Source organism: Monodon monoceros, unplaced genomic scaffold (genome assembly GCF_005190385.1).
Source record: "Monodon monoceros isolate NGI ecotype Baffin Bay Population unplaced genomic scaffold, NGI_Narwhal_1 Super_Scaffold_7, whole genome shotgun sequence".
NCBI classification, from domain to species: domain Eukaryota; kingdom Metazoa; phylum Chordata; class Mammalia; order Artiodactyla; family Monodontidae; genus Monodon; species Monodon monoceros.
The window spans coordinates 95,615,226-95,683,163 of NW_021703784.1; the positions used below are offsets into that span (position 1 = coordinate 95,615,226).

General features: G+C 53.0%; 5 protein-coding genes across 17 annotated transcripts in view; 3 read left to right on the top strand and 2 right to left on the bottom strand.

Moving 5' to 3' along the window:
* The first annotated feature begins 2,336 nt into the window (after positions 1-2,336).
* RTN4RL2 (reticulon 4 receptor like 2) lies at positions 2,337-14,924 on the top strand. Its single transcript, XM_029209289.1, has 2 exons — positions 2,337-5,205; positions 12,169-14,924. Exons 1-2 carry the CDS (start codon positions 4,750-4,752, stop codon positions 12,916-12,918), a joined length of 1,206 nt encoding a protein of 401 aa, XP_029065122.1. The 5' UTR covers positions 2,337-4,749; the 3' UTR covers positions 12,919-14,924.
* A 5,490-nt stretch (positions 14,925-20,414) lies between these two features.
* On the bottom strand, positions 20,415-45,316 carry SLC43A1 (solute carrier family 43 member 1). Of its 11 annotated transcripts, none has more exons than XM_029207570.1 (15): positions 45,067-45,316; positions 43,618-43,784; positions 34,786-34,963; positions 34,606-34,661; positions 34,400-34,476; positions 31,961-32,053; positions 30,216-30,349; positions 28,845-29,065; positions 27,233-27,379; positions 27,102-27,137; positions 26,747-26,864; positions 24,111-24,252; positions 21,841-21,964; positions 21,219-21,392; positions 20,415-20,771 (listed from the first exon to the last, which is right to left on the bottom strand). In XM_029207570.1, exons 2-15 carry the CDS (start codon positions 43,769-43,771, stop codon positions 20,638-20,640), a joined length of 1,788 nt encoding a protein of 595 aa, XP_029063403.1. In that variant the 5' UTR covers positions 43,772-43,784; positions 45,067-45,316; the 3' UTR covers positions 20,415-20,637. The 11 variants fall into 11 exon arrangements, with proteins under 11 accessions (XP_029063403.1, XP_029063406.1, XP_029063404.1 ...); XM_029207573.1 differs by lacking the exon at positions 45,067-45,316 and adding an exon at positions 23,791-23,864 and having other exon boundaries at positions 21,256-21,392; positions 43,618-44,234; XM_029207571.1 differs by lacking the exon at positions 45,067-45,316 and adding an exon at positions 23,791-23,864 and having other exon boundaries at positions 43,618-44,233.
* Positions 43,848-46,643, top strand: LOC114887608 (collagen alpha-1(XII) chain-like). Its single transcript, XM_029209395.1, has 4 exons — positions 43,848-44,129; positions 44,338-44,685; positions 44,823-45,380; positions 46,452-46,643. Exons 1-4 carry the CDS (start codon positions 43,848-43,850, stop codon positions 46,536-46,538), a joined length of 1,275 nt encoding a protein of 424 aa, XP_029065228.1. The 3' UTR covers positions 46,539-46,643.
* An 8,663-nt stretch (positions 46,644-55,306) lies between these two features.
* Positions 55,307-57,622, bottom strand: TIMM10 (translocase of inner mitochondrial membrane 10). 3 transcript variants are annotated; one of them, XM_029208624.1, is made up of 3 exons: positions 57,574-57,622; positions 56,972-57,087; positions 55,307-55,748 (listed from the first exon to the last, which is right to left on the bottom strand). In XM_029208624.1, the coding sequence occupies exons 2-3, from the start codon at positions 57,040-57,042 to the stop codon at positions 55,547-55,549; spliced, it is 273 nt and encodes a 90-aa protein (XP_029064457.1). In that variant the 5' UTR covers positions 57,043-57,087; positions 57,574-57,622; the 3' UTR covers positions 55,307-55,546. The 3 variants fall into 3 exon arrangements, with proteins under 3 accessions (XP_029064457.1, XP_029064460.1, XP_029064459.1); XM_029208627.1 differs by lacking the exon at positions 57,574-57,622 and adding an exon at positions 57,487-57,572; XM_029208626.1 differs by lacking the exon at positions 57,574-57,622 and adding an exon at positions 57,344-57,464.
* Positions 57,623-66,030: 8,408 nt separating this feature from the next.
* The window catches only part of SMTNL1 (smoothelin like 1), an 8,832-nt gene continuing 6,924 nt past the window's right edge, over positions 66,031-67,938 (top strand). Inside the window, exons 1-4 of the mRNA XM_029209109.1 lie at positions 66,031-66,886; positions 67,235-67,459; positions 67,651-67,783; positions 67,896-67,938. The exon at positions 67,896-67,938 is cut by the window's right edge and continues 9 nt beyond it. Of these exons, the coding sequence (XP_029064942.1) occupies positions 66,407-66,886; positions 67,235-67,459; positions 67,651-67,783; positions 67,896-67,938 (881 nt within the window). The 5' untranslated portion in view covers positions 66,031-66,406. The remainder of the gene's footprint in view (positions 66,887-67,234; positions 67,460-67,650; positions 67,784-67,895) is intronic.

Here is a 67,938-nt window from a genome sequence, read left to right on the forward strand (position 1 = left end):
GCATGAGACAAAGAGACTTCTGGTAACCACTTCCACGTGGGAAGCCCTCCATTTCCAAAGCTCCTGCCTGTCACTTCCCTTCTTTCAGGGAGTGGCCAGTGGGCCAGACCCTGGGCTCTGAGCTCAGGGCCTTGTGGGTGGCTGTGAGGGGGGAGAGGGGGAAGACATTCAAGTGGGGTGGCAGCCTCCGAGGGTGGGCGCCCTGGCTGGCTCCATGCTGCCATTTATATCTCTGGGCCCCGTCGTGGGATCCTGCCGCCGCCGCCACGGTGGCTGCTTATTTTGGGGTGTTACATTCTGGCAGAGTGAGAAGCTGTTTGCAGCAGCTCTAAACCTCCATCACCCGCGTCAGTGCCTCCCCAGGCCCCTGCGTCACTGGTATCATCACCACCTCCGTTCTGTTCCGCGGCTCCCACCTCCTCAAGCCCCTGCCACCTCAGCATCTTCCCGGCAGGCCCAGCCCTTTTGGGTGTGGAGCTGTTGCTTCTTGTCTGGGACCCTGTGCCCCTCCTTCAAAACCAGAGGCCTTGACTCTTTTTCCAGGGAGCACTTTTCCTGGGGCCACTCTGCCCTGAGGGTTGGCACCCTGTTTCCTGCCTCTACACTGGGTCCATCTGCTTCCTTCTCAAGTTTCTTCTTTCACAGGGATCTCTGGACTTAATGGTGGCTCCCGGGCTGAGAACTTTGTGAGCCTTGGTGCTCCAGGATGATAGCCCAGAGTCCTTGACAGTGGGCCCTCAGTGAGTGGATACTTTTTGGCTCTGGGCACCTCAGTCTTCTGGGATCAATACCATGTTCTGGCCTCTCTCCGTTCCCTCCCCTGGTCAGTTCTGGCCACATCTTCTGGACACTGGTCATCTCTTCCTGACTCCCAGGTGGGCCGTCCCCTAGAACAACCACAGCCTGGAGCCCAGGAGGGGAAAGTTGGAGAGAACCTGGGTCCTTTACCTTGCCTTGACCCTGAATAGCCAAACAGAGCCGGTGTCATTGCTGGCCCAGCCCTGTGCACCTGGGTGCAATTTCTGTCCTCCCTTTACCCCACCCCGAGCGCAGTAACTCTCACACTCGGGGGTGGTGTCTGTGGATGACGTGGGGTCTCCCAAAGAAAGGTCAGAGAGTTCCTTTTGACATGCACTTGTCCAATCTGGGTTCCACCTTGTACTAGCTGCATGACCTGAGGCAACTCATTTCATGTTTGTGAGCCTCCCTCCCTTCTGCAAATTGGGAGCCATAAGATTGATCTCACTGGGGCTATGTTATGTTGTATTCTATGCATAAAGACATGTACAAATACAGTGGCTGGCACACAGTAGGTGTTTAATAACAGATGGTTTCTGCCCATCCTTGCTCTATGCTCCCCTGCAACTCTAGCCATCACCCGCTGACTTGAGAAAAAAAAAAAAAAAAAAAAGAGGATGGATGGAATGAGCAGAGAGGGTGGGGAGGCTGTTAGAATCGGCCCAGATAGTAGTGGGGGCATAAAATGAAGCCTTCGAGAAAGATAACCCAAGGTGGATTGACAGAGATTTGGTCAGGGCCTGGGCTGCGCCCTCCGAAATGAACTCTTCCCCTCTTCAGTTCTGTGGTGTGGCCTGTGAAATAAGGGGTTTGCTCTTGATGGCCGATGAGGTGTCCCCCACCTTCCTGCTCTGACACTCTGTGCATCTTGACCCCGTCTTTGCCAGGGATTCACAAAATGGGGGCCGGGAGTGGAACCGTGGTCCTCAGGGAGAGAGGGAAGACCCGGGCCTGGGGGGAAGGAGCGATGGTGAAGAGCCAGGAGAAGCAGGGGGTGGGGAGGCAATGGTGGTGGGAAGGAAAAGGGCACAGGCTGGGCAGGGGCTGAGGGCGGAGGAGGGAGAGAAAGGCTCAGCTCACCAGGCCCTGCTGCCTCCGCCCAGGAGCACTCCAGCCAGGCCTGGGGGCAGAGCAATCCGGAGCCCCACCTGCCCCTCCTCCTCGCTTGCTTCCAGTGAGAGCCGCAGCCTGAATTATGGATGAGGCTCCTTGGGTTACAGCTGCTTTGCACGGCAGCAGCGAGGACCAGAAATGGCAACAGAGTCACTGTTACGCAGCAGCTGTCACAGAGGGGCCCCCGCTCAGGGTCCCCCCTCAAGGAGCCCGCAGGGAGCGCCATCTCGGCCTTGGGGAGGTGGGCCATGACGGGGGGGAGATATGGGGGCAAGAGGGAGGGGATGTGGGGAAATAAGAGAGAAGCCCCCTAAAGAGGGCAAGCAGGGGGCCAGGGAATTGTGGGCTAGAGGAATGAGTGGGGCCCCTGCCAGCCCCTGCTGAGCTCGGCCTCCAGGCTGGAAGAGACCCTGGTGCCAGGGGACCGCCTCCTGACTCCGGAGCCCTCTGGGATCACGTGTCCTTCCCTCTGTCTCTCCTGGGTTAACAGTTGGCCCTAGAGGCTGAGGAAAGAGCTCCATAATCCTTGGAGGGCTGGCAGCCTTCTGAATGAACACCCTGTGAGCTTGAGGATAAGGGGTGGGATTAAGGGATCAGAGAGGGATTTGGCTTTCTCTGGTGTCAAGTCCTTGGGGAAGCGAGCTCAGAGGGTGACTCCACCAGGAAGGGAAGTGCTCTGGCCAGTCATCAGGAGACTCCTTTCTAGTCCTTGCCCTGCCAATCACGTTGCTGTGTGACCTTGGGCAAGTCACTTTCCCTCTCTGAGCCCCAGCCATCACCTCAGTAGAACCAGAGCTTGAACCAGATGAACCCGGAGGATTTTCCACCTCCAAGATCTCCTGTTCTAAGCCTCAAACCTCAGCCCTCCTGAAACCCACCCAGGGCTCCCTACAGGGCTCTCGCACCCCGCCCCTGCCTGGTTGGGTTGAGGGGTGAGAGACATGCTCTTCCACCCAATGTGGAAAAACTCGGGAGGAGAAAGTAATCGTGAAACGCCGCACGGGGGAGGGGTGAGAAGGGCCGAGAAACGCGGAGGTGGTGTGAACGAAGGGAACAGCAGCCGCTGTGTCACCGAGTATTACATCACACCCAGCCTACACACGCACGGGGCCCGGCACTCACACACACGCGGAGGACCACCGGCACACGCTTGCGCGCAGCGGCGCGGGGAGGGGCCGGGACGCTCGCCGTGGGCCGGGTGGCGTGGCGCCGGGGTCCCCACCCTGCGCCTTTGCGCTCCCCCGCGGGAGGAGGCACAGCCCAGCTTCCGTGATGTCCGCGCCACACGCGGGGCCTGTCGGTGCCATGTGCCCACCCCGGGCTCAGCAGCACTTCATGTAGAGGGCACCCGTCTCCCACGCGCATTCACACACAGCAACCTCTGACACCGGGCGTCAGTGAAAGTCACGGAGCCCTCAGGGTCTGCCCTGAGGACCCAGGATCTCAGGTCCTCGGGTCCAAGGGCAAAGGTCTTCCACTGCCTTCGCAGGCCATAGCACACCGTTTGGAGCAGAAGGTGCTCATTCCATGTGTGCCCAGAGAATGACCGCCGGGCTTTTGGAGTGCAAAACCCGCCAGATGAAAATCCCGAGACTCATCCGGAAGTCATGATAAAGGGCAGAGGTCAAGCTAGTTCCAGCCCAGAACCTGCATCAGCTACCCTGAGGGTCAGAAGGCCAGGGGACAGGGATGGATGAGGGGCCCCAGAGCCCCTGCTATAGCTCAGGGATACGGAGGCCTAGACACGGCTCTTTAGCCCCCAGGCCCTCGGGCCTCCCTGGGCCTGCCTCTCCATCTATATCACAAGAAGGCTGGATCACGGCCCACCTTCAAAAGTTACTTTGAAAAAAAATTATTGTTATGTTTTGGCCGCACCAAGTGGGATCATAGTTCCTCAGGGATCAAACCAGTGCCCCCTTCAGCGGAAGCGCAGAGTCTTAACCACTGGACCGCCAAGGAAGTCCTGAAAAAGAATTTTTAAGTGACTTTGAATGAGAAGAGCCTGGGGTGTAAAATGCAGATTCCTGGGCTGTTCCCCCAGGGATGCGGATTCTGCACAGGCAGGGCCCAGGAAGCAGCATTCTTTCCAGGACCCTCTGATGCTTCTGCTGCAGGTGGCTGGAGACCCCCTGTCCCGTGGTTCCTAAGATCCCTTCCAGTGTGGAGAGATGAGGGAGGAGGGCTGTGCTCACCAGTGGGCCAGCAAGACCAGACCCCGGAGGCAGCCACAGGGCGATTTTACATGGGCCTTAGATTCACAGAGGGTCTCAATTTAGTGCCACCTGTTCTCAAATGGAGTCAATTTTGCTCCCCAGGTGATACTTGGCGACGTCTGGAGACATTTCGGTTATCATAGGTTATCATAACGGCAGGGGGAGGGGTGTTACACATCTAATGGATAGAGGACAGGGATGCTGCTAAACACCCCTATATAGGACATCGTTGTACAGGACTGCCTCCAACAAAGCACTGTCCAGCCCAAGTCTCAAGACCAAAGTCATGGTCAAACCTACCACAGTGAAAACAGGAATGAAAGTAGACGCTCACTCATCAAACAACTTTCAACCTATCACAGTGCTTCCTACAATGTCCTCTTGGCATTTCTTTATTCTTTAATATACCAGGAGCCTCCAAAAGCGGAAGTGGCCACGGCCTCTCGCGACTCTGAGGTTGCACCCAGAACCCCCCACCCAAGCTAGAAATGAAAGGCTCTCAGCAAGGGTCGCCTTAGGGGTGGGTGGGCCCGGCCCCTGGCTGGCACTCCCACGCTCGCAGCCCGCCCAGAGAGATCTCCCCCGCGCCCTCCCCGCAGGTCCCGCCCCGGCCTGCCTCCTGCTGATGCTCCTGGCCCTGCCCCCAGCTGCCCCCAGCTGCCCCATGCTCTGTACCTGCTACTCGTCCCCGCCCACCGTGAGCTGCCAGGCCAACAACTTCTCGTCGGTGCCGCTGTCCCTGCCGCCCAGCACGCAGCGCCTATTCCTGCAGAACAACCTCATCCGCACGCTGCGGCCCGGCACCTTCGGGCCTAACCTGCTCACTCTGTGGCTCTTCTCCAACAACCTCTCCGCCATCTATCCGGGCACCTTCCGCCACCTGCAGGCCCTCGAGGAGCTGGACCTCGGCGACAACCGGCACCTGCGCTCTCTGGAGCCCGACACCTTCCAGGGCCTGGAGCGGCTGCAGTCGCTACATCTGTACCGCTGTCAGCTCAGCAGCCTGCCGGGCAACATCTTCCGCGGCCTGGTCAGCCTGCAGTACCTCTACCTCCAGGAAAACAGCCTGCTCCACCTACAGGTGAGCTGGCCCTAGCCCGGCGCGCGCGCGCGCGCGCGCACACACACACACACACACACACACACACACACAAACACACACAGGCACACATAGGCACACATAGTCCTCTTCTGCTTCCCTCTCTCCCTAGGGCCTCTCGGCCCCTCTGTCCCTGCTCACCCTTCCCGCCTCTGTCTCAGCACCTCTCTCTATTTCTCTGTGCCTTTCCTAGGTTTCTGTCCCTCCCACTTTCTCCAGGGGCTTTTCTTTATTTTGTCTCCTGCATCTTTCTCTGTCACTAATACCCCACCCCCCATCTGACTGCCTCTGTCTGTCTGTCTCTCCCTTTCTGTCCCTATCTGTCTCGCTCACTAACTTGCCTCCCCCATCTGTCTCCCTCTGCCTCTTCTGTCTGTCTCCCTTCACACGCCCACTCCACACACACACCCCCATGTCTGTCTGGGTGTATGTGTGTGTGTCTTTCTGTGATCTCTCCTTTCCCCCTTGTTTGCCTTCCAGGGACTCTGCCTTTCCCCAGGCAGCCCAGCCCAAAGGGCTTCGTGGCTGCTCTTCTCACCCACCCCCATGCCCTCCCGCAACACGGGGAGGTAAGCAAGAGGGCGGAGCCACTGCAACCGGTATCCCATAGAAGGTCCCACCTCTCTCCACCTCACTGGGTCGTGGGACAAGGGGAAACCCTACCCTTTCTAGATTCCGTTCCCCAAACCTACCCCCCAAATCTGTTGTCTCCGTGCAACGGGTGAAGGGAAGAAGGGGTAAAGAGCTGTTAAGCAGCTGGAAAACGGATGCTCTGAAAACGGAAGGAATAACAGTAATTGCTATTGTTATTATTGATCTAAATATTGGTTATTATCGTCGTTATGCTGACTGTTTGACAGTCAAATCCTCCCATTCTATTTCCCCAGGAAGCAATAACACACCCTCCAAGCCACTCTGGGAGAAAATTCTCCCTTGGCTACACAACCTCTGGATATCCAAACTCTCCTCTCTCCCCACACCAACCTGGAAGGCACTTCCTCCTCCCCGTCCCAGGCTGAGGCCTAACTGGTGGATTTGATGCTGATAATTATAACAACAACAATAGCAATAATAATTTAACATTTATTGAGCACCCAGAATGTGCCTGGTGCTGAGCAAAGGGCAGCGAACAAACCAGACGAAACTCCTGCCTTCGCAGAGAGCATTCTAGTGGCGGGGAGAGACAAGACGTATCGTGTACAGTATGTTGGGAAAATATGTTGTGTGTTATTATTATTGCATAAGTAACGATAATAATAGCCCACTAGCACTTAGCAGGCACACTGTCCGTCAGGCGCTGTGCTAAGGACTTTACAGGTATCAACTCTGCCATTTACAAGTGTGTGGCATTTTTTAACCTCCCTGAGCCTCAGTTTTTCCATCTGTAAAATGGAGGTAGCCATAGCACCCACCTTCTAGGGATTTTATAAGTGTCAAGTGCATGAATAATTTGGAAAGCACTTGGAACAGCACTTGGCATACGGTGGGCACGCTATAAATGCTTGTTACGATACTATTTTCAAAAGAGAAACAAGCCTCATTTAACACTGGTCTCAGTGAAATGGCCCATCTTGGACCCTATCCTGAAGATATGGGTCAACTTCAAGGATTATGCTGAGACCATGGGTGGGTCCCAGAACACTCCCTCCTCTTTCTTCTTCCTAACTTTGCACCTCACGGTTTCCGAAGTGTGCTCAGTCACCTCATTTCTACAGCCCTGTTGGGAGATTGTTTATACTCCCTTACGGATGAGGAAGCTGAGACCAAGGGCCCCAAAGTCTCTTAAATCATCGTCCGTGTGCCTGGGGGCTTAACGTGTTCTCAGTGTCACGTCAAACCTGGCAGTAGGGATGGTTAGGGGCAGTAGGGACAGAAAATGAAGTTTCTGAGGCCACACAACCAGGAAGAGCTGGTGGCACTTCAGCCTTCGTAGTCTGATGACACTTCAGGCCGTTTTTATCATTCAGAACTCTCCACTGGGGGCTGACCAGGTGCAGGGGGAATGGTACTCAGAAGGACAGCAGAGCAGGCTCATTTTTGAACGCACATATGCTTTGTTTTGGTTTGCTTTTGGCTCCACTGCGCAGCATGTGGGGTCTTAGTTCCCTGACCGGGGATCAAACCCACGCCCGCTGCAATGGAGCGCGGAATCTGAACCTCTACACCACCAGGGAAGTCCCTGAAAGCACCTGCTTTGGAGTCTGCCAGACCTAAGTTCAAATCCTGGCTCCTATACGGCTCTGGACAAATTACTCATTAAAAATTACTCTTTCCATTGCCATTTCCTCATCTGTAAAATGGCAATCATGATAGTAATTAACAATAATACTTACCTAAGAAGTTTTGTAAGGATTAAAGTTTAGCACAGGGCCACATCAATATATGGGCGCTGTCATTATTATTGTTAATTATTACCAGTAGCACAACAACCACTACTACTGAGATCCTGACCTCCTTATCAACATATATTAGTTGTTCAGGTTAGGAATCTGGGGTCAGCAGGCCTGAGTTTGAATCCCTGCTCTGCTATTTTCTGACTTATTTAACGTTAGACAAGTTGCTGCCCCCTCTGAACCTCAGTTTTCTTATCTTTAAGATGGGAATAATAAAAATAATACCTTCCATAAAGAATGGCTGTAAAGAGTAAGTGAGTTCAAAAAAAAAAAAAAAGAGTCAATGAGTTTGTATATAAATCACATAGTTAAGTGCTGAATAAATTTTGTCGTCATTACCTGATCCTCCATCACAAATGGCAGCCAGGGCCTGGGGTCAGGAAAGACCTGGGCAAGGTCAGTGGACACTGACCTCGAGTGGACACTGGGGTCTTCTGAAATGGGAAGTGTTGGTTCTGCACACCCCTGGCATGAATGGTAGGAGGCATCATGGGAAGGAAACATCTTCACAGCTGGTCCTATATAGAAGAGAAAGAAAGAGACAGCCTCTGCCTGTGAACTGCCTGGAGAAACCAGGCTGGGAGATGTCACAGGCAGGTGCGGAAGCACGCGGGCCGGGCTGAGATCCGCAGAGCGCAGGTGTGACCCAAGATGCCACCGGGTCTGCCCCGAGAGGAGAGATCTGGAGGAGGCAGGAGGACCACAGCTTTTCAGGATAAGGAAGGTAGAAATGGGAATGGGGTAGAGTGGAGGTTCTCACAGACTGTGCGCTGTAGGCCAGGCACTGTGCCAGGTGCGTTCATCACAGATTCTTACTGAGCATCTACTATATGCCAGGCAGTGTTCTGGGTGCCAGGGATTCAGAAGTGAACAAAAACTGTGTCCCTGCTCTTCTGGAGCATATTTCCTACTGGAGTGGAACCAGAAGATGGAGGCACCTCTCTTCTAATTGTTAGAGCAGCCTGCACGGCGTAAAAGCGCAGTCTTTACATTCAGGCAGATCTGATTTGCTCTGTGGCTTTGGGCAAGTTACTTAACCCCTCTGAGTCTCAGTAGACCCATCTGTGAAATGGAAAAAAATGACCTGTAACTCAGGGGTTCGTTGTGAGGATTAAAGGAGATGCTGCTTGAAAGGGGTTTAGTGTTTCCAGTCCAGAGTAAGCATCATTTCCCCCATTCAATGGCTGAGGACACTGAGGCTCGGAGAAGTTAAGGCGCCCACCCAAGGTCACCCAGCTCGTAAAGGGCACAGCCTAGAATTAGCCCAGGTCTGTCTGACTCCAAAGTGCAACCGTTCAGAGCTCTGTCTCCGGAGTTCACGTCTGCCTTCCACTACATACTGGCTCTTGAACTCTAGGCCAGTCACTTGCCTTCTCTGAGCCTCCCTCTCCTAACCTCTGAAAGGGGGAGAATACTACTATCCGCTTCACGGGGCTTCCCTGGCGGTCCAGTGGTTAAGACTCCGCGCTCCCAATGCAGGGGGCATGGGTTCGATCCCTGGTCAGGGAACTAAGATCCACATGCGCAGCCAAAAAAAAAAAAAGATTATCTGCTTCATGGGGCTGTGATGATTCGGTTACTACATGGGATCTGTGCAGCACGGAGCCTGGCACATGGCAAGAGCTCGGTTAGCCAGCTGCTGACGCAAACGATGGCGATGATACCCAGCGTAGATCGCCGAGCGCTGTGAGTGGGGTGCCTGGCGTGGAGCAGACACTCAGTACAGCTTTCCTGAATGAATGAGGTACATTCCAGGACTCACTTGCTCATTAATATCAGATGGGGATGGATCTTAATGATCAACGATCTCAAGTCCCTTGTTTCACAGATGAAAAAAAAACGGAGGCTCAGAGAGGTGCCCGGAGCTGCTCAAGGTCACAAAGCCCAGCAGCTCATTTGACCAGTGCCAGAGACTGGATGGGAGGCTGGAGGAAGGCAAGGTTAAGAACAGGATGCTGTCCAGGGAAGGGGGCAGGGATGCTGCGTTGAGGTTCCAAATGGCTTCCGAGAGCTGTGAACCGGCAAGGGGGAGGTGAGGGAAATGTGGTTTTCAAAATGGAAGAGGATGACTTTAACAGACACTCTCTGCCCAGACGGAGGGCGTGATAGGGAGTGTGGTGGGGGAGGGGGAAGGCTGTGAAGGTCAAGAGTTTATTAATGCACAGAGAACCATTTTAGAGGAAGGACCCGATCTGAGACCTGCAGCCTAGGAAGTGACAACAGGATCTGGCCACGGCGTGGATGGGGGTTGGGGGAATGGACCCCCAGGCTGAGGCTCAGAGCAGGAGGGGCAGGACTTTTGCCAGGGGAAGGAGAAGGAGATTGGAATCAAGGAATCCTGTAACCCCAAAACTGGGGCTGTAGGTCAAAGGTGCCTGAATTCCCTAGCATCTCTGAACTTTCGGTCTTCCCTTCCTGACTTCCAGAAGTCCCCAAAGTGCCAATTGCCTCTGCTCCCTCTATACCCCACCCCACCCCACATGTATCCTTTGACCAGGTACCTCTGGGTGTGTCCTACTCTTGCTGACACTCCATTAAAAAGAGAAACCCTAATTAGGTGTTTGAGTGGAAGGGATTCAGCCCACTCCCTGGGGGGGCCAAGAAGAAAAGGACAAGGACACCAGGCCACGCTGGGCCGGGCTGAGGCCACGGACGTGCGGGGAGCCCTCCGCTGGAGACCTGAGCTGGGCATGGGACCGTGGCAGCAGGAGGTGGAGAAAGCTGGTGTCACAGGCAGCCGAGAAGGTTGAGGGGGACGGATCTCAATGTGGCCAAGAGGAGGGTTCTTGGCAGGCTCAGTTCCTGTAGCAGAGAGGGCGGAAGCCAGATGGGAGGGGGCGAGAAAATGCAGGAGCACAGGAAGGCGGAGGCTGTGAGTGTGGGCTGGGAGTCAATGCCCTCCCCCCACCTGAGAGCCTGAGACCAGGCTCCTGGGTGAGGTGGGGGGATCATCTCCCCAGACAGGGAAGGGTGGGAGGGGCACCGCCAGGAAACAGGAATCCAGGGTGAGCTGGCTTGAGCACAGAGGATGCCCCTGTCCCCCAGAACCAGACCCCCCTGGGTCTGCTGACCACAGTGATGTCCTCCACAAGAGGGGAGGACCTCAGTACTGGGGCTCTGGTCCCCTCCGTGGCAAGGCCTTCATCTCTCTGAGTCTCAGCACTCTCCTCTGCGAAAACGTAGGCTAGGCTGGTGCGCCCAAGAGCGCTAACTCCCAAATCTGGTTGGCCATCACCAATACCTTAAAATGCAGCGCCAGCCCCCTGCTCTCTCCCCTCCGTGGAGCATACCCACTCCTCCACTCCCCTGAACCACAGTTCAAGTCCCTTCCAGCACTAATATGGTCTGATTCAGAGACTCCCCAGCCTTGGGCAGGTGGGACAGCCCCTCTAAGGGGACAGTGATGCAGGGCATGGGGCAGCAGTCTTCCTTCCCCTCCCCTGCTGCCTCTGTGGGGTGGAGCTGATATGGTCCCCTTAATGTCCCAGCCCAGTAGCAGAACTTTGGGGTCCCAGGAAGCTCTTCTATTAGAGGAAAATGGATGGGACCTAATTCTAACTAAGACACTATTGTCATAATAACCACCATTTATTGATGGTGGTCTGTGTGCCCACCGGGTACGGCATCCTTACAGGATCTCATCTAACCCTCCCTCAGCCTGCTGAAAGAGTTGTTCTCTGAGTTACACACACTGAGGAAACTGAGGCTCAATAAGGCTAAATAACTTGCCCAAAGTAACGCAGCTGGGAAGAGGGCAAGCTGGATTTGAGCCGGGGCTCTGCTGACTCCTGAGCCTGTGGGCTTCATCACTGGACCGAACCCCAATGTGCCAGGCCCTGTGCCCGACACTTCACCCATCTGATAGGTATGGGGATTGTCTTCTTTAATCCTCAAAACAAACCCAGGGGGAGGTACACTCACCTCCATTTTAATGACGAGGAAACAGATTGCTGGCTTGGCCAAGTTCACAATAATGGCTAACTCATAGAATGCCCACCACATGTATTAACACATGTTGTTTCATTTCATCTCCACATGTTACAGGTGAAGAAACTGAGTCATAAGGATACTGAGTGACTCGCTCAAGTGTCAGTTAATAAGGCCAGGATTTGAAAGTCAGGGAGTCTGAAAGTCTGCATACTTAGCCAAGTCAGAGGTTCTCATTCTCCAAGTGTGGTCCTCCCACCAGCAGCATCAGTACCACCTGGGAACTTGTAAAGACGTGCAGAATCCCCCCCCCCGCCCCCGCGCCCACCCCTACCCCCGCTCCAAGACCTGCTGAATCAGAAACCCTGCGGGCAGGGCTCAGGGATCTGCAGGGGATTCTGATGCACCCCCAAAATTTTAAGAACTATATTGCGTTTCTCACATTAACCTCTAAATAGGTTAGAGGAGGCAGGATTAGAACCCAGGACTCTATGAATCAGAAGGTCAAACCCCTTCTGTTCTACCACAATGCTCCCCTTCTTTCCCAGATTTCTTTGGTGCCTGTCTCAGAACCACTCACCACTCTTCTTCTCTCCCCTCCGCCCTCCCCCCCGCCCCCCGCCAGGATGACCTGTTCGCGGACCTGGCCAACCTGAGCCACCTCTTCCTCCACGGGAACCGCCTGCGGCTGCTCACGGAGCACGTGTTCCGCGGCCTGGGCAGTCTGGACCGGCTGCTGCTGCACGGGAACCGGCTGCAGGGCGTGCACCGCGCGGCCTTCCGCGGCCTCAGCCGCCTCACCATCCTCTACCTGTTCAACAACAGCCTGGCCTCGCTGCCGGGCGAGGCGCTCGCTGACCTGCCGGCGCTGGAGTTCCTGCGGCTCAACGCCAACCCCTGGGCGTGCGACTGCCGCGCGCGGCCGCTCTGGGCCTGGTTCCAGCGCGCGCGCGTGTCCAGCTCCGACGTGACGTGCGCCACGCCCCCGGAGCGCCAGGGCCGCGACCTGCGCTCCCTCCGCGAGGCCGACTTCCAGGCCTGCCCGCCCGCCGTGCCCACGCGGCCCGGCAGCCGCGCCCGCGGCAACAGCTCGTCCAACCACCTGTACGGGGTGGCCGAGGCCGGGGCGCCCCCCGCCGACCCCTCCACCCTCTACCGAGACCTGCCAGCCGAAGACCCGCGGGGGCGCCAGGGCGGGGACGCCCCCACCGAGGACGACTACTGGGAGAGCTACGGGGGCGAGGACCAGCGGGGCGAGCAGACGTGCCCCGGCGCTGCCTGCCAGGCGACCCCGGACTCCCGCGGCCCCGCGCTCTCGGCCGGGCTCCCCACCCCTCTGCTTTGCGTCTTGCTCCTGGTCCCCCACCACCTCTGACTGCGGTGCTGAGACTGAAGAGGCCGGTGTGTCTCGCTCCCCCTCTTCCCTCATCCCCATCCCCATCTGCGGCTCCGGCCCAGTCCCCGCCCTCTGGCCCTGCGGCCTTGCTGCCTTCTTTCCGCTCCCAGCTCCTCTCTTCCCCTGGGACCAGGCCACCTCTCCCTGCCTCCCAGGCTGCTGGCTTATGGCAGCCCCAGGAGGACACATCTGGTGGCTCAGCCCTGTTCTCCCCAACTCTGGCCGTTAACCCGTTCCCATCCCAAGGCTGGGGTGGGCACCCCAGGCAGCCGCTGACCACTTCTCCCAGTGCCCACAGTGGACTCGGGGGGGGGGGGGGGCTTTGTCTGCAGAGCATCTTCCACCAGCAGAGCCTTTGGAAGCTCCCGGGAAGGGAGCCCTGCCCAGGAGCCCTTTGGAGGGATGCTTCAGTCGGGGCCAGGCCAACCCTAGGCCCCTGCTTATCCTAGCACCCCTCAACCTCCCGACACTGGAGAAATACTTTTCTCCTGTCTACCTTGGACACTTTTTAGGGTGCCTGGAGAGAGCTTTCCTCTCCACCATGGCCCCTGTGTGGTGAAGATCAACAGAAGTTGTTTGGGAAAAAAAAAAATTTATTAAAAAATTCTATTATTTTATCTTCTGTAAGATTTGTTGGCTCAGGTCCTCAAAAGTGGGAGGAGGGCTTAGAACCATCAGGCTTTCAGGGCCAGGAGGGTTACAAAAAGGGGAACCATTTCATGCTATCCAAGTGCTTCTTGCTGTTTTCCCATGACAAGAAGCTGAAGCCTCAGGAACAGGGTTGTGACCCTGGAGTCCCAGGCAGGACAGGTGAAATCTGATAGCCAGGAGTGGGTGCTAATGGCACCTCACCTCCTCATTTGTCCAGGAGAAGCAGCTACAGACGACCCTGAGTTGTCTATGCCTGAGGAGCTAAGCCTGGGGAAGGCCTCCAGCCTGGCTAACCATTCTCTCTGAGGCTCTGTTCCTTCAGGAAGGGAGAGCAGTTCCCTCTTTCCCCTGCAACGAGGAGTAACATGGACAGCCGTGGTCACAGCCAGCCCAAACATGACTTTGGGTAAATCTGAGAAAGGCACCTCTTCCTCAGGGGAACCCAGCCCCATACCACAGCAAACAGAGCATAAGGCTCACACTTGCCCCCTCACCTGATTGCCCTTGTGCAGTGTACAGCCTGCACAGCTGTACACAGCAACCTTGTAGACAGATGGTCTCTTTCCCTTGGCTCCTGTGAGGTAGAAGTCATCAGGGAGGAATCAGGTCAGAGAAGCAGTTCTCCAAGCAGGTCAGAGGAGAAATCAAGGGGCTAGGGTGATAAGAGGGACAAGAATCCCAAGCTGGGGTGTCTTGCTGGCTTGAGGTATGATCAGAAGCTTCATCTTTCCAGTGTGTGGAGGAGAGGCTGGGGAAAGGGAAGAGCCCTGGCTAAGAAGGACTTGGTTGAGTCTCATCCAACAGAAGCAACTGGGGAGACATTTGATGGTTTAAATTTAGGGTTAAAAAAATCTAACTTGGGATCTGGGGATGGAAAGAGACGGTACCTGGGTGCCAGGGCTCAAGGATGCTGAGATTCTGTGGCCCTGGCCAGACAAGTCAGAAGGATAGTGGGAAGAGGAGGCAGAAACGGGACAGAGTGAACATCTAAGGCCTGAAGCCAGTGGACTTTGGATAAAGATGTGGGGTTGGGGTAGGGGGATAGTGCCCCCCAAGTCTGGGGTCTCATGGGGGCCTGTGTCAGGCTGGCTTTGAGGAGACTAATGAGGGGGCCTAGGGGGCCAGCCAGGCAAGAGCTCTGAAGGAGGGATTGCTGGGGCCTGGGCAGGGCGAGGAGGGAAGATGCTGGGAACTCAGAAGCAGGCAGTCCAGGTCACAGAATTTTCGTTGTGAAATATTCATGGGCCTTTGGTCCAGATGCTATTTCAGAGCAGTGAAAGCAAGAGGAGTGTGTGAGCCTCAGGAAGAAGCCTACAGCAATGCCACTTTCCCCCACCCCCGCCCAGACAGACCCACGGACGCCCATCACGTGCACACCCACACTCACACGCTCTCTCACACACACTAACACAGAGCGGAGCTAGAGAGCATGTGCAGGCATGCCAACACCCACGGGCCCCACAAACAGGAGGATGCACCCCCAAATACTGACATGCGTGTGCAGCTGCTCACATGGGTCCCCACCCATGAGATGTCACACACGCAGACCCCGGCCTCTCCAGACAACCCAGACTGATAACCCTGAGCCACACACCCTGAAATAGGAGGGACTTTCAAGGCCATCCAGTCCAACCCCCACCGATGCTCTGAGAGGGGCAACGGAGGCCCAGAGAGGGGAAGTGATGTGTCCACGACTTCCCAGCCCTGAAAGGAGCAAAACTCCCCCACCTGCTGCATGCTGAGTGCACACCCACACGCTGAGTTCTCTCTGCCGCCAGTGGCAGCTAACTCCTCCCTTCCTTAATGTCCTGCCTCTGCTCGCTCACCCAGTCCCCCTCGCAGGCCCCATCCAGCCCTTCTTTCCATTCCTCCTGCTACCTCCCTGCTTCATCTCCTCATTACCTCATGCCTAGAATATAGAAGAAAATAGCAATAACCTCCTCTCTGGTTTTCCTCCATTCACTCTCTCTCTCCCTCCCACTCACTGGCCCCTGTTGGCCAGATTCAGCTGACCAACATTTGCATTATGTCATTCTGTTACTCAGGGACTTACAATGGCTCCCCGTTGCCTACGGGTTAAAGATAAAACACCTTAGCAAAGCATCAAAGATCCTTTAGAGTCTGGTCCCAACTGCCTTTCTAGCTTTCTCTCTCGTGGCCTCCTCCCAAACCTTCACTCCAGCTAGAAAGATTGTATCATGCTGGCCATCAGTTACCATGTACTTGAAACCCACAAACCTACTTTGAACCCTCCCCAAAATTCCTCAATCTCCCCCAGACTAGGAGCCCTCTCCCCCTGTCCTCAGATGACAGACTCCAGAGCCCTTCCCCAAGGCCAAAACTGCATCTCCGGGACCTTATCCATGGGGTTCTTTTCCCGTCCTTCAAAGCTTCGGTAGAGGCTCAGGCTAGGGCTCCCTCATAGGAGATAGCTGCCCTCCACTGGCCACCTCGGGTATCACAGCCAGGCTGAGTTACCCTAAACTGAGAGTATCTGTCTGGGGAGAGGAATAGAAGGACGCCAGATGACAAGGTTTATAAGCCCTGAAACCTCTAAGGTTCTTACACTCAGAGTGGGGGGAGGGTTCTCAGCCCTGCTTTCTCAGCTGCTGGCTTCTGACTTTAGCTCCCTAATCCATGAGAGAACCTCCCTCCTGTGAAATACGGACTCGGGGGCTCCCAGGACACTGCTGAAGGGAAATTTGCCCACCAGGATCTGAGAGGCCACCAGGCCAGGGACAGTCCAGGTGGCAGACCCAAGGTCCAACTGGGGTCAGGTTTCTGAATGAATTTTTAATGCTTCCAGCCAGACTTGTCAGATGTTCCGAAACCTGAGCATCTCCTTTCATCTCTGTACATGATGCCCTTCCCCACCCCCACTGCCCTGGGGGGAGGGGGAGGGAGGGCAGGGAGGGGAGGCCTGGGTCAGCTACCCAGCAGCCTCTTGAGAAATGATTTGGGGGAAATAGAAGGGTGAATGACCTATCTATTTTCCCACTTACTGTGTGACCTTGAGCAAGTCACTTAACCTCTCTGAACATCCCTTTTTTGTTTTGCATGTATAACCTGGGGGCAATAGCCCCTGCCTAAATTGAGCTGTTGTGGGGGGTAAGTGCAATAGCCCGTGGAAAGGTGGCCTATATGTTTGCTGTCACCCTTATCTTTCCTCAAGCCCTGCCTCCCTCCTGTTTTCTTCCTACCCCAGAGATAGGTGCTTTGCCTCTTTCTTTTGGAGGTGGGGACTTTGGCTCTGCCCTTACTCCCTAAGATCCAAACTGCCTACCCCAAGATTCTTTGGCCTTAGAAACTTCAGATGAGGTGGGGGAAGGGAAGTGAGAGAGGAAGATGGATAGAGCAGCTGAGGCAGACGGGAGGGAAGAAGGTAGCAGAGAGAGGAAGGGTAAGACCCTGCTCAGAGAGAGGACAGCCAGGTGAGCCTCACTCTTTCTCTTTCTTTCTCCTTCCTCCCCCATCCCCCTTCCTCCCTTCCTTCCCTCCTTTCTGGCACCTTCTCCATCCCCTGGTACTCTCACACCGGAAGCAGAGATGGCCATACAGAGCAGAGGTGAGGTCAGGAGCATGGAGGAGGGGTGGGGGGCCGTTGATGAAGACTTGTCCAGTCTTTCCAGCCCACCAATTCCCTGCACAACGTTTCTGAAAATGAAGGTCTTTTATATCCGATGTAGGTGGGAAACTGCTAAGACGCAGATTCCTGAGCCCCTGAACCAGATCTCTAAGGGAGCCCTGGAATCTGCATTTTAACACGTAGGGGTGGGTTATGAAGCTCTCTAAAGGCTGAGAAACACCTCCTCAAAGGTGGGGTGGTCCTTGGGGGGCAGAGGGGAGAAAGCAAAGGAAGAAAAGTTAGATTCCCTCCCCTCCCCCACTCGGTGGAAGTTACAGACAATACTCTTGCAAGGAGAGTGATGCCAGGGATGGGGAAAAAGGATGGAGACAGATGGGGGCGGGGGGAGGCAGTGAATGTGACACCCAGGGTAAGCAGCCACAAGCGGAAACGGTCACTTGCACGTTGCCCCCACCTTCGTGGCGATCTGAGACCCTGAACTTCTGGTCCCGGGATGTGGAGACTCTGGAAGAGTCCCCTGTTTCTGGGGCGTAGGGTCAAGGAGGAGCCCTCATCTTCGGACACCAGCGGCCCTCCCCGGAGGTCCCACACAGCGATAAACAGATACACATCTACCCATCACTCCCCCGGCCGGAGCCTTCCTGCCCTCCCCTCGGGTCCAGCGTCCGTCAGACCTTCTCCCTCTATCGGCCCTCCCCAGCCCGCGTCCCAGCTCATCTGCATAAAGTTCCAATTAACACGTTTTCCCTCAGCTATTCACGATCCCTGAACTCGCTCCCGCCTCGGGAGCCCGCTTCCCGCCGCCCCCTCGCCCCTGCGAGTGTGGCCCCATTAATCCTTGCGACCCGGGCTGCTCCCTGCGGTCTGGACCCCGCCGGCTTGGCCCGCGCCGGGAGTCTAGGGGGTGAGGGGCGCGACCCAGGGGGACGGCGGGGTCTGCCGCAGGCCAGAGGCCGGGGCTCTCCGGGAAAAAAGGCAGGCGCTTGCCCGCCCCTCTTTCTGGGAAGAGACGGGGAGGGGGGCTTCTCCTGGGAGACTCGGGGCGTCGAAATTCCTCGTTCCTCATCCTGCGGCCCCCGCACCCCTCCTCCTCCCCGCCACGTACCCTCTCCCCTCCCCAGCCATCTGTTCCACTCGGCAGCGCCGCGGCAAACACGGCTGCAGCTCGCTTCCGCCCCTGCCCAGCCCCCTCCCCAAGCTCCCCACCCCGGGAACGGGGAGGGAGGAGACACCCCTCCCCCAGGAGGCCGAGATCTCTGCCTGCATCTCCCACCCGGTCCCACGCCCCAGCTGGGCAGGGGCAGAGTCGAGACTCCCTCCTCCAGCCTCGAGGGTCAGTGGGGCAGGGGATAACGCTTGAAAGGATGTTCGGCGAAGGAGGGCAGAGCAAGCCAGGGTAGGGGTCTGGAGATCGAGACCCAGGAAAGGGCAGACTAGTGGCTAAGGGGTGTATGTGGAGGGGTGTCGAGGTTCCCTTCCTGGCTCGCCGCCGGCTCCCACCCTCCTACCCCGTCCCAGCCGCAGCCACGCAGCGCCGCCTGCTGGGCACACCGAGCACCCGGCGCACACGCCTTGCTTCCTCCGCCCGCCCCACTTCTGTTCATCGCTTGTGATCAACTTCCACCAGACTGTAGGGAAAGTCAAGGTCTGGGACAGAGAGTGTAGTGGGACCAGGGTAAGGCCTCTGGGAGCCCGTCCAACCCGTTGGTGGGTGCCGTCCAGTTCTGGTTTCTATTTTGCGAAAAGGGCACAGTGTTGCAAGCCAGGAGTCTGGGCTCAGAGCAGCCAGGTTATCTGCTGTGCAACTTTGTCAAGTCTCCAGACCCCTCTGGTCATCTATAAAATGGGTGGGTCAGTCTGTTTTATCAACTCCTAAAGACAGTTTAAGACAAAGGGAGGGCTTATTTGTAATACTGTCTTCCAGGGCTAAAATTTGGGGGTTCTCCAAGGTTTTTTTTGGTGTGTGTGTGGCGGGGGGGAAGATAAGGCTTTTGTGGTTACTCTCAGCCCTGAGAGGGCAGCAGAAAGTTGAGCTCAGAATCTTGGGACCTCCTTTCTGCCGCTGATTGCCTTGGCAGACCTGTGGTTAGGACTCAGTGGTTAGAATGCCCAGGTACCAAGCTCAGCTCCACCACCTACCTACCAGCTGTGTGCCCTTGGGTCTCGTGCCTTAATCTGTCTGAGCTTTCCTCAATCTATGAAACAACCCGAAGACACCGACTTCTACAGTTAGGAAGAAATGAGATACCTGTGTAGCTAGGACAGGCAGATCCTCAACAAATGTTAGTGGTCTCTCCCTGCCCCATCCCTCCATTCTGTGACTTTAAGGTTTATGTCCCAGGACAGAAAGAGATGTAGGAGTGGGATAAATAAGGTATAGCTTCCTGGAAGGTCCCTTGTTCTCAAAGACAGTGTCTTCCCTTGATGCAGGTAATTTTAAAGCCTCACTTTATTGCTAAAAGTAAATATGAATATAGCATAAAATGAAGCTCAAAATTTGCATGAAGTTTTATGATAAAACACTATAAAGAATGTTACTTGTGACAGACCTCCCTCCAGGGATCCCTGGATAGGAAAGTTTGAGAGGCATTCCTTAGCATTCTCTCCAAAGCATCCTGCCCTTATCCCCTGTAGGGAGAAAGGCCAACCTCCCGGATGTACCCCAAACCCTGAGAAGTGGCGGGCAGGAGCAGAGGGCAGGATCTGGACTCCCTCCAGACACTAAGGGCAGGGTATGGTTGAGAACAGGGAGGTGAGCCAGACAGCCACAGGTAGACAGGCTGGCACTTCAGGTGTCCTACTTAACGCCCAGCTGAGCCTGGCTGAGGACGAGGGATGGGGTGTGGGAAGACACCCCCTTCCCCCAAGACACAGGCAGGTACACACCAGCCAGCCTCTCACTTCGCTTTTTATTTCCTCTAAGATCTGCAAGCAGCAGCAGCAGCAGGGAGGGAACCCACCCTCCAGCCTCGGGAAGGGGCTTACCGCCCACGTGGCAGCATTCAGGACACAGCCAGCACCTCAGGCCCCTTTCCTCTGAGGGGCAGGGATTTTCATACCCACATGCACACACACATGCCTGCTCACTCTGGACACTGCACGGCTGAGATCTTAGGGGTCACCTGTTCACTGATCCCACAAGCCCCCAGGAGGCAGCAGCAGGCAGACCCCTAGGCCCAGAGAAAGGGCAGGGCTGCACCCTGGTCTCCTCCAATCCCAGGAGCAAGAAAGTCTGATCCTAGCACGGGGGACATCTTCAGTCAACGGAGCACTGCTTTGGGGATTTTTTTTTTCCTTTTTAACAAGTCCCTACAAAAATAGAACTTCTCTTGGTATTTATAGGTCCCCGGCGCCTGGCTCTGTGCGGAGGTTACAGGTAGAAAAGCCACGAGGCATTCCCTTTGGCTGCTCAGGCCTTGACTGCCTGTCACCCAGGCCCCTCAGAGGCCTAGGCAGTCACCTCAGGGCTGCCAAGCACCTTCAGGGGGCCCTCCCAGCGGGTGATGTACTCCCTCTGGAGCCTGGTGCGATAGTAGAAGAGGCAGCAAGGTAGCAGGAATCCCAGCAGTGAGAACAGCAGGAGGCCCAGATTCACCTTTAGGGCAAAGAGAGAGAGAGAGAAAAGCGAGTCAAGTGGGTACCTGTTCACCCTCATGACCCTCAGGGATCCTCCTTAGCCTCCCACAGGGAGGAGAAGGCAGCCATTTTTAGTCCAGGTCCTGGGCCAGAATGATAGACAGACCCAGTACTTGCTGTGTGCAATCACTCTCCACCAGCATCTCACTGAATGCTCGGCGGCCTTATAAAGTGTCAGAGCCTGGTTTGAACCCCAGCTAATGCTGGTGCCCAAATGATCTGGTGCCGTCTGGGCAGCCTGGGCTGGGAACCTCGACCTTTGAGGGCGTTGGCAATGGGATCCCATTGGGAGTGGTGCTCCCAGGCGGTTAACAGCACTGGGGTGCCTCCTGGGATAGAAGGCCTGGGTCCGAGCCCACCTCCTGCGGGCTCGGATGCAGTGCACATCCCACCCTGCGTTACTCACGGTGTGGCTCTGGGCAAGTCATTCTAATCCGACGCACCTCCTTCTCTGGGCCATTGTGGCAACGAGCAGTACAAAACACACGGTGCGCTCGGCACCCGGTGAGCACTTGGGAAATGGCAGCTGTCGTTTCGTCACCATTGTGGGGAGTGGGTGGGCCCTCGAGGCAGGTATCAGCTTTAGGGAGGTGAGGTCAGTTCGATGTAAAGAAAAGCCTTTCCAACAAGACCCACAGCTGCCTCCTTGTACAGGACCGGCACCCCATCGCCGCGGGCGTTTGACTAAGAGGGTCTGGAGGAGCCCCTTTCTAGGGGCTCTGGAGAGAAGATCCCTGCATCGGGTGGAACTGGACTGGATCAGGACTGGGTCACTGTACAAATCACCTGGGAGCTGCCTGGGCCCAGGCCGAGAGATGCTGATTCAGTAGGCTGGGGAATCTGTGGGCGGGTGTGATGGACAGCCAGCTTGGGAGCCCCCTGATTAGAGACCTCCAAGGTGCCTCCTGGCTGAGATAAGAGCGAGGGATCCCATCACATACAAGAGCCCCCATCCTCAACTCCTTGGGTGTACCCAGGAAGGAGGATCCTGTTGCCCCCATGCCACCCCCCCCACCCCGACTCCTCACCCAGAAGGGCTCTCCTTTCAAGGGTCCCACCATGGCCATGAAAAGCGGCTGCTGGAGCAGGGCAAACACAGCACTGATGAGGGATTGCAGGCCCGTCAGTGTCCCGAAGTGGTTGGACGGGTACCTGTCAATGAGAGGAGGGAGGGCGCATCGTGAGGGGCGTGGTCCTCTCCAGCCCCACCCTTTGTCCTGTCCCTCCCTAGATATCACTCTTTGTTAGCCAGGCAGGGCAGAGCTTAAGAGTTCAGGTTCTCTGCACGTGCCCTGGCCTCGAGGGTGTACGCTGTGACTTCACGGCTACTGAGCTGGGTTCTGACACCTACTGTCTGTGTGATAACAGCAAGTTACTCAACCTCTCTGAGCCTCACTTTCTTCCCTAAAAACAGGGATAGCACTAACCTCACTGGGCTGTTTGTTTATTCTTTTAACACATATTTATTGAGCTCCTATGACGTGCCAGGTACTGTTCTAGGTAGATGGAGATACAGCAATGAACCAAACAGATAGGGAGGTGGCATTCTGGCGACGGGTGGGGGGTTGGGGGGCGGCACGTAGGTGGTTGTCACACAACAAGCAAGAGAAATGCACCGTTGGGACTTCCCTGGTGGTCCAGTGGTTAGGGCTCTGTGCTTCAACTGCAGGGGGCACGGGTTCGATCCCTGATCTGGGAACTAAGATCCCACATGCCGGGCGTGGCCAAAAAAACAAAACAAAACAAAAACGCACAGTGTGTTAGAAAGTGGTAAGTGCTATGGAGAGAAGTTCAGCAGAGAGAAGGGGGTGAGGGTATCTAGGGGGTTGCGACTGTAGACAGGATGGCTGGCAGAGGCCACTGAGACAAGGACAGCTGGAGAAAGGCCTGGAGAAGGTGAGACGGCTGGGAGCCTTGTGGATATCTGGAGGAAGCACATGCCAGGAAGACGGGACAGCAAGTCCAAGGGCCCTGAGGAGGGAACACACATAGGGTTTCTGTGGCATGAGGCAGCCATGTGGGAAAAGCAGGTGAGCGAGGTGGGGAGGTGAAGGAAGAGGTCCCTGGGGGGTGGGGGGCGGACCCTGTAGGGCCTTTTAAGCCATAATGAAGCCTCTGGCTTCTTCTCTACGTGAGATAAGACGGGCAGTTGTGGAGTGACGTGAAGAGACTTATGTCCTAACAGGTGTCTCCAGCTCCTGTGTTAAAAATACGGAGGGAAAGCAAAGGCGGACGCAGGGACGGTCAGGAGGCAGCGGCAGTGGCAGTAATCCAAGCCAGGGGGTGGCACCGCTGGAGATGCTCGGAAGGGCTGGGTTTGGAGGCTGTGGAATGTGGAGCGGGCAGGCTCGCTGGTGGACTGGATATGGGCTGTGAGGAGTAAGGGCGTGAAAGCAAGGACGACTCCAAGGTCCGGCTGGGGCTGCCCTCTGAGGTCTGAATGAGGGCGTGGGGTCAGCATCTCATGCCACGCCCACGATGGAGTCATAAGCGCTCCAGGACAGTTACAATTTTGTCACCGCTCTTTTACTCCATCACACACTGGGGAGACCCTCAGCCGTGGAAACCAGGAGGAAAAGGGAACAGGGAACAGGGCCAGGGGGGTGGGGCAGGGGAGGGGGTTGTTCGACATGAAGCAGGGAAGTCAGGAAGCAAGCGAGACTGCTGTCTGGAGGTTTCGACAGAGCTGGCACGGGGAGAGAGGCCACTCCAGGGGCCGCTCCCGAGAGCAGACATAGGACCCAAGTGTCATGCAGCCAAGGATCTCAGCTGCCCCTAAGGGAAGACGTTCTGACAGTGGGGTCATCCCGCAGTGGGGCGGGCTGCCTTTGAGGAAGGGAGCTCCCTGCCACTAGGAAGCTGGGGGGAGGGCAGCGAGCCAGGCAGCCTCCAGAGCCTCACCAGCCCCGACACAGCAGCAGCCCAGGGAGGCCGCGGAAGGGCGCGCTCAGGGGAGCCCGGGAGCCCAGCTGACTCACACTGCTGCGTAGAGGCCTCCACAGGCCGAGTGGTAGAAGCCTCGGACCATGGTGTGCAGGACAAAGGTCAAAAACTGAAACCAAAAAGAGAGCGGGGAGAACTGAAGAGCTGTGTGGACACAGGAGGGAGGGCGGTGACAGTGAGGAGCCTGCACGCGCCTGCCCCTCCCAACCCAACCTCCTACAAACACTTCCTGGACGGCCCAGAAGACAGACCCAGAGGATGGGGGCCCTGCTTCCTGGAAAGCACCTGCCGGGTGACGCATGCCCGGGGCGGCACTCTGCAGGGCAGGGAGAGCGGGGAGGATGGAAGTCGGTACCTGGAGGTGTAAGCTGTCGATGAGGCAGGTGATGCCGAAACCCACGAGCAGAAGGTTGGTCAGAGTGAAGGCGTTGATGGCATTGGTGAGCTTTTGGATCTTGCGGTAGCGTGGTCTGACGGACTTGGTGGCCACGCCGTCCCTGAGGAGAACAGGCCGTCACCGGCCGCTGCCCCGACCTCCTTGGCAGCCCTCCCCACCCCCTGGGTTCTCAGCCTGGTCCCTCCCCTTTCAGGGTAGCAGAAAAGGGAGAAAGTCATTCCTCCAGCCCTGTGTTTCTCAAAGCGTGGCTCCCCCAGCATCACCTGGAGCTTTTCTTTAAAATGCAGATTCCAGGGCCTTGCCCCAAACATCAGAATCTCGGGTGGTGGGCCCTGGAATCTGCATTTGGAAAACTACCTCCTATTTCGTAAGCACACTGAAGTCTGAGAATCGAGGATGGGAAGGAAGGTGGAGAATGGGGAGCTCTCACACCATCTCTCATCAGAAGCCCCCCAACAAAAGTGTCCCTGCCCACCAGCCTAGACAAAAGTAGATGACACTCTAGGGACAGCCGCTTGACCCCTGACTGCCCAGCAAGCCCCTCCCTCTAGCATAATCAAGGGCTCTGAGTCTGGCCCAAAGGAGAGGTCAGCAGGCTGAGACAGATGAAGACAGGCCGCCCCACCGGTCCGAGAGAAGGGCCCTGCTGATGGACCATGGCCGTCAGAACAGAGCGTAGAGGAGGAAGTCTGGGTACCAGGGCCAGGGTACCACTGGTGGGGAGGGAAGCCTCATCCTTAGTGACTTCTCTCCTAGTCTCCCTCTCCCATCCTCTCAGGACAAACAGGACTGTTTGGATCAACACAAAAAGAACACAAGCAGTCAGAAGACCTTCGTGCGAGACCCAGTGGTGTGGGACTTCCCTGGTGGCACAGTGGTTAAGAATCCGCCCGCCAATGCAGGGGACACGGGTTCGAGCCCTGGTCCGGGAAGATCCCACATGCTGCGGAGCAACTAAGCCCGTGCGCCACAACTGCTGAGCCTGCGCTCTAGAGCCCACGAGCCACAACTATTGAGCCCACATGCTGCAACTACTGAAGCCTGCGCACCTAGAGCCCGTGCTCCGCAACAAGAGAAGACACCGCAATGAGAAGCCCGCGCACCATGACGAACAGTAGCCCCCGCTCTCCGCAACTAGAGAAAGCCCGCGCGCAGCAACGGAGACCCAACACAGCCAAAAATAAATAAATAAATAAAATGTGGTGGGGAGAAAAAGACCCATTGGTGGTCTGCAGCCCACAGGACGGCCCCGATGATCCCCGCATCCTGCATTCACACCCTGGTACAGTCCCCTTCCACAAGGTTCCAGAGTTACTCTGTGTGCCTATAGAAGACAACCTCACTCGTGTATGTCACTTCTGAGATGACGTCATGAAAGACCTTGTTGCTTCTGTCCTGGTGTCCCTCCCTCAGCTGTCTTGCTCTGGGGCCAGCCAGCTGCCGTGTCATGAGCAGACTATAGAGAGGCCCAGGTGGGGAGGAACTGAACCTCCTCCAATGGGCACACGAGTGAGCTTAGGAGTGACTGTCCAACCCGTCAGTACTTCAGATGACTGCGGCCCTGGCCAACAGCTTGACCACAACCGTATGAGAGACCCTGCTATGGTCTGAATGTTTGTGTCCTCCACAAATTGTTATGTTGAAATCCTAATGCCCATGTGATGGTATTAAGAGGTAGGGCCAGGAATTCCCTGGCGGTCCAGTGGTTAAGACTCCAGGTTTCCATTGCAGGGGGCCCGGGTTCGATCCCTGGTCAGGGAACTAAGATCCCACAAGCCGCGTGGCAGGGCCAAAAGAAAACAACAACAACAAAAATAGAGGTAGAGGTAGGGCCTCCGGGATTTGACTTGTGCCCTTATAAAGAGGCCCCACAGAGCTCCCTAGGTCCTTCTATGTGAAGACACAACGAGAAGTCTTACACCCAGAAGAGGACCCTCTCCTGACCATGCTGGCACCCCGATCTCAGACTTCCAGCCTCCAGAACTGTGAGAAATAAATTTCCATTGATTATAAGCTACCCTGTCTGCGGTATTTTGTTATACCAGTCTGAACAGACTCAGACAGACTCTGAGACAAAACCACCCAGCTAAGTCATCCCCAGATTCCTGACTCTCAGAAACTATGAGATAATAAATGTTTGTTGTTTAAAGATGCCAAGTTTGGGGGTGATTTGTTATACAGCAATAGATAGACGTCTAATACACCAACTCTATCTCTTTCTAACCGTAAGAAGGCTTTAGAGCGTACTCTTTATAACAAAGGTTCTGGAACCTACTACTAAATGCTGTGTGATCTTGGGTAAGTTAGTTAACCTCTATGTATCTCAGCTCCTCACCTGTGAAACGAGGAGAATAATATAGGTACCTACCTCCGGGAGCTGGTGCAGGACTAAATAGGACAATGCAAGTGCCTAGTGCACAGTCAGCATTTGACGTCAGCTATACTTATTATCAAGCCAGCCAAGTCCCCTCCTAGTGTCAGTTTCCTCATCTGTAAAATGGGGATGTACCCCTTCTCTCCCAGGGCTCTTGGGAGAATGAAATAAGATGCTGGATGTGAAAGCACAAAGCTGTCACCACCCCTGGGCAGGTCACCTAGCAGTGGGGGTGTCCACGCAGTCCTTGATCCGCCAGTCCATGACGTAGCCAATGAGAGGGCAGGTGAGAAGGCACAACAGCTGCATGGCCCCAAAGACGGACGAGTAGAACTCAACTGGGCAGGGCAGGAAGAGAAGTGGGGTCAGGAGCTGACATGACAGATGCCAGCAGCCTAGTGGGCACTGTCACCCACGCCCAGCAGAGGAGAGAAAATGACAAAATCACCTTCTTTTCACCCCCAAATTCTTAGATCCCCAAAACGCCCAGGGTGACAAGGGTGGGTCCAGGCTCCCCCGACAGCAGGCAGTGGCGGGGTGGGTGTGGGCAAGGACCCGAGCTTTTGTCCCCCTACCTGTCTCTGTCACCCTTTGTTTCAGGTCGTCCGTCTCTGTTGGGGGTGGAGGGGGAAAGCCAGGGTGAGAGGAGCTCAGCCAGGGTGACCCCCTGCACCTCCAGCCCCCAGTGGGCTTGGCTGCACCTCACCATGCTCCTGGCCACCAGTCACGATGTACTCCAGCATCTTGTTCATAGCGGCCATGTAGAAGATGATCCGCAGCTGGGTCATGCCCATGGTGAGGAGGCTCCACAGGAATATGGGGGAGCAGAGGCTCTTGCGCAAGGGCACAGACTCTGGAGAGACAGCAGGAAGTGCCCCTGAGCCCCAGATCTTCCACTTGCCTCTGCGTGTCCCAGCTGATGCAGTTCTAGCAGAGGCTCTGACGCTATGACTTCGGCGAGGGATCAGTTTCTTCAAAAACGAGGGTTCAGCTTTACTGGGCTCCAAGTTCTTGCCCAGCTCTATCACTATCTCACTAGAGCATCTTCTTTTCTTTTTTGGCCACGCTGCATGGCTTGTGGGACCTTAGTTCCCCAGCCAGGAATCGAACCCGGGCCCTCAGCAGTGAAAGTGTGGAGTCCTAACCATGGGACCACCAGGGAATTCCCTCACTAGAACATTTTCAGGTGACCTCCAGGTGTGTACGGTAGGCTTGGCGTGGTAATAATAACTCGAGCTACTATTTATTAAGCACTTGCTATGTGTTGCACACTTGACAGGTATTATCCCATGTAATCAAATTGTACAACAACCCTATCTTCAGCACATTCTACAGATGGGGAGACCGCAGCTCAGAACGCTCAATGACTTGCCCGAGCTCATGGGGCTGGAAGGTGGGATGCAGGTGGGATGGACTCAGCTTACGCCTGTTAACAACTCTGCCATGGGAGGATCGGCAGTGGGGATCAGACTCATACCTTCACAGCATTTTCAGTTTGCAAAGAGCTTCCACGTCCCTGTCTTCATTCAATCCTCACAACTAACTTCCCCGTGAGGTGGGTGTTCTTACTGCTAGTTTAAGAGACAGGGAAGGGCTTCCCTGGTGGCGCAGTGGTGGAGAGTCCGCCTGCCGATGCAGGGGACACGGGTTCGTGCCCCGGTCCGGGGGGAATCCCACATGCCGCGGAGCGGCTGGGCCCGTGAGCCATGGCCGCTGAGCCTGCGCGTCCAGAGCCTGTGCTCCGCAACGGGAGAGGCCACAACAGTGAGAGGCCCGCGTACCGCAAAAAAAAAAAAGAGACAGGGAAAGTGAGAGCAGGGTTAAGTGATCTACCCAAGCCACATGGCCTGCAATTGGGAAGCAGGACTCAAAGCCTCATCTCCTGACGCCCAGGCCCATCGTCCTTCCACTAGTCACAGAGCTGTCACCTTGCAAAGTGGCCCAGGCAGAAGGCAGGTGCAGCTCCTCCTGTAGCCAGCAGGAGGCGCCAAGCAACCAGGTGTCAGAGGACCCAGCCTGGAGGCTGGCTCACCTGCAGTATCTGATGCAAGAGGCTTGGAGGTTGCAGGGAGCCCTGAGGAAACCAGCCCTCCCACAGGCCTGGGCACCCTGCCTCATTCTGGAAGCTGCCCCTCCCACATCCCAGAAATCCCGCCGAGTACCCGTGAATCTGAGCTTCCCAGAGTACCCTGGGACTTTGATTTGCCCCCATTCTAGAAACAGGGAGCAGGCCCACCTCTATGAGGGGGTGTGGTGAGAACTGAAGAGGAGAGAATGAGCACCTGGGCATGAGGAGCTCGCTACGCGCGAGGACCCACCCTCTCCGTGCCCCACGGCCGGCACCTTGACCAGCCACTCACTCTCCACAGACTTTTCTGAGATGTCACGAACGTCCTGAGACGAGATGAAGATGTCTGCCCCCTCCTCCAGGCTGGGGGCCTTCTGGCTCAGCCGCTGGCCCACGGTGGTCACATAGGTGTAGAAGCGGTCACCTGTCACCTTGTGATCCAGGGCCAGCCCTCTGAGCTTGATCTTCTCCCTGCCAGTAGCCAGGCCACAGCATGTGGGAACCAGCCACACAGAGCCCCCCTCCAACAGCCTGCCTCTAGGGGGTGCCAAGCCCCCCTTTAACCAGCACTGACAAGCTCCCAAGGGCAGGGCTTGTGTCTGTGTGTCTCAGAGCCCGGCCCAGGGGCCAGCTCAGCACACGCTAAGTGAGGGACGGATGCGCCGTTTTCCACTTGGGCTGTAGCCACGGAGGCAGCATTGAGAACCCAAACTCCGGGGTGGGGGGGCGGAGGGAGGGATAAACTAGGAGGTCAGGATTAACATATACACACTACTATATACGAAATAGATAACCAACAAGGACCCACTGTATAATACAGGGAGCTCTACTCAATATTTATAATAACCTATAAGGGAAAAGAATCTGAAAAAGTATACATATATATATATATATGAATCACTTTGCTGTACACCTGAAACTAACACAACATTATAAATCAACTATGCTTCAATAAATTAAAAAAAAAAAAAAGAACTCAGACTCTGGAGTTCTGATTCCAGCCTTAGATTCCCCCCTCCCCCCTTCAGTGGTACGACCTTAGGGAAGTCACTTTGTTCCCTGTGCCTTGTGCTATGAATGGAGTTAATAACAGAACCCACGTCACAGAGCTGACTGAGAATGAGCACTGAGCACAGTGCCTGGCACACAGGAGATGCTCCCTCAGCATCAGCTATTTGACTGGCACCCTAGGTGCCTGGTTGTGGGGCATCACTCCTGCCCCCTAACTGATTGGGGGGGGTAGGTAAAGTTGGCATTCAGGTTGCCCCACAAAGGGTGGGATTTCATTCCTCTGTTCCCCCCCTTTCTGGGTCCCCGTAGCACATGGCACTATTGCAACGGTCCCTCCTACTCTGATCCCATCCTCCAAACCTGGACAGAAGAAGACAGTCCCCATGTTTTGGCTGCCTGCTTTACGCCTGATCTACTCAGAACACCTGCAGGTGGGTGGGATCAGGCCCACGGTTCAGATGAGAAAGCAGAACTTGGAAAGCTCAGATGAGCGGCAAATCTTGGTTGCTCTGAGTCCACAGCTGCTTCTGTACATCATACCACCACACCCCGACCTCCAGATCTGCAGCGGGGGAGTCACCCTCCCACCCCACACACCCCGGTCACTCACTTGTAGTTGACTTCCTCCGGCGAGGGAAAGGCTTCACTCGGCCAGTTGAAGGCACAGTTCAGAAAGATGAGGCAGGCCAGGCTTGACCAGGTAAACATGATGATCATGAAGGACACGCCGGCATCATAGATCAGCTGTCGGGGGAGGGGACGGGCCATGGAGGAGGCTGCCCAGCCCCAGGCCCACGTCCTCCAGCTGGAGGTAGAACCCAGGCCCCAGAGGCCTTAGAGAAGGTCTCTTCTACCCCATTCCTTGTACCCAATTTGCAGACAAAGAAACCAAGACCAGAAGTTAAGAGCTGGATCTAGAAGCCCCACCATCCTCTTCCTTTCTCACCCCAGCCCCCCTCAAGAGGTGTGAAATAGTTCGCACATGGTACCGAAGGGGCCGGCCACAAGCTCAAAATGTCTTTGAAATCTCAATTATTATCTTAAAAAGACACACCAGTGTTGCCTTTGACTCCATACACGTTTTGTTTTCACATGAAAGTCATTTCATTTTATGTACGAGAGAGGACGATGAAAGCGCCTAACCGTGTTTTTCCTGCCCCTTCTGGGCACCCTCCCTGGGGGAAAGACAAACCCAGTCTGAGAAGCCTTATCTCACCTTGCACAGGTGTGACAACTGAAAGAGGAGGGGCGTGTGCAAGCACTCTGCCCACAGCCTCCCAACCCCGGGACAAGCAGGTTCTCTATCGATTGGGATTCTGTGCCAACGTTGCAACTGCTCTAGAGAGGAAGCCAGGTATGTAGAAATGTCCTGCCTGCCACCCTCTGCCTGGGATGGCTGCTGTCTCCCCTCCACTCAGGCTCCAAGCTCCAGTGCTGCCTGGGAAAACTGCTCCTCCTGGGCCGCAGGCTTTGGGGCTCTTTCTTCCCCGGGAGCAGGACAGAACTTCAAAGGGCCACACCCGCCAAGATCTGGTTCCTCAAATCCCACTGCCTTAGTCAAGGGAACGGGGACCCCCAGCTCCAGGCCTGCTCCTACCTGAACAATTGTTGGTCACCCCCATCAGTGTGCTCTCCACCTCCTCTGGCGATGGATGCCGAGCGAGTACCTTCTAAACCAATAAATTAACTGCCCAAGGCAGAATCTGAGGGGCATGGTGCGGCCCAGCTGGAAGGGTACTTTGATATCAGAGGGAGGAAAGAGGCCCCAAACTTGCCCAGAGCTAGAACTCAGGCCTTCCGGCTCTAGGTCCACCAGGCTGACCTGTCTAGGAGCTGGCCAGGCCTGAACTAGCTTGGTGACCTTGGACCCAAGTCATCCAGCTTCTTCAGGGCTGGGGAAGGAGATATGGCCTGAAAGGTGGGCTGAGGCCAAAGAGGCGAGGGCCTTGAAGGCATGTGAAGGGGTTGGACCTGATTCTGTAGGCGAAGCAGAGTGGGTGGATGAGCTAGTCCTCCAGCTAAGGTCATTCTGGAAGTCACGTGAATGGCAGCTTAGAGAGGGAAAAGCTTGGAGGCAGGGAGATCAGCTGAGAAAGCACTGGCCCAGGAGCGAGGATGAAGGCCTGGACAGAGCAGCAGAGAGGTCAGACCCACTGGTCCACAGCAGCACCTGGGCTCTTCCCATGATGCTGCAGTGCTTTGCCCTGCCGTGGTGGGAACTGACCTCCGCCTGGCAGGAAGTAGGTCACCAGATATCCTATGCGGCCAGCCCCACCCAGGTCTTGCGTCAAGGCAGAAGGAAGGCCAAGCGACCTCACTGCCCACCAGCTGCCCACTCCCCAGGCAGCTCCGTACCTTGATTCCCGGGTACGTGATGGCAGAAGAGGCATAGGAGCCGATCATGAGGGCCATGAAAGTGGAGCGCAGGTTCCCAAACATGTTGGGCAGCTGAGAGAGGAGAGCAGTGTCAGTGAGCAGGGAGACCCTGACACCTGCCCAGGGCTCCCCTTTCTCCGCCCGAGCAAGCTTGGAAGCTTCTAGCCCAGTAGTCCTCAACGTGAGCTCCAGGAACACCAGCCCCAGAGTCGCAACAGAAAAGTTCTAAGGCAAAATCAGGGTCGGAAACTGGGCTGTACTCCCCTCCCACACAAAGAAGTGCCCACAAAGAGAAGTTTTGTTTAACCCCATGGTTTCCCAAGTTACTTTTTTTTTTTTTTGCGGTATGTGGGCCTCTCACTGTTGTGGCCTCTCCCGTTGAGGAGCACAGGCTCCGGACGCGCAGGCCCAGCAGCCATGGCTCACGGGCCCAGCCGCTCCGCGGCATGTGGGATCTTCCCGGACCGGGGCACGAACCCGTGTCCCCTGCGTCGGCAGGCGGACTCTCAACCACTGCGCCACCAGGGAAGCCCCAAGTTACTTATTTATGGAAGCCCTTAATCATGACTCGCCTCTTAATAACCCATGGGTTAGGTGTTCAAGAAACACTAACCTACAGCAACTCCTCTGACAGATGAGAGCACTGAGGCCTGGAGCGGGAAAGGAACGTACTCAAGCTCACAGAGCACGTTACTGACTTTCTCCCCTGTCCTGGCCATCCGAGTTCTATCCCAGAACCCAAGGCTGTGACCATGGCTGGCTCTGTAACAGGATGGTGCCCCTTAACCTTCTCGGTGGCCCCAGAGGCCCCCAGTCCATGGTTCCTACTGAGCCAGGACAAGTAACAGGATGACTAGAGAGGTGAGGGTGGGAGTAGGGGGGAAACAGGGCCAGGCCAGGTGTCCAGAAGAGGCGGCTCTGACCCGCAGGGCAGACCCAGAATTCCTACCAGTAGAGAACTGACCGTGTGTTCTACTCACTGGCCTGAGCCGGGCCCTCAGGGGAGGGGAAAGCAAAGTCACCCAGCCCTTTGTGTGCTCCCACCTCTCCCTCCTCCCCCCAGTCCACAGATCCCACGGCTGGAAGCGTCTTAGATGCCATGCAAAGCTAAAACCCTCTCCACAGAGGGAAGAACGGGGCTCCAGAAGGGGATCTCAAATAGCTCTGGAGGGGAAGGCGAATAAACACGGAGAACTGACCCATCAACCTCGAAGCTGCTATGAAAAACAGCTGCGGCCGCCCTGACCCCCTGGCACCGTCTGTGCGAGGCGGGCCGCAAGGACGCCATGGAGAAGCGCTAGGGCCGGGGGAGCGGCGGGGGCCTTGGCGCCCCTCACTACCCCCCGCCAGGGTCCGAGAGCGCTGTCTCCGCCCAGCACGGCCCAGGCCGGCCTGGCTGGACCGGCAGGGCGCTGACCGTCCCGGCTCGGATCTGTCCTGGCCCGCGAGCACCTAGGCCCGGGGGCGGGACCGGAGCCGGGGGCGGGACCGGAGCCGGGTCCTGTCATTGGCTGGAGATTACGGTGGCGGAGCAGGGGGCGGGCTGCGGGCGGAGAGCCCCCTAGGCCCCAGGGCAGGGTTCAAGGTTAGGCCCCGGAGGGCAGGAGAGAGAAAGGCTTTAGGGCCTTGAGCCAGGGTGCGCAGCGTGGAGAAGGGGCTGCGGAGGGAGGCGGGGATGAAGCGATCCGCTTCCTTAGAAAGTTGTGAAATGTCCTGGGCTGGAATTAAAGGCAGTTGCTGGGCGAGGTGAAATTCAGCCAAAAAACACCCAGTTTGGCGGTCAGGCGGCCCTCCTCTGAGATAAACAGCCCGAGGCTGGCCGGCCAGGAGCCCCTCCTCCCACCACACACGCTGAAGCCTTTAACCCTTCTGCACTCACTCGCGTATACACTTAGAGCAACACACACCGAACACACATGGAAGAGGTCAAGCCCAGTGAAAAAGCCCTTTCTGTAGGCCAAGCGCAGTCAAGTGTCGGCAGTATTATATGGTTCAACCTAACACACTCACAAACACATCTACCTACCCATGGACAGCACCACATATACACGTGGCAAACACACGCCCACTGTCTCAAGCTGCCCACCGCCCTTACTTTCGCATTACCCAGTTTTATTCTTTCCAGCACTTACGACTAGGGATATCATTTATTAGTTCACTTGTTTTTAGGGTTGTCTGTTCCCCCAATTCCTGAATATAAGTTCCAGAAAGGTGAAGAAGTTGTCAGTTCTTTCTGTGCTGTGGCCCCAGGACAGAGTTCAACAGATGTATGGGCTTGGGACACACACACACACACACACACACACACACACACAGACACACACGTGCATTTGATCTGCGTCCACAGGCCCTTCTCCCACCCTCACCCTCACTCACTCCTGGGTGACCTGCTGCCGAATCGGGACCTGTCATACTCACTGTGAGTGAAGAGAATGTTAGGCAGATGCCACCAAAACCATTCAGGGACAGGGCCAGGAATATCAACGGAGACAGAACTGGGAAGCGGAGAGGGATGAATGAGGCACTGGGGAGCTGTGGGAGGCTAAAGGCAGGAGCTGGGGTAACACCCACCTTCATCCCACCCATTCTTTTCCTGTGGGGACACGAGAGGCCAGACATCTCACCTTTGGTGTCCCAAGAGGCCAGCGCCATGAGGGTGCAGGATGCAGCGAAGCAGGCGCTGTGGAGATGCAGGGGAAGGGGGAGGGGCTGAACACTCTGTGCCTCCCCTCCCCCTGCCGCACCAGTCCTGCCCTGCAGCTCCCCAAAGCCCCTTCCAGTTCCCCACAGCCCAGCCACCTCACCTGCCAATCAGCCGCATGGGCCGGGGCCCGAAGCGGTCCATGAGGATCCCCAGCGGCAGAGTGGTGGCACTGAGCACGAAGGAGCCGATGGTGAAGCCCAGGTTGAGCATCTCTTCCTGCTGGTTACAGCTCAGCCACTGGCGCTGCTCATCCTGGCTGGTGTTGGTAGTGTTCGCAGCTGAGGACGGGAAGGGAAAGGCAGCACGTGACGGCGGGAGCAGCTGGGCACAGGACAGAGGCCTGGGATCAGGGGTCCTGCACTCAAGTCGCATGCCTCTGCTTGGCTGCTAACCAGGTGACTTTGGAATTATGCCTACTCTGGTGGGGAAGGGGCTCCATAAACGGCAGCAATCAGTATCTGACCCAGGGAGAGTCATATACCCAACCTGAGGCCTCAACTAGCTCAAATGGAATCACGGACATCGAAGTATTTACCACATTGAAATATTCACTCAGTGTCCAAGCTTAAGGGGTTGAGGATCTCCAATAGGATCCACCCAATAGGATCCAATAGGAAGCACCCTCGAATCCAGGACAACATCAGTGGGTGATGCTCAAATGATGTAACAAGAATTCCCTTAAAACGTAGAGGACGCTTCCCCATACATGACGTTCTGATAAAATAAGAGCTACTATTCGTTGAGCATTTAACTGTGTTCTAGGCATGTTCTCAGCGGTCACTGTCTTAACTCACGACAGCCCCAGGAGTCAGCTAATAAAGTATCCCCACTCTCCAGATAACGAAACTGAGGCGCAGAATTAGGACCACGGCACTGCCCTCCGGTGCTCCTCTGCAAGTCCACCTCCCAGAAGACGCGTCCTCCAGGTAAAAGGCCAACTTGGAGTTGTGTCAAGTTAATGAAAAAGGCTGGTGGCGTGGGAAGGAGGCGGGTTTCATTTCACCCAATGCTCAGTGAGTCACGAGGTGGCGGCTCCCCTGCCTCCTACTTGTTACTTAGGCATCACTGCCAAGGGCAAAGTCAGGGTGCACCTGGAAGGTGGACAGACCAGGGTCTGAATTCCCACCACCATCCCTACTAGCTGTGCAACCTTGGACAAGTAACTTCCTCTCTTTGAGGTTCAGGCCCCTTGCCTGTAAAAAGGAGCAGAGAATGCCTAACCCAGGCTCCTTAGGAGATTCAGTTGGAGGAGCGTCCTGGCCCAGAGAGGGTGTCCTGAAACAGCTGATGAAGGGGTAGATGGTGGCCCCCCGGGGGAGCCACGGTGTGGCGAGCCTCTTCTCTCGGTGCCGGGGAACTCACGGTGAGAAAGACAGGAAGCTCTCAGCTCTCATGGGGCTTGTATTAGATAATAAACAAGGAAACAAATGGACACTGATATAAAGAGTCACAGGTGCTATGAAGAGAACAAAACAGGAAGATGTGATAGTGCTGAATGCTGGGAAGGGGAAGTATCTGCCCTCCGTGGTGACAGTGACCCCTGACTTCAGGTATCCAAAGGGCATGCAGACAGCAGAAAGCTGACATAAGGAAGAAGAGAATGGATTCTTTTCAAAGCATGAGTGCTGGCCAACCAGAGGAGAAAGCCCCTTGGGCAATGGGGTGCTCAAGTACCTGAAAGAAGGGGTTAGGGGTTTAAAGCACACAGCCTCTGGGGTTCAGGCTAGCCCCCCCCCCCAATTTAGTGATCTTCATCGTCACTGTTCATTTCTCCACCAGGTTTGTCCGCACCTGTTCATTCAATCTACATACACTTAAGCGACATCTACTGTACGACAGGCACTGTGTCGGGACAGTGGGTAAAGCAGGAGGAAGTGCAATGCTAATTTAGACCAGAGGCTACAAACAGGTGACCAGCAATGAACCCCACCCATATTTTGCTTGGCTTGCAAATTTTAATTGGGTGCCAGTTTAAAATCAGGAGTTATCACCTAAAAATCCAGAAGTCTGGCTTCTCTTTAGTAAGTCAGAAGATCTGGCCATCGCTGGAGCCGAGGAGAGACCACTCCTTTCCACCAGGGCTTGCCCTCTCTAAGTCACCCACGTCCTCACCTCTTCATGAGCTCTCAGACATCTGCCATCTTCTATCTGCCCTGATTGGCCCAATTATTATTAGGTTTTCTATTGAAGTATATTTGACACGCAATATATTAGTTTCATGTGTACAACATAGTAATTTGATGTTTGTATACATTACAAAATGATCACGACAGTAAGTCTAGTTACCACCTGTCACCAGATGTACTATTACTGACTGTATTCTCATATTGGACATTACCACCCAATTGTTATTAACTGCCTGGCCCCTGTTGGCATCTGAGTTTGCAGCCCCTGAATTAGACACGGTCCCTGCTCCTCAGTCTTTCACAATCAAATGACACTTTCCATCACTAGCCCTCAACTAATTAATACCTACTTTGTGCCACGCTTTTCCATATAGTATATCAATTAATCTTCACAACCCTACAAAGTGAGTGTAATGATCCCCATTTTATAGACGATGAAGCTCCAAGAAGCAAGGTACGTCACAGTGACACAACTTCTCACAGGCAGGCCTAGATTCACACTCAAGACCCTCTCCAAAGCCAACACTTCCCCGTTACCCCAATGGGCCCCTCTATCCTGAACAGGGCAGCTTAGTAAGTTTTCAAAGCCTGCGCTAGTGCTGGCGAGGAAATGTGTTCTTCTATTGGTGGAGAACTCCAGCCTAGTGTATGGCGAATAACCCAAGGTCAATTAATGCATTCACTTTTCTGGTTTAAATTGATCAGCCTCTTGTGAGTTTGACTAATAAGAGCTAGTTCCTAAGGCCTGATGACTCTGAGTGGTTGGATAAAGCCAGACTTCTTTTTTTTTTGCAATGTACTTTTTATTTTTTATTAATTTTTATTGGAGTATAGTTGATTTACAATGTTGTGTTAGTTTTTGCTGTACAGCAAAGTGAATCAGTTATACATATACATATATCCACTCTTTTTTAGATTCTTTTCCCGTATAGGTCATTACAGAGCATTGAGTAGCGTTCCTTGTGCTATACAGTAGGTTCTTATTAGTTATCTATTTTATTTTTTAATATTAATCATGTTTTTAATATTATGTTGAAATAATAATGTTTTGATATGTTGGATTAAATATGTTATGAAAAATTATTACAACTGTTTTTAATTACTTTTATTTTATTTACTTTTTCATATTTCTTCCCTTGTTTAATTTTTTAGAGTCTATTTCCTTTTCTCCCCCAAATTGAAAGAAACAGTTAATATCAATAGCTCTTGCTACTTCTGTTTTCTTTTGCATTTAAAAAAATTTTTTTATTGGAGTATAGTTGATTTACCATGTCACATTAGTCCTTATTAGTTATCTATTTTATATATAGTAGTGTGTATATGTCAATCCAAATTTCCCGATTTATCCCTCCCCCTCCCTTTCCCCCTCGGTAACCATAAGTTTGTTTTCTACATCTGTGACTCTACTTCTGTTTTGTAAATAAGTTCATTTGTACCTTTTTATAGATTAAGTCAGACTTCTGAACCAAGAGGGAAGCCAAGCCAGCATGCAAAGACCTCTGTCCATGTCCATTACAACAGGAGAGGTCTTTGACATCTAACCTCTCCCATTTTATAGACAGGTGAAGCATGGGGTGCACCAGGGAACACATATGCAGCAAGCTAGTGATAGAGGTGGGCTTAGAAGCCAGAGAAAATAGCGTTTCTCAAAGTGTGGTACGCACAGCATGTGCGCACTCAAGATGGGTTTAGAGGTACAGATGACCCTTGAACCTCAGGGGGTTAGGGGCCTCAACCCTTCCCCCGTGCTTTGGAAAATCCGCCTGTAATTTAGTCAGCCCTCCCTTTGTGGGGTCCCTCCGTATCTGCGTTTCTGCAGCCGCAGCTTCAACCAGCCACGGAGCGTGTAGTCCTGTACTATTTACTGTTGGGAAAAATCGTAAGCAGTTCAAACCCGTGTTCAAGGGTCAACTGTACAGGTAATGGTTTTTGATGTTTCATAGTTATTAGTTATTTGAATGTGTATCAAACACACATATACATATATGTATGTATTAGAAATATATACGTATGACGTATGTGTGTATGTGTGTCTGAGTAACATCAAACTCAAGGTTCCAAGAGTATTACGCATTTTTTTTTAAACAGGATCTTTAGTTTAATTTAATTAATTAGTTAATTATTTTTTGGCCACGCCGCACAGCTTTCAGGATCTTAGTTCCCCGACCAGGGAATGAACCCTCACCCCCTGCAGTGGAAGCGCAGAGTCCTAACCACTGGACCGCCAGGGAAGTCCCAAGAATATTACACTTTAAAATGAGGCTTTTTATTTTTTAAAAAGTGGATTGATTTAAAAGGAAGTATTAAGTAAATAATAGTACCTATGGCACACAGAAATGGTAAAATCATGAAGGTGAACTGCAAATGACTAGGTGTAGGAAACACAGGAGAGAGGATCATGGTTAAGCATTCTTCATGTCCAAATTCTGGCTCCACTAGCTGTGCTGCTGAAACTCAGAGGTTCTGCTATCCCTTCTGTGAAATGGGGATAGTGACTGCAGCCATGTAAAAGGTGGGCTCTAAGGACTGCTGCACACACACAGTACTCACAAAATGATCCCAGGTCTCTGAGTCCTTCCTCACCATCCCCCACCCTTGCCCCATCATTCATTCTCCTGCAGCTGACATAGCCACATTCACCACAACACCCGCAGAACTGGGCTCTGGCTACTTGTCTTCTCTGTGACGGGGCTCCCCCAGGGGAACTCTTAATCCTAAGGCCTCGGAGAAAGGTTCTGGGGCTGAATACTCACTCGGCTCCTTATTTATTAGCTGTGTGACCTTGGGGAAATTACTTAGCGTCTCTGAGCTTCAGCTTTCCCTTCTATAAAAAGAGTTGTTGTGAGGACTAAAGATCTAACTAGCAAATAGTCAATGCTTGATGAACTTTAGCTACTGTTTTCTTATTTTGGCACTTATGCTGGATATGCAGTTGTGTGTGAGAAGCTGAATTACCCCTGCCTACTTCTGAGTAAGAGTCCTCTTTAGCTTTGATGCCCCAACAGGTGGGTCAACCATCTACGCCAGGGTGTACCTCAAAAGAGGGAGAGCAGAAACCTGAGAAGACAGAGGGTGTGGCCAGGGAACCCCAAAGCCGACACTAATGAGCACCTCACTAATGAACTTGGGACTTCCCTGGTGGTCAGCGGTTAAGATGCCACGCTTCCATTGTAGGGGGCACAGGTTCAATCCCTGGTCATACAAAAATTAACTCCAAATGGATCAAAGGTTTAAATATAAGAGCTTAAACCTTAAAACTCTTAGAAGAAAACACAGGCATAAATCTTTGTGACCTTAGATTAGGCAATGGTTTCTTAAACATGACACCAAAACACAAACGGCAAAAGAAAAGACAGCTTGGACTTCACCAATATTAAAAACTTTTATGCTCCAGACCTAGAAAACAAACTTACGGTTACCAAAGGGTAAAGGAGGAGAGGGATAAATTAGAAGTTTAAGATTAGCAGATACAAACTACTAGAGATAAAACAGATAAACAATAAGGACCTACTGTATAGCACAGGGAACTATATTCAATATCCTGCAATGAACCATAATGGAAAAGAATATGAAAAAGAATATACATATATGTGTGTGTACATATATATATACACATATATATATATGAATCACTTTGCTGCACACCAGAAACTAACACAACATTGTAAATCAACTATACTTCAATTTTTAAAAAATAATCCAAAAAAAGAAAGAAACTTTTGTGCTCCAAAGGACACCATGAAGAATATGAAAAGACAACCCATGGTGGGAGAAAAATTTTCCAAAAACTATATCTGATAAGGGACTTGTATCTACAATACAAAGAACTCTTACAACTCAATAATAAAAATAACCCAATTTAAAAATGGGCAAAGGGGGCTTCCCTGGTGGCGCAGTGGTTGAGAGTCCGCCGCCGATGCAGGGGACACGGGTTCGTGCCCCGGTCTGGGAAGATCCCACATGCCGCGGAGCGGCTGGGCCAGTGAGCCATGGCCGCTGAGCCTGCGCGTCCGGAGCCTGTGCTCCGCAACGGGAGAGGCCACAACAGTGAGAGGCCCGCGTACCGCAAAAAAAAAAAAAAAGGGCAAAGGATCTGAATAGATATTTCTCCAAGGAAGAAATACCAATGGCCAATAAATACATGAAAAAGATGCTCACCATCATTTGCCACTAGGGAAATGCAAATCAAAGCCACAAAAATATAACACTTTATGTCCACGAGAAGGGCCGTAATAAAAAAGATAAACAATAACAAGTGTTGTCTAGACTGTGGAGAAACTGGAACCCTCCTACACTGCTGGTGGGAATGTAAAATGGCCCAGGCACTTTGGAAAACAGTCTAGCAGTTCCTCAAAATGTTAAACATAGACTTACCCTATGGCCCAGCAATTCCATATGGAAGGAAAGCATATGTCCACACAGAACTTGAACATGAGTGTTCACAGGAGCATTACTCATAATAGCCAAAAAGTGGAAACAACCCACATGTCTATCAACTGTCGAGTGCATAAATAAAATGTGGTAGCAAAGGACTTGGAAAGGAACCAAGGCTTGATACGTTTGCCAACATGAATGAACCTTTAAAACATCATGCTAAGTGACAAAAAGCCAGTTATAAAAGATCACCTATTATAAGATGCCATTTATATGAAATGTTCAGAATAGGCAAGTCTATTTGTGTCATAGGCAAACCTGTAACAGAAAGTAGATGATTGGCTGCCTAGTGCTTGAGGGTAAAAGAACAGGTTGGGGGAGAGGTACTGCTAGTGGGTCCAGGGTGACTTTTTGGGGTAGAGAAAATGTCCTAAAATTGGTTGTGGTGATGGTGGCACAACTCTGAATAAACTAAAAACCATTAATTTGTATACTTTAAATGGGTGAACTGTAACATATGTGACTTATATCTTAACCTAGCTCTTATCCATGTTTTTAAAAAGGTGGAAGGGTGGGCAGCAAAAGGGAAGGAGCTTTGGGGATGATGGAAATATTCTAAATATTGACTGTGGTGACGGTTCCCGAGGTGTGTAAATTTGTCAAACCTCATCAAGATGTGTGATGTAAATTAATCTTCAATAAAGTTGATTAAAAAAAGCAGGTGGGGCTGCCCTGGTGGCGCAGTGGTTGAGAGTTCGCCTGCCAATGCAGGGGACACGGGTTCATGCCCTGGTCTGGGGAGGATCCCACGTGCCACGGAGTGGCTGGGCCCGTGAGCCATGGCCGCTGAGCCTGCGCGTCCGGAGCCTGTGCTCTGCAACGGGAGAGGCCACAACAGTGAGAGGCCCGCGTACCTCAAAAAAAAAAAAACAGGTGGAGAAGGCAGGAAGAAGCCACCGGATGGGCAGCAGCAGGCATCAAGGCCAGCAAGTAGCAAAGGGCAGGTCTCTCCAGCCTCCAGGGTAAACAACTCAAAGGGGACCTGGACTCCTGGCCTCTATTGGCAAAGGGATCCCACACCCCTCTGTTTGGTTCTCTCAGCCACCCTGGAGCACCCAGCATTTCACCCCAAGCCAGCTCCTCCTGACCCAACCTGCCTCCCCTGGCCAGCTGCCAACTCTAATCTCCATCTCCTCAGGCTCCACAGCACCCTGTAATTGGGGCCAGGATATGCAAGTGCATCCTTGCATCCTTGGTGCCACCTGCTGCTTCCTTACAGATAAGGTTGGCGGGGGGTTGGAGCAGAGTGGGTGCTGCCCAGAGATCAAGAGCACCCCAGCTCCACCCCCCAAGGCAACGGTTTTCTCCCACAGCCAAGGAAGACGCCTGCAGGGAGTGGAGTTGAGGAGTTGGGAGAAGCTCGGAGAAGCCAGCAGAAGCCAGGAATGACCTAATATTGATCAAGCGCTGTTGACACTCAGCACAGATAACTTACTCTTTTTCCCATTTTGCAGGCCGGGCGACTGAAGCTCAATGTTTTAGGGAACTCGCCAATGTCACCCAGCTGCTAAAAGTGGTGGAAGCTGGGATTCTAACCCAAGCTGGCCTTCTTCCAAAGCCTGTTCCACAGCAAGGAGGTTGGAGGAAGAGGATAAGGGGGCGGGGGGGGGGGGCAAACTCCACATCCCTCGAGCTCCTTAGGCTGAGCTTGTCCGCACAGCTCTCTCCTTCCCAGAAAAGAAAGATACCTATCAGATCACGAGAGCCTCAAGTCCCAGACACTAGGAAGGGCGACTCCTTGCCTCCAGGCACCTGAAGACGGCAGGGATGTGGTTACTGCTCCCAAGGATTGTTAGAATTCTCACTCCTGCATCCACAGCCCCTGATTCAAAGCCAAGGTGACCAAAGTGGAAAACAGGGACCGTCCACAAGTGGGGGCCTGGAGGAAATGAGGCCATTAACTTTGTACAAATGGTTCCTTGAAGACCTGGGGGCTCAAGTGGCCTGGAAAAGGAGAAGCACACTGCCTCCCCCTCCCTTTACAATCAAATCCAGCTTGCAGGCTCTCGTTTGCCTCACTCAGCCTCACAATAGCCCTAGAAAGAAATCCCTCACCCAGCTAGTTGCTGCTGCACTTCTGGGAGTCGCCAACTTGCTCGAGACCTGAGGCTGCAAAGGGATCAGTCCCAGGATATGGACGCCCGCAGGACGCCTGGCGTTCAGTGAAAACTGGATTCGAAGAATGAGGTAGAGTGGGTCATTCTCTAGAGGAAGTTTGAAGAGGTCAAGAAGTGGGGCCGCCCAAACCCCTGCGGAGTGCTCGGTCTTGAGCAGCCCGGCTTTCTGTCTCCTTGGCCACCTGTCCTTTGCCGGCGACCACCTTCCCCCTCTGCTGCCCCTCCCGAGCCCCACCGGCCCCTTCTCGGGCATACCTGAACACATGCTGGAATAGAAGCCCTCGTTCTTGAGCATGATCAGCAGGGAGCTCCAGCCCAGGAGCACCGCGGAAAAGAAGAGGTTCTCCAGCACGGCCGTGCACGCCATCCACCAGCGCCTCCGGTACGCCTCCTCCAGCGTGGGGGCCATACTGGTCGCGAGCCTGCCCAGGAGCAGAGCACTGAGCGAAGGGCCCAGAGGACCGAGAGAAGCATCCTGTATCATGATGGCTCCCGAGACCCCTCGAGCCAGCCCGCAAGGGGGCCTTCATGGAGGCCCCATAGAGCCCTGGGCTTCCCAGCGGGTGCCGCCGAGCTGGCTCTGGGCGCACTGGCAGCGCCAGGGGCGCACGAGGCGCTGGGCTCCCGCCGTGTCACTATCAGAGACAAGAAAGGTCCTGTCTGTGCGCAACAGCTTCTTGGCGCGCTGCCGGGCTCTTCCACCCTGGCCAAGGCACGCAGAGCCCGGCTCCCGGAGACCAATCCCGCACTTCCCCAAGTCCCCAAAGGTCAGCAAGGGTCAGGGCGCGCTCTGAAGCAACCGCTGGCCAGTATCCGGCCTCCCGCTCCAGGAAGGACCCCCAGAAGCAAGCAGGGGGAGGAAGGGGAAGTCTGATGTTAGCTCAAGGACACCCTCCCCTCTTCCTGTTGCCCCTATAAGACCACTCCTCTTCTCTGGGGCCGGGCTTCAGCAAGCCCTCCCCCTTTCCGCACTAGGCGACCCAAGTCCCTACAGTCTCTCGGTCTAAGCCGACAGCTGCCACGTGGAAGGAGACCCAGGCAGGCCCTCCAGCGCCGCCGGCGCCACCCACTCACACGGGCACCCAGCTGCGAGCCGGGGAACATGCCCGCCCTCTCTCGCCCGGGGAGGGGGCTCGGGCACCCGCAGGAAGTCCGACGGCCGCTGACTTTATAAGAGCAGTGGCGGCGGAGGGGCTGGGGGGAGGGTGGGTTTACCGAAGAGAGAAGGAGCCCCAGCACCCACCCCCACCCCCTCCGCCTAGGCCACGGCCGCCGCCGCGGGAGGAGACGGGGCGCGGGCGGCGCGGGGGCGCAGAGCGGCCGGTGAGACCGAGAAAAGCAGGGAGGAGAGGGGACAGGAAGGGCAAGAGAGAAAGGGCGCGAGGGAGCGGAGCAAAGCACGAATGCCTTCGCCGGAGGGCCTCAGTACTCTCATCTGTGAAATGGGGCTTTGCATTTAGGAGTTCCCGCAGGTCCGTTCGAACTCCGACAAGAGTGTTTCTCTAAACGGAGGCAGTGCAGCAAGAGAGGGCGCCGAGGGCCCAGACCAAAGGGGAAGGAGGGACGCGCTTGGAGAGGCGGGACCCACGGGCTCAGGTAACGGGTCTTTCTTGGGGAGCCTGGAAGTGTCGGTGGGAGCCAGCCGGGTGACTCTCAGAGAACGTTCAGCCCGGGACCCGGACCCCAGCCGCACCCGCTGCTCACCTCTGATCCGGGGCAAACGCGCCTCCTGTAGCCGCCGACCGGTCGGGGAGCGGCGCGTGCACAATTTCGGCGTCCGGTGTCCGGCGGGCCCAGCTCGGAACCGCAGCGGCGCTCGGGGCTTCTCTGCGCGCCGGGTCTGGGCGGCCTCGGAGATTCTGCCGGACAGCCTGGTGTTCTCACCGCCTCGGTCCCATCGGAAGAAGTCGGGGAACGGGAACCCGGCGGGCGCCACCAATCCGCGAAATGAGGCTAGGACGAAGTGGATCGACGGAGTGAACAGTTGTACTTACAACCGGCCGGGGCTGCACCCCGAGGTAGGGGCGGGGGCTCCCTTCCCTAACCCTCCCCCTAGGTCGAGTTTCACGGGCACGTGACTCGTCCTCTGGTCCCCAGATACTCTCCCCGGCACACGCCCCTGCACCTAAAATGTCCACCCTTACTCCCTCCCCCTCCCCTCCCCCTCGGCCCCCCAGACAGAATCGGGGCAGCGCCCTCTGTATCCTTGGTCAAAACAAAGAACAACTCGGCTGGAGCAGACTGACCGCGATGCAGGGCAGCCTTGGGTGGGGTTTTGAACTGTGCACTTGGGAGTAGAGTTTTCCGAGAGGCAGAATGACCCGGGTTTCTCTGTGGAGTTAGATCAAGGTCTGAGAGTGGACTTGAAAACTGGCCTGGGTTATCCTGAGCAAGTTGCTTAACCTCTCTGAGCCTCGGTTCTCATAACAATAGTACCTACCTTACAGCAGTACCCACAATAGTACTGCCGAGAGGTGGGGGCTGGAATTGGGGGTTGTGAGGCAGGTAAAGTGCTCATCACAGCGCTTGGCACAAAGTAAGCATAATAAATGTTCACTGTTGTTGTTACTGCTGTCATTATTATTATTTTAGAAGATGTGGTGATGGGATGCTTCCAGCCACTTACTGATTCCTGGTAAATCTCTCAACTTCCCAGAGCCTCAGTTTCCTCATCTGTAAAATAGAGGGTGAGCTGTGGTGTGGATTAATGGGATGAGGTCAGGGGCAAATAAATACAGATGTGAGTTTATTAGTGTGTTGAGAGTGATATTCGTGATACTCACAAAGCTCTGTGGGCATGTGAGCAACTGCCCAGGAAGTTCCAGACCCCAGACAGGAGGGGCTCTCTGAACGGCTGAGCCATCTAGCCACGAGAGGCACTTACATTTGCCGAGTGGCTACTATATGCTGGGCACTTTCCAAACAAAAATTATCATTAAATCGTCCAAACATTACAGGCTCATCTAAACCTCAGAGCTTTTCACAGAGGGAGAAGACTGGAGGCTGGCAGCTGGAAAATGGTGGGTAGAAGCAGGATGCAAAGTCAGGTCTGTCTGGCTTTGAAAGTGTGGCCCTTTCCATTCCTCCAGGTCGGGAAGAAACAGCAAGAGCAAAGTCTTAGCAGCAGAAAATGCACAAGGAGTTCTCTCTGGCAGGAGCACAGTGTCAGGCTCTGATGCTTTCACTTCTCAAAATGAATTACTGGCTCCCAGAACTTCCACATCAAGGTCAAACTCCTTAGTTTCGCACAAGGGGCCCTAGAATAAGGACCCCCATGCTCAAGGCGGTCATGGATGGATCCCTTTGAGAATGCAATAAAGTTTTATGAGTCCATTCCCTATGAAAATGCCTGTGTGAACATGAACACACACATATATTTACATTTAATTTCCAAGGGTTTTGTGGAACCCCTCTACAGACTCTAGGGGTCCATGGGCCCCCGTGGCTGAAATGCTTGCCGCTCCTTATCTCCAGCCCACATTTTGATATTTTCCCCATGTGAACTGTCAGCTCCATGGGGGCAAGGGTCTGGTCTGCTGTGGTCACTGCTGTATCTCCAGCACCAAAAACAGCACCTGGCACCTAAGACGCATTCAGTAAATACCTGTGGAATGAAGTGTGAAGCCAGCTGGTTTCACACCTCCTGCCCTTTGCACCTGCTGTTCCTTCTTCATTTCTTTTTTTTTTCCTACAAATTTATTTATTTATTTTTGGCTGCGTTGGGTCTTCATTGCTGCGCATGGGCTTTCTCTAGTTGTGGTGAGCGGGGGCTACTCTTCCTTGTGATGCGTGGGTTTCTCATTGCGGTGGCTTCTCTTGTTGCGGAGCACGGGCTCTAGGCACGTGGGCTTCAGTAGTTGTGGCACATGGGCTTAGTTCTAAGCTCCACAGCACGTGGGAATCTTCCCTGACCAGGGCTCGAACCCGTGTCCCCTGAATTGGCAGACGGATTCTTAACCACTGTGCCACCAGGGAAGTCCCTCCTTCTTCATTTCTAATGCACTCATCCTTCACAACTCACCTCAATTTCACCTTTTTCTGGAAGCTCTGATCTCTTAGGCTGGGTTAGGGGTCCTGCCCATGTACTCCCCCCAAAAGCGATTCTGTCCTGAAATGAAGCCCTCACACTGATCTAGAATCATCAGTTTAGTTGCCTGCTCCCTCCCCATGAGCTATAAATCTCTGGGGGGCACCTTGGGAACCACATTGTAGGTGATTTGTATGTCTGCTACCCGTCCCAGGACCAGGCCTGTAACAGCCTGTGGTAAACATTTATGGAATAAGTGGAAGAGGGCAGTGGGAGAGGGAGCTGGAAAGGTAGGCTGTGGTCAGTTTGGAATGACCTCTGCCAGGCCAAGGATTTCCCACATTGTGAGATACGTGATGGGAACGCCTGGATTTTGTCTTCTTGTTTTATTTTGGTTTACTCTGTTTGTTTTTAAGGGAGGAGATAGATATGGTCGGGTTTGTGTGTTTAATGAATGGAAAGGAGGGGGACGTTAAAGCAGTTAAGAGGCCACTGTAATAGTTCAGATAATTAAAAAAAAAAAATAGAGGAAAGAAGAGACTTTTTTTTTGGCCACACCACATGGTGTGTGGGATCTTAGTTCCCCCACCAGGGATTGAACCTGTGCCCCCTGCATTGGAAGGGCAGAGCCTTAACCACTGGACCACCAGGGAAGTCCCAGAAAAGAGACTTAAGACACACTTCCGTATCAGAATCAATAGGACTTACCAACCCCTCCTCCTGTCCCCAAAAATAATCCCTTTTAGACTCTGTTCCCTTGACACTATGCATAGCTTGAGTAGAACAGTGCTATCACACTGGATCTCCTGCAGGCCGGTGGCCAGAGTCGGCCTCACAGCTGAGTGAACAGGAGTACTGGCTCCTGAACCACAGGCTGGGTCCCAGTCCTGGCTCGGTGGCTGATTAGATGTGCAGTTTTGCCCAAGGCACTCACTCCTGAGCCTTACTCTTCTAGTCTATTACGTGCTGGAAATAATAGTATCCAGTTCACAATGAAGAAATTATTTACTCAGCCTGACAAATAGTCATGGTAAACCCTTGCGTGAGGAATGTAAATAAATAGCGCAGCCACTTTGGAAAAACGGTTCGGCTGATCCTCAAATAGTTAAACAGAGAGTCACCACTATGACCCAGCAATTCCTCTCCTAGGTATATACCCAAGAGAACTGAGAACATGTGTGGACACAAAAACTTGGACACAGGGCTTCCCTGGTGGCGCAGTGGTTGAGAGTCCGCCTGCCAATGCAGGGGACACGGGTTCGTGCCCTGGTCCGGGGAGATCCCACATGCCGCGGAGCGGCTGGGCCCGTGAGTCATGGCCGCTGAGCCTGCGCGTCCGGAGCCTGTGCTCCGCAATGGGAGAGGCCACAGCAGTGAGAGGCCTGCGTACAGCAAAAAAAAAAAAAGAAGAAAAACTTGGACACAAATGTTCATAGCATTGTTATTCATAATAGCCAAAAAGTGCACACAACCCAATTGTCCGTTAACAAATGGATAAACAAAATGTGTATTGTGGGAATTCCCTGGTGGCCCAGTGGTTCGGACTCTGCGCTTTCCCTACTGAAGGCCCGGGTTCAATCCCTGGCTGCGGAACTAAGATCCCACAAGCCTCGAGGTGTGACCAAAAAAAAAAAAATGTGTATAGTAACAGTGAATGTATTATGGTTTGGTCATGAAAAGGAAGGAGGTACGGGTACATGCTACAACATGGATGAACCTTAAAAACATTATGCTAAGTGAAAGCCAGATGCAAAAGATCCCATAGTGTAGGGGTGCACTCATGAAATGCCCAGAATAGGCAGATACGCTGAGACCGTCGATTAGTCGTTGCCAAAAACTGGGGGGAGAGACGGGAAGTGACTGCTAATGAGTATGGGGTTCCTTCTTGGGGGTGGTGAAAATGTTGCACACTTAGATAGTGGTGATGACAGTACAACCCTGTGAATGTACTAAAATCCATTTAATTGTACACTTTAAAAGGGTGAATTTTATGATATGTGAATTATATCAGTTTAAAAAAAATTTTTAAACGCTTTCACATGCATCGGGCACTAGGGATTGAAGGATGAATAAGACACAGACTCCATCCTCAGAGAACATAAAGTCCAGTGGGGGAGAGGAGTAGATGAATCAAATTATCACATAGTAAGTGTAATTACATCTAAAGGAAGTGCCATTCAGTGGCTAAGAATCTGCCTGCCAATGCAGGGGTTACAGGTTCGAGTCCTGGTCCAGAAAGATCCCACATGCTGCGGAGCAACTAAGCCTGTGCGCCACGACTACTGAGCCTGTGCTCTAGAGCCTGCATACCACAACTACTGAGCCTGTGTTCTAGAGCCTGCACGCCACAACTACTGAAGCCACATGCCACAACTACTGAAGCCCACGCGCCTAGAGCCCGTGCTCTGCAACAAGAGAAGCCACCACAATGAGAAGCCCACACACCACGACGAAGAGTAGCCCCCGCTCACCGCAACCAGAGAAAGCCCGCGCGCAGCAACGAAGACCCAATGCAGCCAAAAATAAATAAATAAATTTATTTTAAAAAATAAAGGAAGCGCCATGGAAGAGAAGTAACATATCATTGGGGAGGGGCTTTGATCTAGACTGGAGGGCAGGGAGGAGTCCTTAAAGGTGTCTGTGCCACAATCTGAAGATATAAGACTTCCCGTGTCTGAACCAGTAGGATTTATCAACCCCCAAGAGGAGGACACAGCATGCAGAGGCCCTACAACAGGAGGATGCCTGAGACATTCAGGGAACTGAAGGAGGGCCTGAATGGAAGAACACATAGAATGAGGCGGGCTGTGGCATGAAGCTGCAGCTGGAAAAGTAGATACAGGCCAATTGTACCGTACCTTCTAAGATAATAAGAAGTGCTCAGTGGCACTTCCCTGGTGGTCCAGTGGTTAAGACGCCACACTTCCAATGCAGGGGGTGTGGGTTCCATCCCTGGTTGGAGAACTAAGATCGCACATGCCGTGTAGCGCAGCCCAAAAAAATTTTTTAATTTAAAAATTAAAATAAAAAGAAGTGCTCAATGATGACAGAAAATGACCTTCCTCCTTCCTCCCTAACTCGCTCTACCTCCGTTGCTGCCTGTGTCGGTAAAAGCACCACCTTGCACACAGTTGCTTAAGCTCAAAGCGAAGTTATCCAGACTCGGCTCCCAGCCTTACTTTCCACATCCAACCTACCAGCGATCTTGTGGCTCCTGCCTTTAAAGACTTCTCCTCTCCATCTTCTGCTGGCCCCCAAGCCTTCTGCTGGTCAACTCCCGCCTGGACTCCTGCGACCCTTTCAGCCTGGCCTTCCCAATTCCACTTGTGCCAGTGAGCCTACCTTCCAGTCAGAATGATCCTGGCTTCAACCAGGCCTCTCCCCTTGGAAGTTTCCACGACTGTTGGGCAAACGTACAAACTCCCAACAAGGCCCCCTAGTCCATCCGGGCCCTCCTGCTGCCCCCACCTCCCTCTGGCCTCTCTCTTCTCTATGCTTTCACTGTTGTGACCTGTTCTCATCCATTAAAACCCCGTGTTCTCCCACCTGGGCCTGGAACATTCCCCCACCCTGGCCTATCTAACTAATCCTTCAGATTTTGACTTAACGCACACTTCCTACAGGAAGGCTCCTTGCCTGACTCCAGCAATAAATCCCTTTGCTATATGACTCGTATAACATTCGAGTCACCCTTTGATAAAACTCATCACGACGTGTCTGTTTCCTCTGATAGACTGTATGGGCCAGAGGATAGGGACCTGAGCCCACCTTCCCCACCACTCTCCTCCCACTACTTAACAAAGAAGCCACCACCCACCACTGCCCCCAACCTGGCAAATTCCTACCCATCCTTCAAATCTCACTCACCTACATCGCTTTCAGGGGGACAGCCTTCCCTGAGCACCCAGACTTGGGGGGGGGTCATCCGTTTACATAGCCCCACACTTCCCTGGGCATCTCTTACAGCACTTATCACAGCTGTAAAAGTGACTGATTTTAATGTCTCCCCCCTTTGATTTTCTGTCTTGTTTCTCTTTGCCCAGCATTTAAAAAAATGCTTGTCACAAGACTCCCCCCAGGTCAGCCCACAAGAATTCTTATGAAAATCCCTAAAATTGCATGCAAAATTCTGTGCGTGAACAATTTTCTGAAGAACCAGTCTGTGGCTTTTGTTGGTGTTTCAAAGGGGCCCAAGATGTGAAAGGTTAAGAACCTTCTCCCAGGAGCTGAAGGGGCTGTCTTTCCTTCAAAACAGCCCTGCCAACCGACTTCTATGCAAAACCATTGCCCTAGAATATAAGTTCCAAGTGGGCAACAATCTTTATTTTGTTCATTGGTGTACCCCAAATGCCTGGAACGGTGCCTGGTCCCTTCCAGGTGTGGGTGTAGAATGACCAAACATAGTCTTTGACGACTGTAACAGTTGTGAGAACTGTGTAGTGGTTAACTATTGCTGCATAACAAATTACCCCAAAATGTAATGGCTTAAAACAACATTTATCACCTCAGTTTCTCTAGGCTGGGAGTCAGCGTGCAGCTTAGTTGGGTCCTCTGCTTCAGGGTCTCTCACAGGGCTGCAAAGTGCCAGCCAGGGCTGTAGTCATCTGAAAGTTTGACTGGGGAAGGATCTGCTTCTGAGCTCACTCATGTGGTTGCCAGCAGGATTCAGTTCCTCACTGGCTGTGGGCTGGAGGCTGGCCCTGAGTTCCCAACCACATGGGCCTCTTCATAGGGCAGCTCACAACATGGAAGCTTGCTTCAACAGATCTTGCAAGGAGGAGGAGAGGAGGAGAAAGGGAGGAAGAGAGAGAGAGAGAGACAATAACAAGATGGCCATTACAATCTTTTGTGTCTTAACCTTGGAAGCAGCTTTCATCACCTTTGCTCTGTTCTGTTTGTTAGAAGCAAGTCTCTGTTTAGGTCTAGTGCACACTCAAGGGAAGGAGATTATACTAGGAATGAACAGGAATGAACAGCAGTGGCAGGATCATTACATGTTTTCTCATATAGTGTCTGGCTCATCTGAAAACCCAAAGAGCAGAAGGTGCAGACCAAATGCCTACAGGTGAAGCAGATGGTGACGAGGGAAGAAATGAGAGGTGGGAGGTTTGGCGGACAGCTGAACCTCTACCCATCCTCCAGCAGCAGACCACTGCCAAGCAGGAATGTAGGCTGACTTGTCAGATCTTCTAACTTTTCAAAAGAAGCCAAAGTCCTGATTTTTATGAGACACTTCCCGGTTTTTAAAATTGATAATCGCCGCAGAGCAACTAAGCCCGTGTGCCACAACTACTGAGCCTGTGCTCTAGAGCCTGTGCTCCACAACAAGAGAAGCCACTGCAATGAGAAGCCCGCGCACTGCAACGAAGAGTAGCCCCCGCTCACGGCAACTAGAGAAAGCCCACGCCCAGCAACGAAGACCCAATGCAGCCAAAAATAAATAAATAAATACATAAATTTATGAAAATAAATAAATGAAACTGATAATCTAGCAAACACACATGTGAGCAGTTTTTGGGTCTTCTCGATGGCAGAAAAGGCCTAACCTATTCTACTACTCTATATGTTTGTTCCATCTCTCCTATGCCCACCCTCCCAATCGCCACACTTGTTCACTGAAGGCAGGGACCTAGTTAATTCACTTGCACACTTTCTACAGCTCTCTGCATGCAGCAAGCCAACAGTAACTACTGCTGAATAGAATATGTCATGGCTGACATCAGGGAGCGTGCCCCACCCACACCCGCACTCCAGTCCTAGAGGGGCAGGTAAAAGTGGCCGCTCATGTCTGAATTAGCTGGAATCCTGGCTCTAGCACTTGCTTGATGTATGACCTTCAGCAAGTTACTAACTTTTCAGAGCCTCAATTTCTTCACCTATAACAATAATGGTACATGCCTCAGAGTTATGAGTTTTAACTGAAATAATATACTTATTAGCACAATGTAGCAACTCGATAGCTATTCTTACTGGCATCATCCCCGTTTCCTCACCAGCTCCCTGGCATGTCTCCCCCGAATCCATTAAGCCATCATCTACCACTATCCACCTGGCTGACAGCTAGAGGGAGCTTTAAAATGCAGATCTGTCATTTTCATTGCCAGGGTTTACATCCTCCAACAGTTTGCCGATGCCCTTTGGAGAAAATCCAAACTCTTTTAACTCAGCTCATCAGGCGCTTTGGAGCTGCGCCTGCGCAGCCCTCGGGCAGGTCTCATCTCTCACCACTACCTCCCTTCCCATTTGGCACTCCAGGCAGGCCAGAGCTTTGTTTCTTCACGGCTCCACACTTTCTGCCACTTCAAAGCTTTTGCAAGTGCTCTCTGTCGAGCTGGAACCTCTTCTCTCCATTCTCTACCACCCCTTCTAGATGTTCCAGCTATGTGCTCTGAAAATTTCTGACGTCCCTTGCTAAACCTGAGGGCAGCTACAATATCTGTTTTCCTCACCACTCTGCTCTTCCTAGTACAACGGCCGCAAGGAATACACCAATAATACACATTTGTAGAACTGGCCACAGCAGTGCTGATTCCCGTGAGCAGACAGCGCCACCTGTTGACGCAAGTTGGCACTTCAGTACCTAGAAAGGAGCCTTAGCTCTCTGCCCACGCTTAAGGTAGATGGACAATAGTTTTGAAGTTTTCAGGGGGTCTATCTCGAGACTCCTTACATCAAAGTTAGCAATTTAAAAAAAAAGAGCTAACATTATTGAGTATTTAACGTGGGAGAATTAGGCACTTTCCTAAGTGCTTTAGTTATTAACACATTTAATCTTCACTCAATGAAGTAGGTACTTTTATCGCTTTATAGATAGGGTAACTGACGCACAGAGTAGTCAACTGCCTCACCCAAGATCACACAGCCAGAAAATTTCATCCCAGGTGGTCTGACTTGAACCTGGATTTTTTTTTTTTTTTTTTTTTTGGCCACACTGCGCAGCTTGTAGGATCCTAGCTCCTGACCAGGAAATGAACCCAGGCCCTAGGCAGTGAAAGCGCAAAGTCCCAACCACTGGACCGCCAGGGAATTCCCTGAACCTGTACTTTTAAGCCTCTACCGTCTCCTTTCCTGTGAGCCCAATGACCTGGTGAGGTTACACCCCAGACACCTCCCTCTGCTGTGAAGGCACTGCTACCAGGGGCACTGGCATCAACCAAAATTCCTTCTGCAGTGAACCCTACATTTTGAGAACTGCACAGTTCTGCAAGGGCACCCTCAGGACAGGAAGTAGATGCGGCCTCTCCTCCGCGAGCAGTCAACCCTGACCTCCGTTATTGCTCCTCGCCTGTGACCTCCAGCAAACAACCACCTCCCTGAGCTCCCTTCTCCTAACAGGGCCTTTGGCCTGCTGAGTGGATGAGACTGGATACCCCATGAAGAGTGAGGAGCGCAGTCCCTGACTGAGATTCAGGTGAACACTGAATGGCAGTGGTTATCACTCGGTCCCCTCCCTGGATCGCACACATCACACATGAAGCTGGGTCCCTTCACGTTTCGATATTGCTGTTTAGAACCAAGAGGTTGTGGCTACTTCATGCTTAGGTTCCATCTACTTTCCACTCTCTCCTCTAAATCATTCCTTTATATCATTGAGGAAAATGCCTGCCTGCACTTGATTTTAAGTTGTTAGACATAAATAATATATACTAGGCACTTTCTATGGCCTAGTCATTATTCTAGTTTATTCATATTAACTCATTTAATCTTCACAACAGCCCTGATTCTCCCCACTTTACAGATGAGGAAGCTAGGCACAGTGAAATGACACGTTCAGGGTCACACAGCAAGTGGCTGACGTGGAATGTAAACTTAAGCCATGGTACCAGTCTATGCTTTTAAACACTACGTTAGACTCCCTCTGCTGGTAGAGGCTGTGTCTGCTGCCTTTACTCCCAAGTGCCAGGCACACTGCTTTGCACACTGTAGGTGTCAACAAACTTGTTTTAATATATAATATATATAAACACACAGTCACATGCCAGTGTGACAAATACCCCTTCTCCGACCGGGAAAGAGCTCCATCATACCCTGGGCTCCTGGAGACTTTCCAGAAAGAGCCTAGGCCTGGCAGTCTTCACAGATGACACCCAATGGGGGCACTTTTATTAGACAAGTGGGAAAGGACAGGGTGCACCTTGCGGTGTACTGCCTGGGGCCTCATGCAGGCCCAGAACTCTGCTGCACCCTCTTCATGAGCTCTTCATCCTGCATAGACAATTCTGTCAACTTTTTGCCCATCCGCTCATGGATATCCAGGTACTTGGAGACACACCGGTCCAGGCACACAGACTCGCCCTTGGACAGTTCTGCTTCCTTGTAGTGGGGAGGCACGCACTTCCGGTGGCAGGCACTGGTCATTCTAGAAAGAAGGAAGGGCAAGGTCAGGTCAGCAGCCTCCTGTGGCATACCAGGAACCCTCAGCCATTCCTGCCCTGCTATACTGATTTCACCTCCCCGAGAAGGCAGTGTAAATCCTCAGTTTGCACCCCAACTATCTTGGAAGATCCTTGAGAGCAGGAACCATTAGCCATGTTTATGACTAATCAAACAGGAACCATTAGCTGAGTACCAGCTATGCTCCAGACATCGTGCTAAGTGCTTGACAGGGATTCTGTCATGCAGTTCTTACGATAATCCTAAGAGGTAGGCACAATCATTATCCCCCTTTTTACAGATAAGGAAATGAAGGCACAGAGAGCCTCAGGATCACATAAAGCTGGGCTATGAACCCAGGTAGCCTGACTTTACAGCCTACATTTAAAAATTATTCTGATAAATAGCCTCCAAGATAAAACAACTAATCTAGGGAGGATACCAGAGAACTTAAGCCAATAAAAATAGCAAATATTTGTTGACTGCTTACTCGACTTGTGTTGGGCTTAACGCTAAGAGCTTGTCATATACTCTTACATTTCATATTGATAATGTCTCTGTGAGGAAGGTACTATTATTAACTCCACTTTACAGATGGGGAAACCACTGGTCTAACAGTCCATGTAACTTGCCCAAGGCCATAGTAGTGGTGGCTGGTGCAGCTACGATTTGTTCCCAAATTTGCCAGATGGTTATGGGCACTAGTTAGGAGTCAGACTGAGTTACTGGTTCTGACATTGCTACTGACCAGCTGTGGACCCTGAGAGAGTTATTTAACCTCTAGAAACCTCAATGTCCTCACCTTTAAAAAAAGATAATGCATATAAAATGCTCAGCATGTGTCTGAGATGGATTAAGAGTTTAAGAAATGTTGACTACTAAGCGGGCTACGTGCTATTTGTCACAAGGCAAATGCTCTACTCTTCCCGGAACACAACCAGAGCCTGGACGGGACCTTCTCTTCCTGCTCAGCTCCTACGTCGCCAATTCCATCCGAACCTAAATGCCCAGTTCCTTCTAGTGACCCCACACTGCGTCTGCATTAGCCCTTAAGCATGGGGCGGGAGTTGGGGGTGCTGGGAGGGTAAGCCCGGGCCTCAGGTTTCCCCGGAATGAGGAAAATAATCTTCAGAAGTTATCCACCTCTGCCTTGGCAAGAGTGACCTGGGATCATTCTCTAAGACAAGGCAGCGCAGAATCAGCCCTTACCTGTTGTACATATCAGCCATCATCTCAACCTCCAGCTCTGCCGCCAGCTGCTGGGCCCTAAGCGGGTCCATTTCAGCCCTGCACCGTGGAAGGGATCTCTCTCTGGCCTCCTAATCCTGGGGGCAGACATCATGGTCAGCACCCAGCCCTCCCATTCACCTTCCCATCGCAGGGGCTGGAGGATGTGGAGGAATCAGAGGGCATCAGACCAGCAGGGGCCACTGACCTCAGTGAATTAAAACGTCCCATTTCACAGATGTGGGAACTGAGGCCAAGAAGGGGAACACTGCCTAGCCCAAGGTCACAGAACATGTCAATGGCGGGTCTGGAAATCGAGCCCCAGAGCCCTGACTCCCAATCCCTCTAGGTCACCTCTATCCAGGAGAAGAAGGGGAGACCGGAACGGAGCATGAACCTGCGGGGCCCTAAGAATTCGATCACACGCGGGACTAAGGCGCCCGGGCCCCAGCCCAGGGTCTACACCTCTGAAATGGCGGCGCCATCATCAGGATCACCTTGAGGTCAGACGGCACGCACCACGGCCTGGGGCCTGCCACAACGCCCCCTATGTCCTCAACTTCGGGTAAACACTACAAACTCACCGGGCGCTCAGGTAGGATAGGGCGGAAGCACCGGGGTCACTTCCGGGAGGGAAATCCCGCCTCTTCTCTGATCCGCACGCACTTCCGGAATGAAGTACCAACGAGGCGGCGCGGGAAAATCCGCTACCATAGAGAGGGAGCTGCTGGCCCGGCCTAAGGCGTCTCCCAAATGCTAGAGAGGACTCCAAAATACCATAGAGGCTTGAGCGGGGCGCAGAGCGCCTGCAGACTGGTTAGAATTCTTGTCTTTAGGGGTGTCACGGAGAGATTTGAGTTTATTGGTTCTCTAAGAGGGGCAGGACCACAGAACTCAGTGAACCTCGTCCTCACCTCCGGAGAGCCGAGGCCAGAGCGCCAATCAGGCGCGGAGTAGGAAGAATGCCGCCAAACTGCAGCTCTCAGTTTGTGATGTACTTAAGGTCACCTGGGACGCTTAAAATAATCCCGAAGCCCAGGGCTCACTTCGTACCAATTAAATCAGAATCCCTGGGAGTAGGACCCAGGCATCAGTACATTTTAAAACTCCCCAGGTGATTCCCATGTGCAGCCAAGTTTGAGGACCAATGCTCAGAGGCCCTTTGTGTGAACACAGCTGTGTGTAGGTCACTAAACTTTCTCTGGGGTTGCAGAGACAAGCGAGTCACGGTTTCTGCTTGCAGAAAGATGAGTCAAGTATACAATATGTTTTAGTCATCTTCTGTTAGACGCCCTGGGCCCTAAAGAGATGAATAGGGCCACTGTGGCTGCCACCAGAACTGACCTAGTGTGTTTGGGTGAGGAAGACAGAGGGTACTTGTGAACTCTTCATCTTTCAAGACTTAATGTATTCCTCGGGTCTGCACGCCCCCCTCCCGCAACCACCCCCCCCCAAGAAAAACCCACCTCAATCCCTGGATTTTTCAAGGGATTTCAAGGGATGCAGTGGTACACTGCCCATAGGAGAAGGTGGGCTAGACACTTTATATGGCTGGTCACCATATGCTTCCCTAAGGAAGTCCCAATTTTAAATATTGGCCTCATTACTGCTCTAAGGACTCAAACTTCTTTGTCAGACCCTGTGCCTTGATACTTTAAAATTTAGGTATAGCATTCAGATAGTAAAGTAGTAAAATACACAAGCTTAATTTTTAAATATACATTCAGTTTTATAACTATCTCCCAGATCAAGATACAAAATATTTCCAGCACCTTAAAAAGTTATCTCATGTTCCTTCCCAGTCAATACTCCATCTTCTGCAGTGAACCACTATTCTGACTTCTATCACCATCAGTTAGTTCTGCCTACTCCTGAACTTCATGTAAATGAAATTATACATTGTTTTCTGTTTTGTGCCTCACTTCTTTAGCTCAATGTAGCATCCGTAAGATTTCATCCATATTGTCGTGTGTATCTCTTATTCCTTCTTTTTTATGGCTGTCTAGTGTTTGATTGTATAAATAAGCCACAGTTCATTTATCTATTCTCCTACTGATGGACTTTTGGGTTGTTTCCAGTTTGGGGCTATTATGATAATGCTGCCACGTATATTATTGTATATGTTATCCTGGTTTTTACTTTTGAGAATCTAGTCAACATATTATGGAGTATTAAGAAATTGCATGGAAAAAGGAGATGGGTTCTTAAGAGAGGAATCTGCTTCCTAGATGGGATTTTTGTTAGGTTTTATGAAAGGTTACATACTGTATGATTCCATTTAAATCACATTCTCAAAATGGCAATATTATAGAGATGGGAGAAGAGATTAATGGTTGCCTAGGGTTAGAGTTGGTGGGGGGAGGGAAGGAGGTGTGCCTAAGGGGATAGCACAAGGGAGATCTTTGTGTTGATGAAATTGGTTCTGTGCCCTGATTGTGGGAGAAGGTGTTTATTCAAATCTAAGCTGTCATAGAAGTATACATGCCATTGTACCAATGCCAATTTCCTGGCTTTGATATTGCATATAGTTATGTAAGATTTAGCCTTCAGTGGATAAATCTTAAGTAAAATTTAACCTTGTGTACCCTCTCTGTACTATTTATGCAACTTCCTATAAACCTATAATTATTTCAAAATAAAGTTTTAAAAATCATTACAAAACAAACGAACAAAAACATAAAAATGATATTGTATTTAAAGCACCTAGTCCATGACAGATGCTCAATAAAAATGAATCTTTTTGTTTTAGATTTTTATTTATTAGGGAAAATTTTTAAAGTACACGGAAGTGGAGAGCACAATATATTGAACTTCCACATATTAATCACCAAGATTTGACAGTTGTCAACATTTAGCCATATTTTCTTCATCTAATTGTATCGCTAACAGATGAAGTCTTTTTTCTACAACGACATTTTTTTCTTTGTTTTTCTTTCTTTCTTTCTTTCTTTTTTTTTTTTTTTGGCTGCATTGGGTCCTCGCTGCGCGCGGGCTTCCCCTAGTTGTGGTGAGCAGGGGCTACTGTTCGTTGCAGTGCGCCGGCTTCTCATTGGGGTGGCTTCTCTCGTTGTGGAGCACGGGCTCTAGGAGCACAGGCTGCAGTAGCTGCAGCACGCGGGCTCAGTAGTTGTGACGCACAGGCTTAGTTGCTCCGCGGCATGTGGAATCTTCCCGGACCAGGGCTCGAACCCGTGTCCCCTGCATTGGCAGGCGGATTCTCAACCACTGCGCCACCAGGAAAGCCCCCCACAATGCCCTTAAAATTACAGACGTCTTATCACTAAATGCAGCTGGCAATCAACAATATTGCACTGTTCAACCATTGGTACCCAAACCTGGCTTTCAGATCATCCCAGGAACAGGCCCCCAAATTCCCGTTCCATATTTCTACTAACTAATTAAATTATTTATTTATTCGCTATCCATTTATTGAGCACTTCATATGACCCAGGCAATTTGCTAGGCCCTGGGCATACAGCCATGAACATGACAAAGTCCCTGCCCTCATGGAGCTTAGAGTCTAGAGAGAAAGTCAGGTAACAAGGAAATAAATAAGGTAACTTTGGATTCCAATCCATATTCCATAAGAAAATAAAATATGCAGAAGCGATGGAGAGGATCTCAACGTCATGGGAGACCTCTCTGTGGAAATGAAATTTGAGCTGAGAGCAGGAGAATGAGAAAGAACCAGCCTTGCAAAGAGCAGTTTACAGTCCTGAGTATGGAAAGGAATCGACTCATCGGAGGGATACGAAGGAGGCCAGTGTTGCTGAAGCAGTGGGGAGGGGGAGGAGGAGGGGGAGTCACAAGCCCCTCACACATTCTCCAAAAGTAGTACCTTTCTTAGATCACAGGACACCTACAGGAGGTAAAGGTGTTTCGTCTTTCTGAGCAAAATCTCGATTCAGCACAAAAATCTGTTGAGAGCCTCTTGTGTACCCGTCGCCTCAGCTCCAAATAGAACTCGGCTTTGTATTTCCTAGACTCTGAGCGCAGCGACCCATCAGCTTGGGCCATCACTCTTCTCTCTCTCCCCAGCCGCTCCCCGTGCAGTGGGAGGCCTGAGAGACATCGCCACCTCCGCAGCTGGCCCCCACCCCTCCTTAGCCCACCCTTCCGCAGCTGCTTTAGTCTGAGGAAGGGTAAAAGGGACTATTTAAAGGAATGTGGTGGGGGGGATGCAGAGAAGGCCTAGCCTGGGCTCTGGATGGGCAGGGGAGGCCAGACAGCTGGTGACCATGCTCCAAATGGGCCTGCAGATTGTCTGGGGAGTTGCCAGGGCCAGGCGAGTACATCGGGAAGGGAGGTGATCGCAGGACGCATGCTGCCTGGTGTCAGGCGGGAGGCACTGGCTGTGATTGAAAGGTGCCATCTGCCAAATCTCCATGGGAAATCCGAGCCTCCCAGTCCAGGGAAGAGTGTTGTGCCAACAGGGCAGTAAACAATGCTGTCTGCAGCCCCAGGATCTTGTGGGGGGGGGGGGGGGGGGGGGGGGGGGGGGGGGGGGGGGGGAAGCGGGGACTGAAGAGCTGGGGGCTAGAAGCCACAGGGGCTTGAAGACAACCCGGGAGTGCAGCCGCTCAGCTGGAGGAAGGAGACAACTGCAAGCCCCCAGGGAGAGGCCCTACAGGTAGGAGAGGCCCTGGGCCCCTTTCTAGGCACCCCCTCCATCTGCCAACTCCTCTTCCATCTTCCAAGGACCTGAGGAGCCTCCAAGCAGGGCCCCACAGTTGGAGAAATCCAGGCTCCTTCCTAAATCTCTCCATCACTATGTCCACTCTTTTTCAATGCCAGAGTTCAGGGACTCAGCCCTGCGGTGCTGGGCAACTTGAGGTCACCCACTGAGCAGCCTGCAGGTGGCCATCCATGTGGACCTGACAGGCACAGAGGGCCTTGGGAGACTTACCAGTCCAGTTGGGGTGGGAGGCAGAGTCTCTAAGCGGTTGAGAGTGGCATCGCCAAGGGATGTCCCCACTGAGGTGAGGGATGGTGAAAGCTTTAGGGCCACTGGAAGACAGACTGGGGGGCAGTGGGTCGTGGAGGTGTTAGCTGAACCATCAAATGTTGTCTGTACCATGTGGGGCTTGGAACTCGGCCTCCTGGGTACTTTTCCTTCCAGTCTGCTGAGAAAAACAGGAAGAGAGAGAGGGGAGCTCTCTGCAGTGGACACAAAACAGGGGTGGAATGAATCTTTCCTTCCTCCTTCCTGGGGAAGGAACGAGGGAGGAAAGTGGAGAGGAAGGTCTGCCATGCACTTGGAAGAGAGAGCTGACCTCTTCAGCCATATCTGACTGCCCTCCCCACCAGTGGGGTGCCCCTCATCCTGGGCTGGAGCCTTTGAAGGGACACTGGCGGAGGAGCTGGCGGGGGCAGTGTCTCCGGCACATGCTCTGGACTGGTTGTCAGGACGCCTCGGTTCTAGGTACAGTTGAGCCACTTAACTGTCCTATGACTTTATCAAGGGACTTCAACTCCCCAAGCCTCAAATTTCTACTCTGTAAAATGGGGCCAGTAACACTTATTCTGAAGGGTTAGAGTGAGGAAGTAGGAAGGTAAAGCAGGGCACCACAGTGCAAGCTGTAAACTGCTATGGAATTAATGCTGGGGTGGGTGGTGTTATCCGGGTGTCTCAGTATTCTGAGTTTCTTCACTCCTTGGCTATTTATGACAAGCCTGGAGGGTGGAAAGCTGAGGTGATGAGCGCACAGGATGGCTGAGGGGTGTGTGTGTGTGTGTGTGTGTGTATACACCTGCCCTTCCCCTCCACCATGATAAGTGTGTAGCATGTAGATGAAGGGTAAGATGGCTGCAGCACTCAGCTATGTCTTAGCCAATTACTCCCACATTTTTTTTTTTTTTTTTGCGTTACGCGGGCCTCTCACCGCTGTGGCCTCTCCCGTTGCGGAGCACAGGCTCCGGACGCGCAGGCTCAGCGGGCCCAGCCGCTCCGCGGCATGTGGGATCTTCCCGGACCGGGGCACAAACCCGTGTCCCCTGCATCGGCAGGCGGACTCTCAACCACTGCGCCACCAGGGAAGCCCTACTCCCACGTTTTGAGGTATAAAAACGGCTCATCGGAACTTCCCTGGCGGTCCAGTGGTTAAGACTCTGCACTCCCAATGCAGGGGGCACGGGTTCGATCCCGGGTTGGGGAACTAAGATCCCACGTGCTGCACGGCACAGCCAAAAAATTTTTTTAAATAAATAAATAAAAAGGGCTTATCATCTCATTGGTGTTCAGTTCTTTTTGCCTTGTCTTTTACCAACTAAATGCCCTCATGGCTGAGTCAGGACCTTAATCTGGCACAGGGCTGGGCAGAGGCCAGCCTACACCATACAAGCTGATGTATACTGAGTGCTCCTTCCAGGCCAGGCACACCCCAAAATACTTCCTATGCATTGGCTTCCTTAACTCTCCACTGTCCCTGTGAGGTGAGACCTATTTTTATCTCCAGAAATCAAAATACAGGGAGGGTAAGTAGCTTGCTCAAGGTCACAGTGGGAGAAGAAGTGGGAGCTGGGATCCCATCATAGGAAGCTCCAGAATCAATGACTTTCACCACTCCTCCATACCACCTTCCGAACAAGAGTGCAAGGCAGGGGTGGGTTGTGTGGATCTCTTAGACCGGCACTTGACATAGTTTCTTCTGCTAAAGGTGGCATCACTCAAGAGGGCAATAGATGCACCTCAGGGAAAATAAAGCAAAAAGAAAAGGAAGCAAGAAAAAAAAAATCCATGGCCACATAAGTTTGGAGAAAAGCGAGTTAAATAGAGCTAAGCAAAATTAAGGTTCCTTTACCATGGGGTGCCTGGAATCCATTTAAGTGCTCATGAAGTTGTAAGACTCTAAAAGGGTCAAGAGTCGCCTGTTTCTGGAACAACCTTAGCCAAAGAACACCTCCCCCACCACCGCAGCCTTTAATAAGGTCTTAGGAGACCCCAGTTTTCCACAGAACACAGTGTGCAAACCTGATCTAGACCAATCCTGTCATTGTATTGGAAACCGAGGCTCTCTCCAGAGAGGCAAAGAGACATGCTCAGGTCTCAGGCCAGGAGGTGGGGGTCAAGGCATGCTCCTAGCTCCCTGCAGATGTGCATTCCATCTCCCAGGCTCATTGGTTTCCCTCTAACTTTAATAGATTCCCGGAGCTGCTGAACCATGAAGGGGCTCTGGTGGGAGGGGTGGAATTGGAGGGCAGCATGAGCATCTTTGAAAATCCCAGCCGACTTCCTAGGAAACGGTGGGAGACCAAATCCAGGGACACCAGGACTTCGATCTGAGGGCAGTAAGACCTGAATGGGTGGCAGAAACAGAGCCCTGTCCCTCATATGCCTGTCTTCTTGCCTCTGTCCCAATTACTCAGGTACCCTGGGTACTGTATCCAGAATGATGGCCCTGCAGAGGGCAGGAGGTATTTTTAGCCAGTGACAAGGAGTGTGTACTTCTTTTACTGCCTGAGTCATGCCCTGAACACGTTATTTGGGGATTATTTTCTCTGTAAACAGACCCCCCCCCCAAGAAGGGCAGAAGGCTGAAGGAGCTGACCCTGTCCGTGCCACACACACACCCCCCTCCCAGCTGTTTTTGTTTTTGTTTTGCGGTACGCGGGCCTCTCACCGCTGTGGCCTCTCCCGTTGCGGAGCACAGGCTCCGGACGCGCAGGCTCAGCAGCCATGGCTCACGGGCCCAGCCGCCCCGCAGCATGTGGGATCTTCGCGGACCGGGGCACAAACCCGCGTCCCCTGCATCGGCAGGCGGACTCTCAACCACTGCGCCACCAGGGAAGTCCCCCCTCCCCCCACCAGCTGTTTTTGTAGATCGGACAGTACAATCATCCCTTGATGTCTGTGGGGGATTAGTCCCAGCTTCCCTTGCGGATATGAAAATCTGCGGATGCTCAAGTCCCTCATATGAAATGTTGTATTTGCATAGAACCTTACAATCCTCTCTAATACTTTAAATCATCTCTAGATTACTTATAATACCCAGTACAATGAAAATGTCATGTAAACAGTTGTTAATAACAATGTAAATGCTATGTAAATAGTTGAAGTGGCAGCAAATTCAAGTTTGCCTTTTGGAATTTTCTGGAATTTTTTCTTCAAATTTTTTCCATCCAAGGTTGGTTGAATCCACAGAACCCACGGAAAAGGAAGGCTGACTGTATATACAGTACTTGAATAGGAAACCTCATGATAAAGTTGGAGGATCAGATCTCCCTGCAGAGGTTAGTTAGGGAGAGTCTCTTCTGTTCTTCACCAAAAGAAACTCTTCCATGCCCAGGCCCAGCTCTTCAGAGAACCACACACACAGGCTGGCAGTGCTGGCAGAGACCCAGCGACCAAGCTGGCCCAGGGTTTCCCAAATTTCAGGCATTTTAACACCACCTCCATGATTTAGGTATTTTGTATCCTGTATTCCGCTTTCCTGAACGTCTTCCTTTGAATTAACTTACTTTACTTCAATAAATGTATTCATAAAATAAACTTTATATCACTATTGGAAATGGAAACTCGATATCACTGGCCAGAAACAGAAAGTAACTGTAAAAATCAATACAATTGAATCAAAACAGTATTATTAGGGACTTCCCTGGTGGTCCATTGGGTAAGACTCCGAGCTTCCAAGGCAGGGGGCCTGGGTTCGATTCCTGGTCAGGGAACTAGATCCTGCATGCATGCCGCAACTAAAAGATCCCATATGCCTCAACGAAGACCCGGTGCAGCCAAAATAAATAAAGTAAATACTCAAAACAAAACAAAAAACAGTATTATTAAGTTCTATCTAGAGACTTCTGTCTGCTTTGGGCTCTGAGCATGAGGGCAGCTATCTCCATCAAAAGGGGAGAATAGGGGCTTCCCTGGTGGCGCAGTGGTTGAGAGTCCGCCTGCCGATGCAGGGGACACGGGTTCGTGCCCCGGTCCAGGAGGATCCCACATGCCGCGGAGCGGCTGGGCCCGTGAGCCATGGCCGCTGAGCCTGCGCGTCCGGAGCCTGTGCTTCGCAACGGGAGAGGCCACATCAGTGAGAGGCCCGCGTACCGCAAAAAAACAAAACAAAACAAAACAAAAAAAGGGGGAGAATAGCAAGTGCTCCATGGGGGTCTAGGAGGCTAGTCAGACTATAACCACCTCACTGGCTTATTCAAAAAGAGGCCAAATCATTGACAAGGCATCACAGAACCCAGTGTTCCTTAAAGCCCAAGTCACAACCTGCAGAGGGCCTTTAGGTGAACGTCACCCAACATCAGGTAAACGTGGCTGGCCCAACACCCCATTGTGGGGGATATGGTGCTCTACCGCTTCATTTAGCCAAAGGGAAAGTGGATACTTGTGTCACATGTCCGAGCAGTGGGGGACCCAGGACTGAATCGCAGGTGTCCAGACTCCAGGGCCTTCACCGGCAGAAAGGGGGCATGACCAGGCCTGCTTGTCTTCTCTTTTCAGAGATGGAGCAGAAGGAAGGGAAGCCCTCTGAGGACGGGACCCCTGTGTCCCCAGCCACGGAGGTCCCGGAGACAGTGAGAGGGGGAGCCTCTGCTGAGGAGGAGGCCACAGGCCCAGCTGAGAGGACCATCACAGAGGGGCCTCCAGATGGGGCAGGAAAGCAGGAGAGGGCACCAGCTGAGGACAGCATTACAGCTGAATTCCAGGGGGAATCCAAAGGGGAGGCTGAACTTCAAAAGGAGGACAGCGGGAAGAAAGAGACCACCGTGGCTCCTCAGGAGATGGCTGATTGGAAAGAAGAGACCAACTCTGAACCCAAGAAGGCTGAGGGAAAAGAGGAGATCACGTTGGCCTCTGAGAAGCAGCGGGCTGATGAGAAAGAGGCCAAGCCTGGATCTAGGGAGAAAGCCAATGTGAATGATGAGGTGCAGGCTGCTGGGAATGAGGAGGCCAAGGCTGGAGACAGGGAGGCTGCTGGGAAGGAGGAGGCCAAGGTTGGAGGCAGGGAGGCCAAAGGGAAGGAGGAGGCCAAGGCTGGAGACAGGGAGGCTGCTGGGAAGGAGGAGGCCAAGGCTGGAGACAGGGAGGCTGCTGGGAAGGAGGAGGCCAAGGTTGGAGGCAGGGAGGCCAAAGGGAAGGAGGAGGCCAAGGCTGGAGACAGGGAGGCTGCTGGGAAGGAGGAGGCCGAGGCTGGAGACAGGGAGGCTGCTGGGAAGGAGGAGGCCATGGCTGAAGGCAGGGAGGCTGCTGGGAAGGAGGAGGCCACGGCTGGAGGCAGAGAGGCTGCTGGGAAGCAGGAGGCCACAGTGGCCTCTCAGGAGGTGAGCAACAAGACGGAGGAGCCCAAGGCTGAAACCCAAGAGAAAGCCAGTGCCCCAGAGGCCAAGTCGGACTCTCAGAAGACTGCTGTGGAAGATGAGGCCAAGCCTGAACCACAGGAGGAGGAGGTGAAGGAGGAGGTGGTGAGTGAGGAAGAGGAGAGGAGAGGAGGGAGGAGGCCCCACGATTCTCCGGAGCCCCCTGCCCAGCCCTCCCCCAAGCAAGCCCCTCCCCTGCTTTATTCCTTTGGGACAATCCAGTCTTCCACCCACTGATATCAAGAGCCTGGGGTGGGGCATGCAGCACTGTGGCTCCAGGCTGCCTTCCAGATCTTTCTGAAGCCCTCACAGAGCCTCAGGCAGGTGCGGGCCCACACAGCCCATGTTCATTCCAGGAGCCAGGCTGTCCTGATGAAGAGCAGGACCAGGGTGCGGAGAAAGGGGCGGAGGAAGGGGCAGGAGCGCTTCCCCGGTCTGCCGAGGAATGGCCCGAGAGCCCCACGGAGGAGGGCAGCGGCCTCAGCCCAGGTGAGTGAGAGCCCAGGAGCCCGCGGACACCGCAGGGGCCTCCCTGAGGGAGCACGCGGGCTGCACACCACGGGTCACCCCAGCCTGCCTCCCTCCCGTTCCTTTCCCCTAGATGGGCTGAGTCCAGACACCGCAGCTTCCGGAGAGACCAGTCC

Excerpts from the sequence above, each read along its gene's own strand:
- RTN4RL2 (XM_029209289.1), top strand. The coding sequence starts at position 4,750 with ATGCTCCTGGCCCTGCCCCCAGCTGCCCCCAGCTGCCCCATGCTCTGT. Across the intron at positions 5,206-12,168 it reads ACAGCCTGCTCCACCTACAG|GATGACCTGTTCGCGGACCT; the intron begins GTGAGCTGGCCC and ends GCCCCCCGCCAG.
- SLC43A1 (XM_029207566.1), bottom strand. The coding sequence starts at position 43,846 with ATGATACAGGATGCTTCTCTCGGTCCTCTGGGCCCTTCGCTCAGTGCT. Across the intron at positions 34,477-34,605 it reads GGCCTCTTGGGACACCAAAG|TTCTGTCTCCGTTGATATTC; the intron begins GTGAGATGTCTG and ends TCCGCTTCCCAG. Across the intron at positions 26,865-27,101 it reads ACAAAGGGTGACAGAGACAG|TTGAGTTCTACTCGTCCGTC; the intron begins GTAGGGGGACAA and ends TGCCCTGCCCAG.
- LOC114887608 (XM_029209395.1), top strand. The coding sequence starts at position 43,848 with ATGGCTCCCGAGACCCCTCGAGCCAGCCCGCAAGGGGGCCTTCATGGA. Across the intron at positions 44,686-44,822 it reads GCGGGGGCGCAGAGCGGCCG|GAGTTCCCGCAGGTCCGTTC; the intron begins GTGAGACCGAGA and ends CTTTGCATTTAG. Across the intron at positions 45,381-46,451 it reads GGCCGGGGCTGCACCCCGAG|GTCGGGAAGAAACAGCAAGA; the intron begins GTAGGGGCGGGG and ends CCATTCCTCCAG.
- TIMM10 (XM_029208624.1), bottom strand. The coding sequence starts at position 57,042 with ATGGACCCGCTTAGGGCCCAGCAGCTGGCGGCAGAGCTGGAGGTTGAG. Across the intron at positions 55,749-56,971 it reads ATGGCTGATATGTACAACAG|AATGACCAGTGCCTGCCACC; the intron begins GTAAGGGCTGAT and ends CCTTCTTTCTAG.